Source organism: Malus sylvestris, chromosome 9 (genome assembly GCF_916048215.2).
Source record: "Malus sylvestris chromosome 9, drMalSylv7.2, whole genome shotgun sequence".
NCBI lineage: Eukaryota > Viridiplantae > Streptophyta > Magnoliopsida > Rosales > Rosaceae > Malus > Malus sylvestris.
This window is the reverse complement of record NC_062268.1, coordinates 6,869,587-6,941,442: the sequence shown is the minus strand read 5'-3', so window position 1 is coordinate 6,941,442 and position 71,856 is coordinate 6,869,587. Positions and strand designations below refer to the sequence as shown.

Below are 71,856 nucleotides of genomic sequence, written 5' to 3'. Positions count from 1 at the left end.
AGAAAAGATAGAGTGTGGAGATCATATATATACGCAAAGGTAAACAACAGTCCAAAGCACAAATGAAAAATATAACTTGTTATTAAGACAAGACAAACATAAAGGACGAATCAAGCAAAAATTATTCCAACCAAAAGTTCCTTTGGGAAAAGCTAATCCTCTCTCGCTTGCCCCCACAGACTTTCTTTACCTGCATTTTAAAACTTTGATTTGTTAAAGCTTTAAGCTTTTTTTCTCCTTTGCGTGTTGGGATGCGTCTTTGGGTCCTCCCATTTGAAAATTATTGTCTAGAGATTACTGCAACTGCACAGCGTAGGGTTTGAGTAACAAACCACTTCGTCTTAAAAAATAAAAAAGCTAATGCATGGACTTAGCTTTTTCTTTGAGTCAAGATTATTATACAACGAGATTAGGTTTAAAAGCAAAAAGAAGATTCTTGCAAAGTTAACTTCTTGGTAATGGAGATTGAAAAGTAGGAGAGGAAAAGCGTAAAAGGTTTAATCATGGTGTTGCAAATCTAGACAATGGGGTCAAATATTTGTATAGTATACTCCCAGTAATAGCACGGTTGTTGTCCGGTATTGGCATGCTGTATGAAAATGAAAGGCATGGTGTCTTGTATTTTCTGGAGAGGCAGTGCTGGCCCTTGTTGATTGCAAGGTTAAGAATTAGACCGTTGACGACTAAAGTGTGTATAATGAAGTGGTTTTAACACATTTTTTTCTTCTTCTTGCACACTCTTGCGTACTTCAAACTTTTGAATTGAATGAAAGCAACCTCACCAACAAGGCTCCGTTTTGCAAGGTTCGAGAAAAGAACGTTTATCGTAAGCAGTCTTACTTTGCAAAGAGATTGTCTCCACAACTCGAACTTGCGACATTTGGAAAGGAGCAACATTTTCGTTGTGCCAAGGCACGCCCTCATACTTTTGAATTAAATTAAAAATAATAATTAAAGAACAAAAATGAATAAGAGTGTGCAGAAAGAAAAAAATGATATGTAAATATAATTACTCATTGTATTGAAAACGAGATAGCTGATTGTACACTAAATCATCAATCGAAATTATACGGTTGCATGAGGAATTGTATGATAACATTTCATATTACACATGACAAGAAAAAAACATTTCTTTTATAATTGATTTAAGGATTAATTTCAGTTTAGTATCTGAATTTCATTCAATAGGATATGTTAATACTTGCATTTTTTAATTTAAAATTTTAGTATCCGTTGTGAAATTTAACAAGTCGACTTCATCGTTAGATTGATCGTAAATTATTCTGTTAAATAATGATGTGTCAAACAAAAGGAATAAAGGAATATGAACTGATTAACATTAAGCAAGTTCAGAATGGGGCTCTACAAGCTAAGATTGGGGTGTAATGAACACCTCAACACACAATTATAAACAGAAGGCCTTGATCATGTTTAACACGGCGTCCACTCAATCAACTACAAATTTGGGAAGGAGGCCCATTCACGACTCTGTCAATGTCATCAAATACATTATAACTTCTGTTTTTCTTTTCTAGCCACCAAGAAAAAGTTTTCTTGACCTAAATGTCATTTCTTCTATACAAAAGTGAAACATGTGAAAAATAAAATTAAGAATCGATCAATCAAACCGCCAATACTCTTTTTTGCTTTATGGGGTAATAAATATGTCATGCTTTGCTTGATTCTTGATTAAATCATGTGATGAAAAATTTGAACTAAGAAGTTTGAGTTCATACCCAATATAAAAGATATTAAATGTGTTGGATGTCCATTATTTTTTACCCCACTTCAAGTGGAAGAAACCTCTATGTTTGAAATATATCACAAGAAGTATAGCGACCGGTAGCATTGCATGATTGGAACAAAGTAAATGTACCTTTTTTATTGTCGTGAAGAAAATAAAAAGATGTCCGCCAACGTTTTAAAGTCAACAGTTCCCCTTTGTCTTTGTGAAATAAGAAGATAATAAATGCAAGGTGATATGAGGTTACACTAACTAATCCCATAGCCTACTTCTCGGACCCTAAAACAATGTAATCATTTTGGGGCATGCTTATTTGTACATACGAATTTGTAAAGAATGAGTTTCATCACGTCATCATGTGTTTACTAACAACTAAGGAATAAAAAAGTAAGCGATCGAGTCTCATGATTTTGAGTATGACATAACTTTCAGGTATGGGATAATCAAGGGAAGAATTATTAATTAATCTCATACGTACTCATGTTAATGGTACATTTACCATCTATTGGTACCATTATTTGTACCATCTCTCTAATAGAGGTAAGACCCACCAACATATGTGAATCTCATTTCTATTAGAGAGATGGTAAAAATGATAGTACAAATAAATGGTAACACCATTTTTGTTTGTCATCCTATTCTCCTACCGATGTCATGATTTATCCGACTCCAAATAATTAAACTTGCCATATATTTATATGCTGTCATCGGCAATTATTAAACACTCGAATTATGTTTTCCTTTGACAAGGATATGATGGATCATGAAGATATAAAAGGTTGGGAGGCATTGGCATGTGAAGACAATAAAACACTTTTTGAGTTGTTTTTTTGAACTTTGAAATCGAAATTATATTTTGGCTTGAACAAGTAAATGGCTAGGTGGATATTGGGCGGTCGAGAAAAATCCAAAGTGAGAAACAGACTGAAAGTAGATTGAACTTGAAGCACGAAGACATGTGCATAGCTGCTCTCTTGACCAAAATGAAAGGAACAAGCTTCATTGTCTTCCATTCGGCCAAGATCAATCATTCATGGTCATCGCACTAGGCAGGTGGCAAGAGCTCAATAACAAACAATCGTCATCAGAGTTCTACCAAAGTTACGTTTGTATGCTGCTAATATGCAAACGCGTAGATATTAGACGAATAAATGAAGAACAGATAAAAAGGCAAAATATACTTTGTTAAAAAAAAAAAGGAAATATACTTGTGTTTCGGCAATGAACATCTTCCATGTGTATTGTATCATTGAGCTTTTTGCTTCTTTGTTGATTTGAGTTGTATTATAAAGGGTAATGCTAGGTAGATCAATTTTTCAGATCAAATATATAAATCATGTTATGTGTCACTAATAAGAAATAAGTACGTTAATTAACATTTAAGTAATAAAAAATGTACCATTTCAAAGCCACTTAGTACTACCCAAGTGACGTGGGTAGAAAAATGAGTTATGATTAGGTTAGAATAAGGGCTTTTTTGGAAGTTAATTGATTTATTCACTAGATGTCATGTGGACTAATAAATTTGGTTTGTTAAGCTAGAATTTCCCTATATATTTGTTTGATTATGTAGGATTTGAATTGTTAAGATCGCTTCCTTTATAAATACTCATTTTGTAAATCATTAAAATTTAAGTATATTGGTAATTAAGATGTAGTCTTTTTGTTATATCATCCTCTTAGTAATACATAGTTTTCTTCTTTCTTTTGGCGAATAATATAAACTTCAAAAGTTTGTGCAATTAGTTTTTGCTTTTTTCTTGCTTTTATTTGCTAACATGTTTCATTCCCTTACAATGTAACAAAAACGCCGTGACAATGCTGCCATTTCAAGGTGTTGTATATGGTATTATAAGGTTAAGGCTGAGGCTCAGTTCTAGGCCTCTAGTTATTTGGCAATCAACATAAACGAAGGAAAAAAAAAAAGAAGAGGACCCATTACTACTAATTCTTAGGACTATCGTAATTCAGACCTGTAAGAAATGTTGAATTATTTAATAGCTTGTTACTGTGGGTGTGGTGGAGATGGTAGCTTAGTCCATGTAGGCTTAATTGAATTTTGCAATTAGGGTTTTCTACAGTTTCTGTTCCAAAAATTTCCGTCTAAACGCTAGGCGGCTGGTCACTGTTTCGATTAATCTCTAGGCATTCGAAAATTAAGAAAGAGTGCCTAAACCTACTTAGAGGCCTTGCCTATGCCCTCCTAGACCCGCCTAGATCACAACTCTCACTTAGACAGAACATAGATAACTTTCATTTTGCATTTTATTTTTTTTCACTAAATTATAAGAGACTTGTTGAATATTTGGATGAACACTCATTTTATGCTTGTTCCCCATGCTTTCAATATGTTTTAATACTTTATAATGTATGTCATTCTACCACTACTACAATATAGGCTATCACCGGCGAAGCAAAAACCGACAAGAAACCCAATTTCTGTCGGAAATTTGGCAAAAATCCGACGTAAAACAATGTAATGTCGAATTGGAATAGCGACACTAATGCTAGCGTCACGAAAGGCCTTCAGTGTCGGTTTGCTCGCTTAATCCGCCACTATGCAACGTCGTTTAAAAGCGACACTGACATTGATGTCGGTTTAAAACGACGTATACTTGAACATTAATTATAATATATCCATCCTACTGTCGGTTCTAACCGACATTGTCATAAAATTAAATAAATAAAATATACCTAAACCGACGTTAGATAACAATTAAATAAATAAAATATTCAAACTTAGCAATTTAATTATAATATATATCCACCCTACTATCGGTTCTAACCGACATTGTGATAAAATTCAATAAATAAAATATACCTAAACCGACGTCAGATAAAATTCAATATATATCCACCCTACTGTCGGTTCTAACCCACCAGATAGTCCACGTCCAATACCATCTTCATTTCGGCCTCTACAGGTACGACGAGACCCAACGTCTCTAAGATGCATGAAACAGAAGGACAAGCACTCATCCACCAAATATGCTTCAGCAATAGAACCTTCAGGACGACCCTTATTACGAACATAGCGCTTTAGTGTTTGCAAATACCTACAATTATAAAACAAAATACAAATTATTATAATTATTAATTAAAGTTACTACAATTGTAAAAAATTTATAAAAAAATTTTCATTACCGTTCAATTGGATACATCCATCTATATTGAACATGCCCTGCAAGAGCTACTTCATCTGCCAAGTGAACTGGGAGGTGCACCATTATATCAAAAAATGCAGAAGGGAATATTTTTTTCAAGTTGACATAATGTTAAGGCAATTATTGAATTCAGTTGCTTGAATCCTTCATCGGACTCCTTCTTACTACACAACTGTCTGAAAATTGCACTCAACTCTAATAATACCATATTAACAGCTTTTAGCAAAACCAGGCGTATTGCAAGTTGGAGTAACTGCTGCATTAAAACATGGCAATCATGACTTTTCAACCCATGTATTTTTCGTTCATTCACGTGTACATATCGCGACAAATTTGATGAATATCCAATGGGGACCCGAATAGTAGACAACACTTTGCAAAACGCAGTTTTTTCTTCTCGGTTCAACGTGAGCAATGCTGGAGGTCGAAATGTTCTATTTTCTTCTCTACGTAGGTATTGACTACGTCTTATGTTCAAGAATTCAAGATCTGCATGTGCAGCTAATCCATCTTTAGACTTTTCTATATCTAGCAATGTTCCCACCACACTATCACATATATTCTTCTCGATATGCATAACATCAAGATTGTGTCTAATCAACAGATGCCTCCAATAAGGTAGTTCATAAAAAATAGATTTCTTCTTCCACTGACTGTTACTACTTGTACTGTTCGAAGTTCTTCTTCTGTGTTGCCCAACTGAAGCATCTTTGTTTGGTTTTCCAAAAGTAAATCTCAATGTAGAAAGTTCTTCGAGACATTGTAAACCAATCTACTACCTTGATGCACTACGATGCTCTCGGCAACCATTAAAAGCTATGGTTTGCCTTTGAAACCTATGATTATCTTCAAGAAAGCGTTGGTGCCCCATATAACAAATCTTACGACTTTCTGGCAAGTAAATAGATTCTTTATCATGCATGCAATGTGGACAAGCTTTATAGCCATGTGTACTCCATCCTGACAACATTCCATAAGCCGGAAAATCACTTATAGTCCATAAGACAGCAGCCTTCATCATAAAACTTTGGTTGGAATACGCATCATAAGTAGGAGTGCCGACCTCCCACAACTTATTCAGCTCGTCAATCAATGGACGCATGTATACATCAATCTCTTTACCAGGATTGAGTGGTCCTGGTATTAACAGAGACAACAACAAATTTGGTTACTTCATGCATATCCAAGGCGGCAAATTATAAACAGAAAGCACCATAGGCCATGTGCTATGGTCATTCCTCATTTTCCCAAAAGGATTAAATCCATCACTGGCCAACCCCAATAGGACATTTCGAATTTCTGACGCAAAATCCGGATATAAATTATCCAAATGCTTCCATGCTGGAGAATCTGAAGGATGTCTCACAAACTCATCCTTAGGACATTCAGTTGCATGCCACCTCATATGTTCAGCCATATGCTTCGACATAAAAAATCATTGCAATCATGGTTTTAAAGGAAAATACCACATAACCTTAGCTGCGATCTTTTTTCTCGAGCTATCCTCTGCATTGGTAATTTTATATCTTGATTTACCACAAACCGAGCACATGGTCAAATCCGAAGTATCTTTCCAATATATCATGCAATCACTGGGACATGCATTAATTTTGACATACGATAGACCTAAGTCATTTATAAGTTTTTTTGCCTTGTAACATGTTTCAAGCAAACAATCCCATTCAGGCAACATTCTTTTAATTAACTCCAGTAAAATGGTGAAGATCTCGTCTGGCATTCCTGCTAAACACTTAATCTGATACAGTCTTACAACTGCTTCCAATTTCTTAAACTCCTTACAACCTAGCCACAAATCTTGATCTGCCTCTTCAAGCAACCTAAAAAAAGTCTCCACCTCTTCTGGACACCCTTCCCTAATAGGGGGTTCAATAGACAGGCCAACACATTCTTTTGTAATGGTTGGACAAATACATCATTAAGAAAATCATGCATGCCAATCACCTCATCTCCTGTTTCTTCTTCTCCAATTACCATATTTTGCTCTCCAATGTTTTGCTCGCCATGATGTCGCCACCAAGCGTTTTTGTAATCTTTATCCATATCATATAATATGAGATGTTCAACAATCACTAGTAGAAAAACATGTTTGTGCGACGGAATCTTGCGCGACGCAACAAATTTCGTAGCGCAAAGTATGTTTGTGCGATCCTAAACACCAAACGTCGCGCAAAGGACGTTTGCACGACGAACGATAACGTTGCGTAAAGATGTTTTGAGCGACGTATAACTTTGTCTGTCGCGCAAACAACCTTTGCACAACGTTTGGTGCGTCGCGCAAGATCTTGGCGCCAAATAAAGAAAGTTTCCCCCTTTTTCGTCAACTTTGCGCGATGAATACATGCGTCGCGCAAAGCCGTTTTGCACGACGTACGTTTACGTGCGTCGCACGAGTTGTGATAAATTTGGCAGTCCAATAGTGAAAAATGGGCGTTTTTTTTTTTCAATTTTCCAACTTTTGACAAAATAATTGAACCATCCCTCCCAAGAACTTGTCCTTCCCAGTTTTGGAGTTATTAAAACAAGCTGAACCTTCAAGCTCTTTTTTCAATTTTCCCCGTAGACCCCAGATCTTGAACCCTCGCTCCCAAATCTTGAACCCTCCTTTTTTTTTTCCCTTTAAACCCCAAATCCCCCTCTCTTTCTTTCCCTATTTCTTTCCCCGTTGACCCCAAATCTTGTCTTTCCTCTTGGGTTGTCGAACGCAGACCTTGAACCCAAACAACAGGCCGCCACGGGAATCTCAAAACCGACGCGAATCAAGTCCTAAAATCAAGGTAAGGGTTTCTGATTTTCGATGGGTTTTTGTCACAAATTTATTTGTTACCAAATTGCTGCATTTCTTCCTCCTGTATTTAACTTTGAACCCCATGGTGAGTATGATTAGTATCCTTTACATAAACACATAATACCATTTCAGTTTTCTACAAATTTTTATGGAGATTGCTGGCATTGGCTTCATGGTGATTATGATCATTGCAAGTTCTTTAATCCGATGTGAATAAGATGGCTTGATTATGTCTATTAAAACTACTTATTGGAGAAAGGTGGTTTTGTGTTTTTCTGTTCTTTTGTTTAGTGGTATTCTCTCTAGCTTATTAACTTGATTACCACATCTATGTTAATTAATAGCTTGTAGTCCTACATATTTAGGTATAGTTTACAAGATAAATTTTGTTTCTTTAACACCTTTGTATTCCATGTATTTAATTTGATGGCATTACGTATTGAGCCACGTTGGGCCACCTTTAATAGGGATAGATGTGGTTCCCGTACGTTGCAACGAGTGAAGCTGTGATATATTCTTGTCCTTGTTTCCTGTTTGGAGTTCATCTCTTTGTTTCTATGTCTACACTTGTGTCGTGTTTTGTTCCGAACTACTTTTTGCTCTGAGTATGAGTCAAAGCACTCTGTCTGTCCAGAGAGGAAGTTATGAGGTTGAGATGTTACAACTATGTTCTAAAGTTTGTGTGGTCTATGTTCTATAGTTTGGGGTATTTATAATCGTTTTCTCTTATAGCTGACCAATTGATTTTCAGTCATGCTCCTCGGTCCCATATTTTTGTATGTAAATTATGTCAAACAGTTGAAATCACACCAATAATAGGCAGGCAACTCGTATCTATTTGATTTTCCTTAAGCAGACAATATGACCGAGAAAGGATACACTAGTTGAAAACAGACAATATGTCCTGTGATCTTGAGTAGTACGAGTGTTGCAAAAGTTCGTGAAACAATTTAGGAAAATCCGAGGCTTTAAGTTTGCATGCGGATAGAGGTGGTTTTGTATGCGTATTTGAAGACCAAATATAACTAATATGTATGTTTATTGTGACTCCCACTGCAAGTAATTTAAGATAAAGACCGATAATATATATACGCAAAGAGTTCCTTTTTTCCCTTGGTGTATGGTTGAACTTCCTTTTCGTTCGCTGTAGTTTGTTTAATGTTTTGACTCCGTCTTTGTGCTTTCAATTTGAAAAATGATACGAAATATTGCTAGGCGTGGTTTACTAAAACATCATATTTTATTTACAGGATAAGTCTTTCATATATCTAGCCGGCCTACTACAGGTAAAATGTGTGCAATCAAAGCATTCCATCTAACCATAAATGTTGAAGAACTATAGCTGTTTACTTTCCCCAGGCACTAAATTCTAAATGTTGTTCTCTCTTTCAATTTTATTTTATTATTATTTTTATTTTCATGTTATTTCTTTTTCAAGTATTGCATTGAAAGGGTTTACCTTTCCTACTTAACACTCTCCAATTATAATGCGGAACGAGAAGATTCATTTCATTCCTACTTATAGATGTTGAAGTTGATTGCTCGTCGTCGGAGTGTGACCAATGCGCCTCCCACATTATCAGCATCTACTGCTCCAGCCATGAGTGCTCCATTGATTAGGGAGCCTACACCCAATGTTGAGGCTACTTCTACGGCGTCCCAAGTGCCCGTCTCATCGACGTCATCAATGTCCGTTGAGTCGCTCAGTGCACGGCGGCCTCACCGACGCTGCCGCGACCCAGAGCCTTTTGATCAGACTTCCTTAGCATCCAGAGTTGAGAGTGAGGCCTCCCAGCCACCAGGTAGTTTTTTCTAATTCTCACTATGTTGTATTTTGTTTTTCATTTTAAAACTATTACTTTTATGATGATGAAAATTTGTTGGATTGTGAAAATGTGTTGCGGGTTGTGAATTACTATTATTTTACTGTTTTAAGGTTTTGGGAAATGCTATACTACTAAGGGAGGTTGTGTCGAATTTTTTGTACAAATTTAAGCTTAGGGTTTTCACCATTTAAGTATTTTTGGCTAGCTAAAAAAAACACCAGGGGGCCTAGTTGAATGCTGAATGAGTTACAGGGCGTACGTCAGAACAACTCCAAGATCAAGATTGTGTATGACCCACAACATTGTGGAACGGCTACCTCACAGCAGCATAGCGGCGTTGCTAGTAGCTGTGGTGTTGTTATTCGAGATAATTGTCCTTTTCAGCGGGAGTCTTGGGCAAAAATTACTGAGGAGACGAAGATATTGGTGCGAGACTAGTTGTCGGTTAGTATATTAATTTATAGCTTTTTATCATTTTTTTTAAAATTTCGTTTACAAATATTAAAAACCAAAATACATTATCTTAATATTATTACATTTGTTACTATTATTTTATTCTTTTTCATATTCGTAGTGCGTTTATGATCTTGAGGACATATCCCCTGAGGTCATGGTCTACTTAGAAGAGACCTTAGCAACCCGGTACAAACAATGGAAGAACAATTTTCACAAGCATTTTAAGCAATGGGATGATCCGGAGATTGCTCGCCTACATGTTCCAGACGAGTTGAAGGACCGACCAGAGGATTGGGAGTGGCTCTGCAAACATTTTACGGACCCAAAATTTGTGGTATGTATATAATATTTTAATAATAATTTTTTATTGTAAATGTTATTTTTTTAAGCATTTTTAATTAATTTATTTCAAATAGTCACACTAACATGTATATTGTGTGTTTAACAGAAGAAATCTATTGCTAGCCAGAAAGCTCGAGAGTCAAAGACACTTCTCCACCATTCTGGTTCGCAGCCCTTTTCGTATAGGCTTGAGGCACGACGTGAGGTAAAAGTATATTAACTTTGAAATTTTATACAATTTAATTTTTATTATTGATTAATTAAATTTTCTTAATGTTTTTTTCTTTCGGAGGGTTCTAAGTTCCCAGAGATCGACATGTTCAAGGATGTTTGCGTTCGACCTGGTAATAAGACCACTAAGCAGCTTCATGTAAGTATATGTTATTATTCTTATATGTATGAATCGTTCAAATATTATTTATATTTTGTTATTAAACATTATATGTTTTTTCTTTATTATTACATGTTACTATGGAGGAAAAGAGCACTGCTGTTCTCCATGAAGCAGCATCGCAGCTTCCCCCGGAGACCCCGATCGAGGACGTCATGGTACCTGAGGATGCAGGTTTTCAGATCATGACTGATGTCCTGAATCAGAATTATGGTCGTCGTCGTGGCAATGTTGTTCGGGGTATGGGGAAAGCGCAGATTCGTGAGACAGGTACTTCTTCTTCTAGATCGAACACAGCAGAGGTCGATGCATTGAAGGCGGAAGTGATGCAGCTGAGGACTGAGGGCGCGTAGATGAAGGTTCAGCTGAGGGCCCAGGCCGAGGAGCTGAATACATGTGTTGGGAGGGTGCAAGAACTTGTACAAGCCATACAGACGTCCAGCCTCCAAATCTCGCTGCCAGTACCTCATCATGCTCCACCTTCAACCTCAGAGCCACATTGCCCTGCCGATACCGAGTAGCTTGATATATTAAACCTAGTTCACTTGTAGTTTTTTCTTTTTTGTTCGGACATCTTGTATGTACATTTTCAAATATTTTATAATTAAATACTTTTGCTTGGTTAATTAATTATTCTTTATAATTTAATTACAATATTTATCAAAACAAATTTTAAAAATATATATTTTTCACTAATTAAAAAAAAGGGTTTGCGTGACGTACGCCGTAGGATGTGCGTCGCGCAAAGTATCTTTGCACGATGTAGGTCACGCGTCGCGCAAAAGTACTTGCACGACGTACAACGTGCGTCGCGCAAACATACTTTGCACGACGTACAACATGAGTCGCGTGAAGTCACGTTGTACGTCGCGCAAAGTCACTTTGCGCGACGTAGGTTGTGCGTCGCGAAAAGCCACTTTGCGCGACGCACGTTATTTTTCTTCGCGCAAACCCTAGTGTCACGGCCTTGGCGCGACGAAGTGTACGTCGCGCAAACCCTTACGCAACGATTTTTGACTTTGCGCGACGAATATAAGTACATCGCGCAAAGTGTTTTTTTTACTAGTGAATAGTGTTCCTAACAAAAGTATATCGATTACAACATCTTTTGTAAGGACATCTAAACTTATCAGGACCAACACCATTTGCAACTGCTTGATTGAAAAACAAATTAATTCCAGCTGTATAAGCTTCAAAATTTTGAGGTATCGTCAACCAACTCTTGTGCATGCTTTACCACTTTACGAGGGCAAAATATTACGTTCACACTAAGATGCCTACAATCTTTCAATCCCTATCATGTATGCATAACTATTAGAATTTTCAATTTCTATCTTTCAACCCTCGAACTCTATCACGATTGCAATCTTTTAACTTTCAACACCTATTATAGTAAAAAAAAATTAAAATAACAATAAAAAGTTATCAAAATTATGCTCATCTAATCCATTCTAATAAATACCAACCAAAAGTTATCAAAGTTATCAAAATAACAACAAAAACAAATTAAAATAACAATTACAGTGCAAAACAAATTAATTTAACATAATATATTCTTATATTACTAAATATTATAAGTTTTATATTATATTTAATATTGTTAATTTAACATAAATGCTAATAAATATTATTCATTTCCATTTTCTCATAACAATTCAAGTGATAAAATTAATTAATTCGACTAAATATAAATTAATTTAACAAAAATAGTAGAAATTTATCTAAGTACTTAAATTATAATTTTTAAATAAATAAACTTGTGTATTATACGATTTAAAAATGAAAGAATTTAGTGATAGAAACTTGAATTATGGAAGAATTCCGTCGTCGATCAATTCTATATGTACTCAAGCAGCTCAAATAAATTCCATACAAAAATGAATTGTAAATAAAAATATTAGAAGTAAGAAAAACTTACTGTTGTGAAGAAGGAACAAATGAAGTTGGAAGAACAAATAAGAAAGGTCCAGGAGAGAGAACACGAGGAGGGTTTGTAAGAGAGGAAGAGCAAATAAGAAAAATGCAAGAGATTAGGAAGAAGAAAATACGGGGGAGAGTATATAAAGACCATCAATCCGTTGCTTACAACTGACACCAGGTTTCAAAAAATTAAAAAAAACTAAAATCTATGTCGCTCAGAACTGACACAAGCTTTAAAATATTTATAAACAATACTTTGTGTCACTTAAAAGCGACACCCATACTTTATGTCGCTTAAAAGCGACATTGTTTTGTTTAAAGCGACGCTAGTATTTAAAAATTATAAAAATATATGTCGGTTATAAGCGACATTAAATGTTTACGTCCGTTTAAAAGCGACGTAGACATTTTATAACGCTTATAAGCGACAGTAAATCCGACGTCATGTTCAGTTAGTGTTACAATTGTCTTATCCGCCACTATATTATATTAAACTGATGCCACCTACTGACACTATAAGGCCCTTTTGTAGTAGTGTACTTAACAATTATTGTATCTCAATACAATTATGTATTTTTTAATTATGGATATATAGGAACTTATTTATATGATGTATAATAAATTTACTTAAATCCGCCTAGTTTGCCTAGAAGCCTAGACGCTAGGCTCCTGCCCGCTGTCCGACTAGCGCCTAGCGTCGTTTAGAACCTTGGCTACAATCATATAGTTTCATACTCTCTTATAATTAACACATATAAATTGGCCTCATACGAAGAAGAATACAATACAGAAAATTCTCAAATATTTTAGCACAAAGAAAAAAAAATCAAAAGTGCTGTGTAATTTGCTTCTCTGTAATACATTTAACTTTGTAATTGATGGTCCTACTACCTACACATACCAACAAGATAAGATTACTCAATATATATAATAGATGAACTATCAAAATAGTACAAATATTTATATATAAGATTAATTTGAAAAAAGGGTTTGGCACAGAAAATGATAACATTATATATATGCTTTTGATGTACATGAATATTCATCGTCGTGCATGGAAGAACCCTAATTAGTAATTAACACGCATGCAAGCCCTACCTTTTGATCGATATCTAAGATGTATAGGATAGTGCTATTTTAGTACGTACAAAAATGGAAAACTGTAAATTAAAAGAATGAAAAAGAATCTCAGTATCAACATCAACTACAAGAACATAAAAAACTACAAGCACAAAGTACAAGATTATTGAGCCTACGAGACCAAGAGATTCTACATGATATCACTAATGTCCAAAGTACTCTCTGGGATTTCAAACTTTAACCAGCTGCTGCAGTAGCTTTCCTTCTCATCCTCTGTGCTGCTGTTTATGTATGTGCCTGATGAATTCAAAAGAGTCGGGCTTGAATAAGGCGTTGACATAACAGAATCGAAGCTGAAATCATGGTTCTTGTTGTAGTTTAATGATTGGAAATATGAATTTTCCGGAAAATCAGGATTGGGGCTACTAGAAGTAGTACTGCAAGGCACATAGTTTGGTTGGGAAACAGCTGTTTGATGATGATCGTTGCTTAAATTCGAAGGGACTATATTTTCTTGGGAAAGGGGGCAGCTCAAGTTGTTCATGTTTGGCGAATAGCCTTCCACATTGATCTGTTGCATCAGATGTTTTGCCATGTCAGCAGAAAAGTCTCCTCCTTGGATGAGATTTTGGAACTGATCATTGGATTGTAAAGGTGGGAGAACTTGATTATTTTGTTCCTGAGAACTGCAAATCTGGTTTTGAAGGGGAGAATAATTTTGGGGACACAATTCCGGGTTTTCTTGTTTGATCGATAGCAGACTTGTTGCTAGCCTCAACAGTTCTGGATTAACAAGTGGTTGCTGCTGCTGTGTACTATTCAACAAGTTCGATAAATTGAGAAGTGCAGCAGCTGGATTGTTGCACACATATGAGCTGAGAATTGAGGACAGATCAAGAAGATCGATGCGTGGAGCATGAGTCACTGGATCGATTCCCATTCGGAGGAGCCTTTTTCGGATGTGAGTGTTCCAGTAGTTCTTGATTTCATTGTCCGTCCTTCCTGGCAAGCGAGCTGCAATACCTGACCATCTAACATTTTGAAAAAAGAAAATTGATCAGCAGATGTAAATTACTTCAATAACTTGTTTATGTATCAATTTGTATGGTAAATTAAATTCCAATTAAACATAAGCTTACTTGTTTCCAAGAATGCTGTGTAGTTGGATTATAGTCTCTTCTTCCTCAAAGGAGAACCTTCCTCTCTTTATATCTGGTCTCAGGTAGTTAGTCCATCTAAGGCGGCAACTCTTCCCGCATCTCTGCAGTCCTATACAATTTATCACAACAAATCATCAATTAAACTGATAGTTCAAATCTCACAGATTACAGTCGTTGATTAACAAAAGGAACAAAAAAAAAACTGTTTGATGAGCACTATGTGTATATATACCTGCATTCTTTGGAAGGTTTCGCCAATTTCCAGGTCCATGCTTCTGAATATAATTGACGAGCATGGCATCTTCTTCGTTTGTCCATGGACCTTTCTTGAGTCCATTTTTATCACAGCAAGGTGCTCTACCCATATTGTTAGTGGCGCAGCTGGTGCTGTTATCTAACTTGATGTGGAGGTGGAGAGATGAGTTTGTAAAGGTATTTACTAGGAGAGAAAAAGGTACTTTGTGACTTTGGAATTAGATTGTAGCTCAAGTCGCTGATCAAAGGGGAAGAGATGAGGCATTTATATAGTGGAAGGGAAGAAGTTTGAGAAGCATTTTTGAAGTCAAAGGGATTTGGCGCCGGCCTCAGGACACGTCCATTTATCTGCAATACATGGAATATGAATACAATGTGTATAATATTTAGTTATGTCAAAAGCCTAAGTTAAAAAAAATTAAAAGAAAAAAAATAATGAGCACATGTAAAATTAAGAGCATCATACTTGGATACAGTTGTGCCACCGGAGAAGTAACAACAGTGATAATAATACAAACTATGCTTTTGGGTTATAGCCTTTAAGGGTTGACCTTTTTGCTTTTCTCCATGATTAAACCGTAATTTTGTAGTTTGTTAAAGTAGTGCTAATGAAAAGGATTGGACGGTAAGGTTGTTAGATCTGCTATCAACAAGAAGAAAAGCTTGATCTTCTGGTTTTGCAATTTCGTGTATTCATTAACTGTTTGATCATTTTCCTATCAACTTTCTGTTTAATTCCAAGGTTACTTGCTCATCGATGACTCAATGCTAGGAAGCCGAAGCTTTTAACTTTATTTGCGTAGGGCTATCATCACCGTTCTCAATGCTGCCTGCTAGCTCCACAATTATATGTTTAATTAAAATGTGAGACTTTGGATGCGGTCCTTAGTTATGAATATTATTTGATTGAAACCTTGTTGATTTTTAATTTATTTCTTTGTACATTACTATATTTTTTAAATTATAAATTAGAAATTTTAGTTGTTTATATAAATGAGATTTTAAATTAAAAAAAAACATAATTTGTGGGATTAAAAATATTAAAAATATAAATATACTATTGTGTGTATGTGTGTGTGTGTGTATACATGGGTTCATTCATCAAAATTAACCAAAAAATTTATTGTATCAAAACATGGGTACATTCTTCAAAAATCACAAAAAAAAAAGATATTAGGCTTAATAACATTAGTAAATTTCTTCGATTAAACATGACATAGATACATTTTAAAATCAAAGAAAAAAGAATGTACCCATATAAGTTTAAAAATGGATTAGAAAAAAATTGAATAGATTTTATATATAAAAAAAGGTACATTTTACATATAACAAATTGGTATATTTAAGAATGAGTACATTTCAAGATTAAAAAGTTTTACATGAATGGGTACATATAATTAGCATGGGTATATTTAGCAAAATAAAAAGTACAAGTAAAAAAAATATATGGGTACAAATACAAATGAACTTTAAAAAATATGGGTACAAATTAAAACTGAAAAGAAAATTGGTACAAGTTAAAAAAGAATTACAAATTAAAAATGGGTACAAACTAAAACTAAAAATATATGATAAAAAATTTAGTCATAAATATAAATATACTAATTGTAACATTTTAACATTAAATGAATATATTTAGAAATAAAAAAATATTTTATTATTGAAATAATTAATGATGTTATTAATATCCAAAGACCTTGATCAAAAATTAAAAAGGAATATGATTTTAATCAATGGAGTAGCAAAATAGAGAATGAAAATCTAATTTCTCCAATTAAAATACACTAATCTTTCGATAGTTGTTATGTTAAATATATTAATGGTACAGTATGTATATGAAAGGATAGAAGTGGAAGTTTGATATCGATGCCGCGTTTTTCTTTTCATGATAATATTTAATATTTTGACCATCTTTTAAAACATTGTCCTTTATTTCTAAAAGTGCAATTAATTTCTTGATTGGTTGAAATCTACTATGAATAATTGAAAATAACTTCTCTGCTTGGTCCTACAAGCAATTGACAATATTTCAGTTTTATGTTGACAAATTTAGTAAAGTTGTCATTTTTTGGGATTGATTGATTGGAACCTAACCTTTTTGTGTGTTTCACTAACGAAAGGAAAGAATGAAATTATTAAAAATAAATTTACAAAATTACCTTTGCATTATTTTATGCATTTTTCTTTGCTGCTTTTCATTTTTTTTTTAGCTGAGGGGCATTCTGGCTTTATATATAAGAGATTTGTGTCCATACTACCATCACTATGGGAGGAAACAAACATACATTTGTATCCCTTCATCTGTATTTAATAAGGTCTATAGAGTCTATATGCATGCCATTTTATCCTAAGAAATATCCGACATAATACTTCTATGAAAATTTATTTTGTTTTAGTATATTTATCAAACGGTGATACAATAACTCAAATTTAAGACATCATTTAATGTGGTATGAGTACCAACAAACTAATTCGTAGTTGATTGTTAAATGAATTAATTAGATTGATATATAAGTGTCCTCTAGGAATGGAAACACCAGAGGCCCGAAGCTAAAAAAATTAAAGATTGATAGTAAATAATAGGATAATAGTTTCTTCGTTCATAGTAAAGAAGAAAGTCCTCATTCTCTACGTACGTGACATTGTTTTACCGTGTAAATTATAATCAAAATCACTCTTCATTATTATCTAATAATCAACTTTAAAAAATTCATTCAATTTAAAAACTATTTAATTATCCATATAAATTAAAAAAATTGACGATTCATTACAAGAATGCTTGTACAATCTTGTTCTCACGTGTTTCACCTTGTTGGTAACCCAACAGGATACTCTCCATATCTTTTTGGTGATGATTTTGTGAATCCATGAATCATGTCCGTTCATCGTATATCATGTGGTCAGTTTTTGTCAAATATTATTTTTTTTTAATTTTAAATAAAAATATTTAAAATAATTTCTAATCACACAATGTGTGATGAATGGATACAATTCACAAATCCATAAAATCCTCACAAAGAGGATCAGGCAAGAATCCGAATTCGTTGGTAACTTTCCAAGCTGGAATACATTCTACGACACACCATTAAAATCAAGCCACGTAGCAAACAGAGACAGGTGTACTTCCTACTTTCCAACAACAAAGTCAACCCATATCAAGCCGGACTTGGATTGTCTGCCCTCTAATTGTGGTGCCCTTCCCGTGCCCTCCTGTTTTTGTGGTCACGGTTAAGCCACGTCAATATTTTATATTACTATTTATTTTTGTTTTATTATTTTTATAAAAAAATAATATAAAATATTAACGTGGCTTAACAGTGACCACACAAAACAGGAGGACACGGGAAGAGCACCGAAATGGGAGGGCAGACAATCCAAGTCCATATCAAGCCATCTCAAAACTGACAAATGTCCTCTGGGCGCAAGAAAGAAGTACACATTCTTTCATCAGCGGGCAGTAACTTTGTTGGGCAAAGTACTCTTTATCCATCTGCAAAATAAAAGTTCTGAGTCATTGAAAATCAGGTGCTACAGTCCATCTACCTCTATCTAACATTAACCGAATTGGTCAAATATTATTTTATATAATACTAATCTACTAAGATTTTGCCGTGAGAGGTCAAAATGCTGCTGTGGCTTTCTTGCTCGTCTTGCTTTTCTTTGCAATTTTCAAAATCTTTCTTCTTTGCTTCCAAAAAGAGAAATCTAGAAGAATATGAACTTCGCCCTGCTGTTTTTCTACCCTTTAAAATATTCGTATGTAACTATATAAGGACCATTTATTTTCAAATATATGATATCAGCTTTTGAATTTCAAAGAAGAATAAGCTAGTTTAGTTCAAATCATACGTTACAATACTATAGTGCATGTCTCAAAATAAATTAATTTTTAAGCAAACCATAATTTTACTTTATCCCCTGTTTGGTGTCTATTAGACCCACATGTTAGTCATCACTTAATTTAATTTTTGGTGGCTATTAGACATGCATGTTAATCATCTCACTTAATTTAATTTTTCTTCGGATTAGAGGTCGATTGAATTTAAATAACACGTTTATGGCTGCGGACACGTGCCCAAAAGTGATTTCATCACATGCTAGATCACGCATGCCTATGTATCAAAAATCCATTTCTGTGGTCGTGGAAAGTTTCCGAGTCGTCCTTCGTCACTATAATTGCTTATTCAAGGGTTTACCATCATGAGCTTGATGCATGCCTTATGCTAGACGTACACACTATACCAGTTTAGGTAATTACTTGTCACAAATCTAGGGTTGGTATTATACAATATAAATTTTGGTAGTTAATTAATTATATCGTATGATCGTTGATAGCTATCTTTTGTTGATGCGTGGCCTCCAAAACTCCCAACAAACTTTGAATATATATCAAATGGTTCTCCTTATCGTGTATCTTATGAGGGCACGATCGGTTTAGGGTTTTTAAATGAGAAATGTGATCCAAGTTTTGTGGACGTAATAGTAATAGAATCACATATTGATGATCCCTTAATTTTCTATACATCCATGCACGTTGTTTATACGTAGTTGATGTGTATGACAGTATGAAATCTCCAGTTGTATACTACAAATTTGAGGATTGTATATACAGAGATTAATACAGAGAATCTGCATGAGCGTTGACTCCCCTCATGAGGCCTCAGCTGTTGTCACTTGTAAACACGTGGATTAGAATTATGGTACCAAAATTGTATGCAATGCATGGCAAAATTACACGTAAATGATCGACGTTAGGGGTTGTTCTGGTGTTCATCAACCTTTCTAATTTTGTTTTTTGTTGGCCACTATGCTGTTCCTTCAAATATATGGTGATGATATGGACAGTGACATCGTACATATTGATTATATTAATCCATGGGGTTAGTGGTGCGCATGCTGGGAAAATGTGAGCATCGATACAATAACATGTGTGAGATACGGGGGTTTGCAAATTATTGATTTGATTAATTAAGAAAAAGTATGAGATACATGAGATTGTTTTTTAATCTCTTATTCCTTCACATCATTCCTTCTATTTTTTTATTTGCTTCAATATGTTCGTACTTTATATATTTCTGTTGATGTTATTTTTTGGTTTTTTATTTTCCATACTGGCATGCTGAACTTAAGCTGGGCTGGGTGACGGTCCAACCTCTTTTTTTTTTCATCCACGAGGCTCTGTCTTAATAATTGGTTATCCTAAACTCAAATATTAGAGAGCAAAGATTTAGTATTTTATCATGTATATAGAATTTGAAGCACTTTTTACCGGAAATTTTTCGAAAATTGGTCAAAATGATTATTTTACAAGTTAATTAAATTATGAATTTTTATCATATCAATAATAAATCATTACATATAATTAATACTTATCGTTATATCGTCGATAATGATAAATTGAAAAATTAAATTATAATCATTTTGATCAATTTTCCAAAATATTTTATTAAGAACATGCATACGAGGCATATTAGAGGCAAGCCTCAATACAAGTATATTAAGGTCCACAATATAGGAACCCAGAGGTGTTAAAATAGCCACAGAGCCCACAGATAGGCCTATCAAGTAACAAACCCCACAAGTAGGCCTATCAAATAACAAACCAGATTAGAAACATAAGGCAATGAGCCTAAACATGAAGCCCAACAAAAGAGGAATAAAAACCCTAACCCTAACGGTCGCCGCTATGAAAACCGTCGCACCAACCACCGTGAGAGGCACTGACGACAGCACCACAACAGCCAAAGCCACCATATATAAATCGCTAAGAAAGAAAAACCCAAGAACCACACTCCACTCAAGGAGACGATCCAAAAGGATCATGCTCAAATGCCCCCATAAAATATTGCATCACTTGATTACTTTTATTTTTATTTTTTGTACCTAACACACACTAAAGTATTTCTAAAATGTAAATGAAATTAAAACATCCATATTTTAGCAGAAATTTTTCAGACCTTGTTCAAACAAAGAAGTAAATGCATCCATTGTAGTCCTCGGTAGAGCTAAACCAACCTCAATGCCATCCTCCTCATCTCTACTCTCAGCAAGAGAAAAAACGGTTGAATCAACAAAGTGAACGACCTCCACTTTCTTTGCTCTTCCCCATCCAAAATCAGTCCCATAAACTCCCAACTTTGGCGATCCAGCAATTGCTACACTACTTTCTGCTACAACCAACTCCCCTCGAAATGGAACCATCCTCTTTAACCCTTCAAGATCTCGATTTTTCAGCTCAAAAATTGCAGCCTCCAAGGCCTTCACCGCCTTAGCAATCCCACACTCCGCCATGATCTCTCTCTTTTTATCTGCCACATAACATGCTGACAAGCAGTTTCCGAAATAGGTGATGGGCACTGGATTCTGAAAGAGGCTTCGTATATCGGCTGCAAACCCTAACCGTAAGAGGTCATCATCCTTCATTGAAGTCACCCCAGTTTCACTAGCATGTAGGGCCTTCATCAAGCATACCCACACAAAACCACATGTGACCACAAATTTCGACAAGTGCATTGGGGTTGGCTCATTACAGTTCTTGCATTGGGTCATGATAAGTTGTTTCAGGCTTTGAATATTTTCTCTTCTTAGTACAAATGTTGTGCGAAAGTTGTCTATGAAAATGGAAGAAGACTTGGCCATGTCAAGATTTTTCCATGTCGATCTCAACCCGATGTATTGATTGAATAAAATGGGCTCATAATCTTTTGGGGTTTTGATCAAATCTCTGTCATAGATAGGAGGTGATTCATGTATACAAGATAAGTCTCCTCCAGACTTGTAAACAGAAGCCCAACATTTCATGAAATGATTAGCAGTTCGTCCATCCACAACGTGGCGATATGCTATGGAAATGCATAAGCCAGAGTTTGGGAAAATTGTTGCTTGTAATGCAAGAATAGGAAGTAGAAATGTGGTTGTGTCACTTGAATTGGAGTCCAAATTATTAAAATCCGGCAAATGGGGAACAAGGTGATCAAACTCTTGGACATGTCTTGGGTGATTGCCTATAAGATGGATGAAGTTGGCAGCGGACTCAGTAATGGTGAATTTGACAGAAGACATGTTTGCGACGTAGTGGATGTAAGGCATGGAGGGAGGAGGGGGACAAGTGAGGTTTCCAGAGAGCGGGAAGAAGTTCTGGAGAGTGAGGGAGAGAGTGTGTTTGATTGATGGAAGGAGGGTTTGTGTGAAATGGTGAGATGGGTGAGGGAATTCATAGAAGTAGAGGCGTTGGACAGGTTGTAGCAAGACAAGCCAAGGTATGTCCAAAAATGTGAGGGGAAGAGAGGTTGTGGGAACTGAATCTTTTGGTGGAGAGACCTGACATTGCTCTAGGACCTTAAGTGTGGAAGCCATTTGACTAGCTTAGTTAATTATGCTGCAAATCTAAGTAACAAAGAGTTGAAGTTTTTGTAGACACTAGCTAGTTTCAACTCGCCAATTGCATAAATTCTTGATTTTATATTTGTGTCATGGGAATCAAATGACACTCAAATTATGGAAGTGGATAGGTTGGTACCAATATATAACTGTATTTACGGTCATGTATGTTTAATGTCTTTCAAATTCATTTGCGTAAAGAGTGTGTTCAAAAGTTCCGAGGGTGGAGGGCTTGGATTGCAGATATTAAATGGGGTTAAGGTTGTTATTGCCTTCTAATCGTGCCTGATTTCACTCTATAAGTGGGATCAACTCTGATGCAGCATGACAAAGAAAGAATAAAGAGAATATGAAATTCGGAATCCATGAAGCATGAGAAACCTCAAAGTTTATAAGGAATGATTTGAAAGATTGTAAAAATACAACCCTATAAGTTATTTATATGTCTTAGCAATCCAAAGTTCAAAAGGAAAATAAAATGGGAAATAATTAAATCCCAAAGATTTCCTAAAACATGTAAAACAAGGAATAAAGGTTTCTGTCAAAAAGATCTCGAGACCAAGTAAACTTGAGGAAAGCTTCAGTTGATCTCAAAATGTGTCGCGGTCGCACAGTCAAGGATTTCGGAATCTCTTAGTCCTTCAAGTTCGTGTTGTGGGCGTGCCAACTCATGGCCTAAGCCCAAACGAATAAAAAGAAGTTGGTGATTTTAGTAGCACTTTGACCTAACTTCTTTCAAATGCGATTGCGGACTGAACAAGGATGTAACATCCTACATCGTCCAGGTGAGTGGATCCTCTAAGCCTTATATATATATTCTCATCTTTACCTAGCACGAGGCCTTTTGGGAGCTCACTGGCTTCAGGTTCCATCGGAACTCCGAAGTTAAGCGAGTTTGCGCGAGAGCATTCTCAGGATGGGTGACCCACTAGGAAGTTCTCGTGTGAGTTCCCAGAAACAAAACCGTGAGGGCATGGTCAAGGCCTAAAGCGGACAATATCGTGCTACGGTGGAGTCAAGCCCAGGATGTGGTGGGGCCCGGACCGGGATGTGACAATTTGGTATCAGAGCCAATTCCTGGGCGGAAGTGTGCCGACGAGGACGTCGGACGTCGGACCCTTAAAGGGGGTGGATTGTAACATACCACATCGCCCAATGGAGTGGATCCTCAAAGCCTTATATGTATAATTCTCATCTCTACCTAGCACGAGGCATTTTGGGAGCTCACTGGCTTCGGGTTCCATTGAAACTTCGAAGTTAAGCGAGTTTGCGCGAGAGCATTCTCAGGATGGGTGACCCACTGTGAAGTTCTCGTGTGAGTTCCCAGAAACAAAACAGTCAGGGCATAGTCAGGGCCCAAAGCGGACAATATCGTGCTACGGTGGAGTCAAGCCCGGGATGTGGTGGAGCCCGGACCGGTATGTGAAGTTCTCGTGTGAGTTCCCAGAAACAAAACAGTGAGGGCATAGTCAGGGCCCAAAGCGGACAATATCGTGCTACGGTGGAGTCAAGCTCGAGATGTGGTGGGGCCCGGACCGGTATGTGACAATTGTAACATCCCACATCGCCTAGGGGGAGTGAATCCTGTAAGCCTTATGTGTATATTCCCATCTCTACCTAGCACAAGGCTTTTTGGGAGCTCACTGGCTTCGGGTTCCATCGAAACTCCGAAGTTAAGCGAGTAGCGCACGAGAGCACTCCCATGATGGGTGACCCACTGGGAAGTTGCTCGTGAGTTCCCAGAAACAAAACCGTGAGGACGTAGTTGGGACCCAGGATGTGGTGGACCCGGGCCGAGATGTGACAAAGGAACCTGCCTCGGTTGTAAATTCTCCATGCCTTGGATGCAAGGACTTTTGATATGTGTTAGATGGACGTTGAGATAGGTGTTGTCCCTGCGGACATGATGAGTGAATGGATGGGTGGAAGCGAATTTGGTAATTGGTATGGTGAGATAGAATGTATGAGGGGGCAAATCGCAACAATGGGTGTAGTTAAATTAGGATTTGGTGGGATGTTAATAGATTTTAAAATTAGGATGTATTCAACTAAGATTTTGAAATCATGGTGTAGTCAAATTAAGATTTGAGAGGTTTTTAAAGAATAAATCCAAATTTATGGGTAGTCAATTAAAATTTTTACAAAGTCCACCCAAGTTTAGATGTAGTGAGAATCTTAAAGATTTGCTAGGATTTCAATAAATGGTGGATTTTGATGGATTTAAGGGTGAGTGGTATAAATATCATATGCCATCAAGAATCCTATCCTCCCCCCTCTGATTTCTTTTCACACAGAAGAAAACCCTTTCTCATCTCATACTTCATCTTCTTCGTACTCATCCATCATGGATATTTTTTTAACAAGTTCAAATTCGTAAACAAATACTACGAATTGTAGGTTTTCTGAGTTTTTCCCTTAAAGAAAAAAAAAACCTCAAATCCCTAAATTCAAAATCCTCTATCAGTTGCATTCTCCAGCATCTCCAGAGCATCCTCAACTCTCCCTTCTCTGCACAACCTCCAAGTATCACGTTGGAAGTCACGGTATCAGCTATGTCGACTTTGCCACCATGGCAAAACCCATTAACCAAAATGTTGTAAGCTAGGACATCGGGCAAAATTTGGTCCTTTGAGGTCATACATTCGAACAACTCCATTGCTTCCGTGAGTCTTCCACTTTCATGGAGACCACCCAAGAGAGTTGAGTACCTAATCAAATTAGGGTAAGCAATTTTGGACCGTTTCATTTCCTTCAGAACCCCAAAAGTAAAATCAAGATCCCTATTCTTGCAATGGTGCTTAACCAAGATGTTGACAATGCATCTCAACTTTGAGAGGAGGAGCAATGATGGAAAAGAAAAAAAATTGGGAGTTTTAAAGAAAAACCCAATGTACTGTTCACTTTAACGAAAAATCACATTTTTACACTAAAAAGTCAAACCTGGTAGTATTCACTTTACCCCTTATTTTGTCATTATCATTAAAACTCAAAGTTTTCAAGCCATTTTCATTAGTTTTCCTAAAAAAATTAGGGTTTCAATTGCATAGAATTAGAGATGTTAATCTCAGTCGTTGGATTTCATTAAAAATGCTTTTAGTGTGATTCTCAACTTTAACAAAATCCTAAGAAATCCAAGAAAGAGTCCATACAAATCCATACAAATATGTAATAAGAATCCATATAAAATATGTCAAAATCCATATGGAATTGTAAAATCTATTAAAATCCTTTAAAATTTGCCACCTACAAAAAGGCCATTAAAATCATCTGAAATCCAAATTGACTACACCCCTTCTAAACAAACTTGTCGAATTGATTGAGTTGCTACTATTGAGATAAAATAAAATGAAAGAAAGTAAATTGCGACAAAATAAATAGCAAGAAAGTAAATTGCGATAAAATAATAATTACTCTGAATGCGAGGAAATATTTTTTACGTTAAGTGCGAGAAAATAAGATTACGCTAGGTGCAAGAAAATAATTTATGGGAATCGAAAATCGATTTGAAATAAAAAGCTAAGTAAGACTACATTTTGAATAAAAAATAAGATGACAACAACAAGTTGGTAAGGACCTCTAACAATGAGCTAGAGGGTTTCATTTATAGTAATTGAGAGCATCCATCCATGATGTCTTTCCTTTAATTGCCTCTTGAGCCTTGATTTCTTTTCCGCCACAAATTTCTCTCAAGGACAATAATGATTCATTTATCTTCAATTTTGAAAATCTTTAATCAATCTCCTCCTAAAATGTTCTTGGGCTATTGCCACTTAATTCAAGAGATAAAGCAGAAGACGTCAAATATGAGTCAAAACAACTTTAAAACATATGACATTGAAAGCAATACTTTTTTTTTTGTCAGTAACACTATGCTCACAAATGCATTCGCATTTATTTAACCTTTTAAATGGTGAAGTTTGAAATATAACTTAAAAATTAAACGATTTTCCGCAAAAAGAATTCAACGTTTCAAATCGTTCGTATACAACGAGTCCTGCAAATGTAATTCCGTTCGTCGTAGGACTCTATAAACGTGTTCACAAATTGACCAAAAAGTATGGGAATCTTAACATGGAAGTATTTTGCTTTGCATAGTATAGGAGATGTCTAGCAGAATATCAACTCTACAACGAATACCTAACCCACAATTGACGGGTCCCACAGCAGCCACCAATTATTAGCGTCCATAATTCTGCAGCCATCTCTCTAACAAGAAGAGATTTGTTAGTGTGACCATCATACAAACTGATACATCACGTGTTGTTATATAAATAATAAAGTATGTATGTTAAAAAGTTAATAACTTAAAAAAGAAGAGAAGGAAAGCAGTCCATCTGACCCCACCAAAGTGCCGAGGGGATCTGACACGTACAAATGAATAATGACAACGAATGATCCGGTATAACACATAAGGACAACATTAAAGGTTTCGCTGTCTTCATCCCCACTCGTTCAAATCGCCGTGTGGTGAAGGTGCGAGCAGTAAATTCCAATCCATGGAACTTTCCGCCCTCCCCGCAATAGTTTCGATCATGTTTTAATGGCTTCGATCACGCTTCACGTTTCCCCGACGATATAAAAGTCTTCTGAGTTCACGAACTAGTCAAACATTCCGCGTTTCCCTCTGCGCTTTTGGGTTCTTCCTTTTGGATCCGAAAAGCTTTGTGAAAGCCATCGAATTTTCCGCCCGCAGTTCCGGTTTCGGGTATTTCAGATACCCTTTTTCTTCAATCCCATTTGGTTCATGTTCATGGTTAGAGGCTCACATCTCCTCAACTCACTATGTAAATTTTCCATCCTTTCTTGCTTTTCTTGCCAAAATTAAATTTCCAGCACTTTTCTGATTGTATTTCCAAATGGGTTTTCTGTGAGTAAATTTTTGTGCCATTTGATGTATGTTTATCTTGCAAAGACTGAATCTTTCAACTTGTTTATCACCACCAATGCAAAAATATTCATTTTTTCTTGGACTAATCACTACGGAAATTGTATGGTATTGGATTAGTTTTGTGAAATTTTGTATTTTGGAAGGACCCGAATTAAAATTGGTTGCAGACAACGGCTCTTTTCACGGTTACTGATTATGATCTTGTAATGCAGTTAGACCCAAAATGGCAAATTCTAACTATGGGGAGGAATTCTTGAAGGATTTCAGAATTCCCAAGTATGTACTAGTGCCTGAATCAAAGAGTGAAAATGTTGCTGATGTACCGCAATGTCCGGTTTTAGTGTTTATCAACTCCAAAAGTGGTGGCCAGCTTGGTGGGGATCTTCTTGTATCATACCGTTCCCTTCTAAATGAAAGTCAGGTAGTTTCTATAGGGTTGAATGTTGTCAGATTTCTTTTTTTGAATATTTGGTGGAATATAGCATTTGGATTTTAGTTCGAAGTTTTTTATGAACCTGACCTTGAACTAGCTAATTTTTAGGTTTATGATTTGGGGCAAGAGGCTCCGGATAAGGTTCTTTGCCGAATCTATGCCAATCTTGAAAAACTCAAGCGCAATGGGGATAAATTCGCTACAAAAATTCAAGAGAAATTGAGAATCATTGTGAGTGTCAACATAAATGGTTTGATTTTTCTATTTTTCATGACCTTGTGTGATGTTACCTTTTCATGTTTCTGACATGAATTGCCCCTCTAGGTTGCAGGTGGCGATGGAACAGCTGGTTGGCTTCTTGGAGTTGTTTCTGATCTCAAGTTATCTCATTCGCCACCAATAGCGACAGTACCACTAGGAACAGGAAACAATCTTCCTTTTGCATTTGGATGGGTAAGGAATTTCCTATGTCGATGGATATATGGTCTTGGATTGCATGTATCATATTGGATGTGTGCATATATCGGTAGTTATTTTTTCATTGATATGCATATTCAGGAGAAAACTTCTCCATTTCTTAATTCAAGCCACTATATGCACCAGAAATTCTAACTAGTTCTGCCATGTAAAGTTGATTCAAGATTAATTGTTTTAAGTAGTTTGTGATTATTATGGTTTAAGTAAGTAGTGCAGCCATTGACTGCTAGATATCGTGCATGCATGACATGATGTTTGCTAATTCACAGGGGAAGAAGAATCCTGGGACAGATCCTCAATCTGTGAAGCAGTTTTTGGACCAAGTAAAGAGAGCCAAGGAAATGAAAATAGACAGGTTAGACAGTCATTATTATTTCTTTTTACATCTTAAACTTTGTAATTCAAGTTCTGTGTATACACAGCCCTGTTTCTAGATGTCTCAGACGATCAGATATCATTTGAAATCATCTCTTTGTTGTTCGTATATCTTAGATTTCCCTTTTTCCAGATGGAGTGATGAAGTATTTTGACTAATTTATTCACTCTTTTTCTCGTTTAGGTCATTAGTGCATTTTCTTTGTAGTTTTAACCAGTTGCCTCTCATTTTTTTTCTATAATTGGAAGTTCTAATTTTATTTTTCCCTGTTTATTCTGATATAGCTGGCACATTCTCATGAGGATGAGGAAGCCAAAAGAAGGTCCGTGTGATCCCATTGCGCCTCTTGACCTACCTCATTCGTTGCATGCATTTGGCCGTGTCTCTGATTCAAATGAGCTGAACATGGTAATTACATATTCTCAATATAGTCGAGTTATCGGGCTCATTGGACAAAAGAACCAGTCTCAGGGAGTAGCAGAAAGATAAAATCAGCTATTTTGCTAAGTCAAGCTATTTTTTCAGGAGCTGAGCCAATTTGCTGTGGCTAATTTTTTTCTTTGCAAATTAAGTGTCATGTCAGATTGTTACTTTAAATGCTTGCATTACTTTTGTTAAGCTCAAAGATCTTCTCTTTCTTGTTAGATACGAACTTTTGGTGCTGTTTTATAAGCAAGAACTTTTGGTGTTTCGCAGGAAGGCCGCCATACCTTTCGTGGGGGATTTTGGAACTACTTCAGTATGGGTAAGAGTTCTTCCCTTGGAGTCCTGTAAAGTATTTTGAGCATTAATTTGCAAAGCTATCTTAATCTTTCTAGAAAATATCTCCTTTTGTGAGTTTAAGTCCTACCGTTGTGCATTCAAAATAAGCCGATTAATTGTTGATCGATATCTTCTTTCACTCAACCGTGTTTTGTGTAATGAACTCTACGTGTTTGTGCTTGTGTTTAGGAATGGATGCTCAAGTATCATATGCATTTCATACTGAGCGAAAGCAGCATCCCGAAAAGTTCAAAAATCAGTTAACTAATCAGGTATTTAGTTTCTTCAAAACCCATTTTTGTTCATGAGCATAATGTAGTAAACTAATGAAAATGATTTGATCTTGTAACAAACTTATAATAATTTATTAAAAATTATAATACATACATTTGTCTATGCATCATATACAGTAAAAATTTCTTGCGTGGAACTCTGTAAAAAATAAAATACTGCTTGGATAGTGCTGTTAAATTCTGATGTATGGAGTGAAACTCTACTTATTCCTCTGTCTTTTCTTTGATCCTAAATACAGACTACTTATGCAAAGATTACCCATTCACAAGGCTGGTTTTCTTCTCCTTGTTCTCAATCTGCTTCACGGTGAGCATCTACAGATTCCCTGTCCCACAAGGTTTAAGTTTATTTGAATTTGAAGTATCTAAAACCTTGTTTAGTGAATGTGAAGTTTATTGTCTATCTCTCTTGAAATAGGGACATAGCGCAATTTGCAAAGGTGAAGGTCATGAAAAACCATGGCCAATGGGAAGATCTACAAATTCCTCCAAGGTACATTTTTGTCAATATTATAACGGAAATGAGCTTTGCTTGCTCAATGCAAATTTCTTTGCATTGTTTGTCCTATGTTTCCCCCCGTTTTCTTGGGTTTTCATAGGCCGTGAGCTGCCCTAAAATGATGAGTTGACTATCTAGTGACGGTTTCCCCCAGTAATCATTTTTGTGCTAGAAAACACTATCCATATCGAGCCTCCCCATCATGTGCAGATTTCACTTGTGTCACAATGTTAGACATAATTCCCATGAGTCTGTGGTGTTCTGATATGCAACTATTTAGGTTGCCAATCTGCTCTGATTTTCTGCCAACATGGAATCCAGATTTCAGAAATCTTAACTTTGTTGCAATCTTCTTTTCCGTACACACTAGTTCAACTCCGGTGGTTCTGCAGAGATAACTAAACTTATTTAGAGTTTTCTTTTTCTGATCTAGTTGATTTATTCCTTGTTTAGTTTCAAAAGGTAAACATTGCACGAGGATAATATTGATTTAGTATATTTTTTCTTCTCTTCAGTACTTGATGTTGTTTCCGTTTGATTTCTTTCGCAAATAATATCCAATTATGCTTTTGCTTTGCTAACCTCTCTGTTTCATTGAACAGTATCAAGTCAATCGTGATCCTCAATTTGCCTAGCTTTTCTGGTGGTTTTAATCCTTGGGGAGTCCCGATTAGGAAGAGGCGTAATGTAGGTTCACAACACTCCCGCTTTTCTCCTATTATTTTTCTTTATTTTGTTTTTTCACAGAAATAGTTGAAATGATCTTTGTATTGGTTTTTCTCAAATCTAACAACATATGTTGGTGGATTATGACTTTACAGGGAGGTTTTACTCCAGCATATGTAGACGATGGTCTCATTGAAGTTGTTGGCTTTCGAGATGCATGGCATGGGCTTGTTTTGCTTGCCAAGGGACATGGGACTCGTCTTGCCCAGGTATTTGATCAAGAAGTTGAATTTATGTTCATAAATAACTTGTACTATCCTGCATTTGGTATTTATACTGTCTATTATTTCTTATCGATGATAGGCCCACCGTATTCGCTTTGAGTTTCAAAAGGGTGCAATTGATCATACGTACATGAGGATCGATGGGGAACCCTGGAAGCAACCCCTCCCAGTTGACGATGAAACTGTCATGGTTGAAATCTCTCACCTTCGCCAGGTGAACATTCTTGCTCGACATGGCTGCAGGTCTAAAAGCGTTTATAATCCCGAGTCACCTAGCAGCCAGGGAAATGAGGAAGAGGATTGGGATGATGAAGAAACTCATGAATCAGCATTGTATAGGAAGTTTGGTGCAGCAGACACATTTAAGCTCCCCGAAGAGATTGATATTTCGCATCTCAGTTAACTTCTTATTAAGTTGTTCCTTTCTCAGTCCCGTCCAAATTCCCTTTGGAATTTCATTAACATCTTAGCTTAGTAACATTTCTAGCAGGAATTGTGACAAATTGCTTTCTAGGGTTCTTACTTAGTAACCCCATTGTTATCAACCTGTACATGATTGATTTGTGGACGAATGCAAATAATTCTTTATACTCAGAAGCGTTGAAGTAAATCGAGAATTGGTTACTGCACTGACGCCGTATTTGAGAGGAGGTTATCATCCTCAGAAAGACAGAGAGAAACAATGAAAATTAGCTTTACTAAGGGGAACTCGACCCAAATATTCCAAATCGAGAATTGTAGTTACAAACTATAATACACTTTTTTTGGTAAAACGAAAGAACTGATGAGAAACAAATATTTAAGACATGTCGGTACATAGGCTGTTGCTGGATCACCACTGCAAGCAACATACTAAAACTGCAAGCGTACAAGCTGATGAAAGGTATGTGCCTAAGCGTAAAAACTCCCAACTCTACCTCAAAAACCTTAAAAGATTTGGGGATCTTCAGCTTCGCAGAGAGTGATCAGCTTTGAAGGACCACTCCGATTACTGGCAAACATAATCCCCCAAACATTTCGTAACTGTTTCACTGGCCTTCTGTGTTTCCACCCTTTCTTCTCTTTTCTTCTTCTCCCTGAAAGCCAAATTCAACGCATTCAAATATGATGTAAAGCAGTAAGCACAAAAGCTTCTCCATCCTTGAACCATACAGTACTTCCGGTTATAAAACAAGAAACCCAAAATCCATAAATTATACCCATGCTATAGAAAAGCGAACTAAAGCCATGAATTTTAGGTTAACGTATAGGGGATCAACCGGTTTGATGTTAAAGCTTCAACTTGTGAATGTCATCTGAACTCACATCAGTTGATTTGAGGATTATCATCATGTCTATCTTAGCTATCACATGTAATGCTATGAATTCAATAACTCCCATGATCCTGAGGGATTTGTTACCTGGCCACATATTCCCTTAGCAGTTCTTTGGCCTGAACCAGCTTGGAAAGCAGATTGCGGTACACATCAAGGTCCCGGTCCACACTTCTTTTGTCAATGTTTAAGGCTGCACATAACTGTTGGATAGAAACCAAAGTGTAAATGATCCAACATTGCTACCATCATGGAAGGCCATTCAATAATTTAATCCAACAGTCAGTAACCCAAAAAAGTTCAAAATGCAGTAACCTAATCACTTGGCCGAATATCCATCATTATTCATAATGTTCATAGGCCTGGAAAGTCTTAACCTTTTCTAATACTGTTGGTTCAGTTGCTTTTGCCACCTCAAGAAGACGAAAAAGCCCAATAGCAAAGAAACGACTGTAGCTAAAACTTTCTTTGCCTGCTGCCCTTTCTGCAATGTCCTTCAGTGCTACCTCGACTTCTCCTTCTCTGGATGGAAACTCTACTAATGAACTGGAAGTTTGTGCCCGAGCCCACTCTTCCAACTTTTGTGCATCAGTTCTGTAGTGCTTAGCATGGAAACTTATCTAGTAAAGATCGAGACCTTTCTCAAACATATAAGAAAGAGATTGATCATATGCAAATTAGGATTCGTTTTTCTTTTTTCTAAAGCATCTAATGACCAGTAATTTTCCAGAGTCGCACATTATTTTATTAATCAACCTTCTGCCATAAACTAGGAAATTCTGGTGTAGAACTATGAAGTTTGCATGATTCCGATGACCGGAAAAGAAAATCTCTTCTTAACGGGATTTTCCTTAGTTATCACATAAAGGAATGAATTGCAATATCACAATCTCAATTAGCCACTTAAATTTTACTCAACTTTCATATTTTTTTAAACCTCATAATATGTGATCATCACAATTTACATACCATATTGCTGCATTTCGAAATGTTATGCAAGGCACAAAACAGAGAAAATGAATCCCTAAAGAAGATAAAACACAAGCGACAAACCTGTATTGCTCTGGGTCCTCATTTAAAGCTTTAATGTACGCTTGGAAGATTGCCTCTCGATCCTCATCGCTGGGGTATCCATCCATGAGTTGATCGTATACAGTGACAAAACCAAGAGCAAACACAGGATCATACCGGTATGTCCTCTTGTACTTCATCAAATGTTGCTGGACAATCAGCTCCTGTAGCACACTGTTGTAAACGCTAGGGATTGGTCGCTTATACGCCTTCAAAAAATTCAACTTTGTATCCGCCACAGTCGGAGCATCTGCAAATCAAGCAAGCAATAATGACCAAAAATGTTAAGCACAAAACTTAGACTAACATACACTCTGATACAACAAGGGCCCATTATTCTTATTTCACATGATTACACAAAATTATTAATAAAAATCCTCCCTTTCCATATCTGCAAGTCAAAATTCCTACTTTTAACAAAAAAGATCATAATTTGCAGACATGGGTTTAGCCATGCTCCACTCTCGGCACCCAAATTCGAACACCTGCTCATAAACACCTGCTCATTGTCTAGATGAATTTAGTGTAATTATTTTGTCGTTTGCCAAAAAAAAAAAAAAAAAAAAACCAAACTTCAGAAATGAAGTAAGTGCATTACATGTAATTAGATCAAACTTAATTATACTTTAGACATTGTTAAATGCACAATATTTAAATAATAAAAAAAAGAAGCTTTGGCACAAAACATATTAAATGAAGCTCCAGTCAAGTTCCTGAGAAAATGTAGCAAATTTAAACGATTAAATGACATAAAACAAGCTACCAAGAAAAACCCACCTGACGACCCTGCCATGCAATGAACCACCATGCGAGAGCTCGAACTCGAAGCTCGAATTCCAACGTAATGGCTGGAAATGCTCGTACGGAATCGAATGCCTTCGGCGTTGGAGCCCAAATTCCGAGCGGACGAGACGACCGATTTTCTATCAGAGCATTGACTGAGCGCCGAGAAAGACAGAGAAGCAACGGCCGCCATTGGAGGAAGAGAGAGAGAGAGAGAGAGAGAGAATCTAAAGCTGGAAATTTTCCGGGAAAATTATGAGCATAGTGGAGAGGGAGAGAAAATTTCGTGGGTTTTCGGATTGTAATTTATAAATCAAGTGTGAGAGAGATAGAGGTCCACGAAAGCAAGGGCTTATCCAAGTGTTTGAAAGGATTTGAGAGCCAGTAAGTTTGTGCCAAGTGGTGTTTGGCGTACGTATCTAAGGACAGAAATAGTAATGGGCCGGGTTGGATTTTATGGGTCGAACTATGGTTTGATTCTTGTAGTTTATTTAAGCCAAGTTTCACTTTTTTAATTGGTGCGATTTTAGGTTTATGCTTACTCTTTAAGAGATGTGTGTTGTACTACCACGTTTAAAAGAAAAAACTAATTTACCTTTACATGTCATAGTAGTAACCAACAAAACCACAATTACAGTATTGTACCTAAACAACAAAAATTAATAAACTATAGAAATTGAAATTGCGAGAATTGAAACTACTAGAACCGAAGTGAAATTTTGTTCAAACTATAGGGATTAGAACCATTCTTAGTATTTAGTGGACAATGTGGTAGCATCTCCTTCTTTTTTATCGTTTGGGGAAGAAAGATTTGACTTTGAGATATCTTCCAATGCTAATTAAAACTTAGTTGGTGGGAGATTGATAATAAAATAAGGAGAACTTTAACAAAAAGCTTCCGGTATTGTTCACTTTAACGAAAAACCATATTTTTACACTTAAAAGTCAATTCTGGTACTATTTATTTTACCCTTTATTTTGTCCTTATCGTTAAAACTCAAAGTTTTCAAGTCATTTTCATTAATTTTCCTTAAAATAAGTAGCTTGATTAGTTCCTGCCTGTTGTACTTTATGCGCAAGCAAAAGTAAATTGAAACAAAGTATCAAATATCAACGTTGAAGGCGAAAGCAAAGAAACAAACAATCTCAAATAAATATTACAAAAGAGTGTTTAACTCTCACAATCCAAATCTCACAAACTACAAACTTTAAACCACACAAGTAGAGAACCCAAAACAAATAGAGAAGTCTCTTCCAAATTGTTCTCTGACTCTCAAACTCACAAATTGACTCTTACCAAATTGGCAAATAAATGAGCCATGAATTTTCCACACATTCATGACTCAAAACAATGAACTCCACCAAAAACCAATTAGATAAAACTCTCTACACTCATGGAGAGGCACACACTAGTAATCTTAAGGTCCTATTTATGGAGTATAGAACTTAGGTTACAATAAGAATCCAAATCTTAATTGGAAGTAAATACAAAACCCAACCAAATAGGTATTAATAAATTCTCTTCACCAAAAAAAAAGAATCCAACCAAAAAGTGAAAAACTCAGCCCAAATGGGACTTCAAAATGAACCAGGAAACACAAGCAACGAAACCTTGAACTTTCTGCCCATACGACCGATCGGTTGCCACTGCTGAACGTCGCAAATGTCTGAAACCTTCGATGCTGCTTCTTTCAATTGATCGTCTGGTCGATCACTGCTTTCAGGTTAGTATCCAACACTCTAGTTTTGAATCGTAAATCACAACACTACCTAAGCATGTTTGAAAACATTTTTTTTTGCTAAAACATTCAGCTCAAAAGCTCTTTTACCAAAAATGTATTATTATTATTATTTTAAATTTGAGTGCTTGTTGAAAAACACTTGAAAATGCTTCTTAAGGAAAATGTTTTTAGAATTTAGAGAGACATTAAATTTTTTTTTTTCATATGCCGTTAAAAGCGTTATTGATTATCTAAAAGTGCTTTTAGCCCTCCAAAATACGTTCTAAGTATAAAGCTTCTCCTAAAATAATCATCACATCTTTAAACCTTAAGTTTTTATTTTTTATTTTTTATCTTTTGGATAAAAAAGAGTTGGTATCCAAATTTTGAGTCTCCTAATATTCAAATGTGTTTGGACTCAACTTTACACCATCGGCCCGAGTAATCGAGGCTGTTGAGTGAGCATGGTTCTTGACTGTCAGATAAGAAAGTTAAGATAATTTTGTTATTGTTAAGAGATAATATTATGGTTTTTTAATCATAATAATTATCTTTTAATAAATTATCTTGATTTTCTTGTACAAAATAGATGGGATACAAATCATAGCCCCAACTTAGAAGCAAGCAAAACAGTCCAATTTAATTTGGATTTGTTAGCAATGTACCGTGTGAATTAGAGCAGCTCAGCCTAGGACTCTTATCACGTGGCATAGCCTAGGATTTGATGGTCTTGGATAATGATGAGATAAGAAGCCTAGGTAGGCTAGGCCTTTTTACATGGTGATGGATGTTGTCGGATGAGTTAAAGGCCATTAATGGAGTTTTGATGATGAGATAAGAAACCTAGGTGGGCTAGGCTTTTGATATGATGTGATAAGCCTAGATAGGTTTTTATTTTGTTTGAAAAGTCACGAATGGGAAGGATAGATATGGATCAGTCTTTCTTCCTAGAGTTTGAGTTGCAGTCCGTGCCAAGCAAATAACAACCCTATAACTACAAGACTTTGTGCATCGAAAATAGCCTCTTTCAAATCAACACACAAATTGCCTTGCGCAAAGTTTCTTAACAAACTTGAGATTTTTCCCTTCCCTTTCTTCCCGCCAACACATTTTCAGTTTGGATAAACAGTATTGTGAAGACAATTGGCGACATCTTCAGTTTGGATAAACAACACTGGAGCCGTAGAATCAGCCAGAGCACTTTCAGTTTGGATAAACAACACTGCTTTGAGACCGACTGGTTATTATCCAAGTCTCGGTCGACAAGGATATTCGAGTCCTTGTTGGAAGATGTCATCTCATCACCCTTCTCGGCGAAGTGAGGTGTTACCAGGTTACTACATTCGGCACACTGAAAGCCAAATTTGATATTGAACTTTGCAGAACTAGCAGCCTTGTCTTTAGACTCTAAAACCCAAAGGCCGAGACCTGTTCCTTCCTTGACCGCAGTCGCAAGATCAAGAAGTCAGCAGCGCCCCCAATGCCACATCAACGTATTGTATTCCTCGGCCGAGCTTGGCCGAAGAGTTGGCATGCCCCGCACATAACTGAAGGACGTAGTTAATTAACTTATTAGTTACTCGATCTGAACACTACGTAGGCTTGATAGTTTTTAAGATCAACAAAACGAGAAACAATTAACTAAGGGGTGGAGTGGTAGCGAATCTAGTGATTTAGCTTCTAAAGTAGTGAGCAAAATCCAATACTTAAAATGAAAATTAAAGAAAGTGTGTTAGGTGTCAATCTTATCCAGTTGCAGAGCCAAACGTGTATATGCTAATCTTCCACTCATGTGATAATATGCCCTTCTTTGCTTTAATGTCGATGCAGGCAACGTGCACCCTATTGTTTTTTAATTTCAGTCCACAACCATTTCCTCAGTTAAACACCATAGGATCATGTATTGTATATGAGAAGAGAATCACACCTTGGGAATCCATCAAAATAAACAAGCAACGTGAGAGAAAAAAATTGTTTAATTAGTGTGATCGTCATACGAAGTGGTACACCACGTGTCTTTATATAAATTGTGAGTTATGTGTGTTAAAAGATTAATAACTTAAAAATTAAAAATTTTCACTACTTGCATAAAAACAGGTGATTTCCGTCACAACTAAAAATTTCTCGCTATAAATTTGAAGCGAATATGGAAATATAATGCCAAGTGAAGCACCACAGTGTTGCACCATGGTCCTTAATGTAATAAAATATTTGATACACTATTATGGTTTACTGTGAGAATAAACAACCGTGAATCTAAAAGTATGGTAGCGATAAACAAAGATGGGAATAATATTGTCAATATGAAAGTTTCATTAAATTAGTATTGTTAAAAATAAAAAAAAATAAAAAATAAACGTTTTCTTTATAAGCATGCATAGAGCTGCTTATACTTTCTGTTGTTTTAGATCCATAATATTGAAAGAAAAAAAAGCATTTGTTTCATCTACAAAACACATTTAAGACCTCAACTTTTTTTTAAAAGCTACTTTTAAAAATTATTTAGCACCCCGAGCTAGCCTTGTCATGTGAATTATTTTCCACTTGGTTAGCTAGATATAGCAAATCATATCTTATTATTAATCAGAATTACACCTAAAATAAATTACTCCACTAATTTTGGCAGCTATTTTATATGCTAGACGTTTTCTCTGCCTATATATGAAACTTGGTTCCCCAAGTTCTAAGCCACCCCAACTACTAAAACATTACTTTCATTTGAAATGATTCAAATATCACAAGTAATGCAAGGAAGAGGAAGCACTAATGGTGACCAAGTTTCTAAAGGCAAGGCATGTCGCAAAGAATCGACCACAGAATTATCTGGTGCTGTAAACAACAAGAATAGTACCAGCAGCTGTGATCGTCAGTGCAGGCGTAAACAGCAGGCTGAGGAATCGCTCCGAACTGTAATGTACTTGAGTTGTTGGGGTCCAAATACATGAAAGATGAGTTTTAATTACCTACTAAAATATATCTGGAAATTCAACTCCCAGTTAACCTGTTAATTAGTGTTTAATTAGATGGTCCATACAGATGCACTGATGTGGTCATCTTACTAGTCCTTTTGTTTTCTACCGTTAATAATATGTACAGATAATTTTGTAGAATTAATTGTATGCATCAAGATCGATCTTGATCTTCCCTCTTTCCCCGTGCAATGTAAAAATATTATGCGTTTTTTATATAAGATGTTGTTGACACTTCAAAAATGTCATCATGCAGTTCTCTATGTATAAATTTTACCTTGTGCTTTTAGAAAAGTGGAGTGCAGATCTTTATAGAGTCCCAAAACATCTCTTTTATATCTTAACGAAAGAGAGAATTTTAAAAGATGATGAAACGGGATGAAACAGATGAGAACGGTTTTTAATTTAGTTCCTTTATTTCATTACCCCTCCCATGAAGTTTGTATTTGTTAAGAACAAAATTGCAGAGCAGCACAAGGCAAGTATTTATGTAATTAGTTATTTTACCTTGCAAAAATTACGTCCCATATGTGGGCTTGAATCCAAAACTCTCTCTTTTGAAGGAAGTAAGCTGCCCTGCCTAGATCTAGTATAATGAGGAGATAGTGCATTACATGCACAGTATACATCTATATAGTTAATTGTAGTAACCTAATGCGATCCGTCTCTCTTCCACTTCAATCTTCTTCTTCACGGCATCATAGATCGTACGAAACCATATTTCAGAAGACTTGTGATGATGATCACATTCTGGTTAAAATTTTTTTTCTTGAGAAGCAGGCATGATTCATGTTGCCTAGCTTCTTATTTAATCATTGCTAATTTAATCAGTCGATCTATACATCATCTAATTTTTACAAAATTAATTTTTTTTCATTTATTCCAAGAATGTGGCTTTTCGGATCTTGTTAAACGGGATTTGGTTAAAATTTGTGCTTCTTTATTGGAGTAATGGCTACTAGCTTTTAGGGTTAAAAAAATATTGATGAAAAATGAGCTTAAGTTTGTAAATAATGTGATAACCAAGTGACAATTCATTTTCATCCTAAATTATGTAAGGGTTGATGTTGATTGATTCTAACAACAAATGAGTTAAGCCATCGCAGCAACTTGAGTAGAGCCACGTTTAGGATTATTGAAACCGTAATTTGAAAATTAGCACTGGAAAAAATAATAATAGGTCAGTGACCAAAATTTGCACTCCAAAATTCCACATAAATACCCATACTAAAAAACGGATCAAGTTGGTACGCATATGACACAAATTCAATAGGGCGAAAACAAATCCAGTACAATACGCAGTAGCACGAAATGAATCATATGTATCCGGCACACCTTGCTGAAAGATGTAGATAAGACCATAACCAAAGGAAGCAGTAAAAGATGTAGCAGGGATGAAAGGGTGCATGGACGATGGCATGATAACCTGTACAATTTTTAACAAATAAGCTGAGATCATAATATCCCTCTTCCATTACTTGCTTGATCAACTATTGTAAAACAAGCTGCAAAATCCTCACGTTTTTTCACAGAAAACCACTGCATAACTTGTCACGTTATATATAATAACTGCACAAAGAACAAAGCCAGCTAGCTTCCGGAATTCAACATATCTCACAACAACTTTTTCTTTCGTCGCTTTTGAATCTATCTGGTTTTAGCCTCAATTCTCTCCCCTATATATTCATTCACTAAAATTAGTGGTACCGTGGAAATAGCCGAGTGAAAGTTTGAATATATAAAGATGCAAACAAGAGGACTTAGAGGAGGGTGGATCGAAGCGGTTAGCGTTCTTTAACTTTTAATTATACATCTTAAAAAAGAAACAATAATGTTTGAACCTCTTGCACTTCTATGGTCAAAGGGCGGGGCAACTAAGTTTTATAGCATTATTTAACTTATAATTATAAGCTATATAACTGGTTTTGCATCTAAGCTGAGGTCAATTAGAGAATGAAAATGATTTGTGCACACTTACTTTTTCAGCACTAGTTGTCTTTAGTCATTAGATTGAACAAATGAAATGAGAATTATAAGGTACACAATTAAAAGGCGCTGAGTGAGCAGAATGTGAAAAAGGGTGTAAAAAATACTCACCATAAAAAAATTCTCAACTAAGTTAACCGTAGAGATATATAAAGGATCCCAGATAAATTAACTGACATATAGCTTAACATGCTCAGTTCTCCAATTAAAAAAAGTTTTATGTAGCACATGTTGAGAAATTTCTTTTGAACACAGGGTGGGTATAGCTCACAAACTTTGTTAAAAATGCGATTGTTGAGTTTTTCAAAAGATTTCTGGAAAATAGTCCTACTACTTACTAAATCTCGTAAGTGATTTTTGTTGAATTTTTAACCTGAAAAAATAAAAGAATCAACAGAAATATTAGTAGTTCCACAATAGATTCCGATAGTTGGAATAAATTATTTGGCGATCTAAAACATCTTTGGAATGTTCTGCATGAAGTTTAAGACTTAAAGTGTAAAAAATTCCACAAAAATATGGCCATAATTGTCCGATGTGATGATTGATGGGTATAAATTCGTCAAAAATGTGATTGTCAAGTAGCAATTTGTTGAATGATATACCACATCAGCAATCCACATCAGCAATCCACATCAGCAAGGTTGTTATCCTGTCAGTTAGATAGTTAGTTGGGATTGTAGGAAGATATAAGGTGGTTATGGGTTTGTTAGAAACAGAAATGAGCATGTATAAATAGAAGGGCTCTCTCTAAGACTTGTATTCAATACATTTTGGAAATATACAAATCATCATTCATTCTCTCTTTCTCTCTTTCTCTCTCTGTGCTTCTTTACAACTTAAGATTGTTTTGTTCTTCTTCTTCGATTCATAGTGTAGTGTTAATATGGTATCAGAGCAAGATCTTGAAAACACTGTCACATGTATTGTAAAGAGTTCCCCATCACTCCTTCCTTGGTAGAGTACCACATTGGTTGCCTTGTCCTGTATGAAAAACACAGTATCATCACATATAAACCAGCAGTCATTATCATGACATAATTGCTTTACTGATAAAAGATTCACAGTAATATATGGAACATGTAAAACATTTTTTAGGAATAAACAATGGTCCGGAGTAAAAAGGTTAGTAGAAGCAATATGCTTCACATCCAAACCTTGACCATTTCCAATGATTATCTTGTCATCTCCATTGTATGCAGTAGCTTGGGTCAAATTATTGAGATTTGCAGTCATATGGTGAGTAGCTCCAGTATCGAGCACCCATGTATCAGCAGCAGAAAACCCATGCGGTTGAGACTCACTTGATGGTGGAGAGAAACTAGATGGACCTTGTGCAGATAATGCAGTGAGTGATGGAGGTGGTGGAGCCCCTTGATATGCATAATTGTTCCTGTGAAAGCACTCTAATGCAGTATGACCCTTCTTTCCACAAATCTGACACACCAAGATTGGATACTGATTGGCAGTAGTAGTACTTCTGAAATGACAATTAGGTGCAGTGTGACCTCTCCGTGAGCATATTTGACATTCAGGAGTGATTGATGATCTATAAGTAGTATTCCCATTCCAATTCTGCCAATTTGAACTACCCTTTGATCTACCATTAGATGACTGACCATTAAAACTTGACTGAGAATTTCTGCCTGGATCAGAAAATGTGCTATTCGACCCCTTATTCTTGTTGCCAAAGTAAGGTTTTGAAGCATTATTTCCATAAGAGTTCCTGTTAGAATTGAATGACCCTCTATTCTGAGAAGGAAAAATCCTCTGATTACTGCCAGTAAACCCATATCCTCCTTGATAGTCAGCAGCCCCTATGTTGGAACTTTCACCTCCTTGATAACCACTAGCCCCCATAGCAGAGCTTTCACCATGATAAGTACCATTTGCTTGATAGGAACCAGGATGTCCTTTACCATTATCCCCATTCATATACATTGCTGCCATTGAACCTGTAAGAGCTGAAACTCTGGAGTCGATGGTCAATTCAGCACTAAGAAGTTGGGCACGAAAATCTTTCAAAGAAATTGGTGTCTCCCTTGCCAAAATCACAGTTCTAATCATATCAAACTCCTGTGGTAATCCAGTTAAAACAGCAATAACCAGATCATTTTCAGAAACTCTTTCTCCAGCAGAAATTAACTGATCTCTTATAACCTTTAATTTCAACAAAAATTTATCAATCGAGTCCCTTCCTTTCTATGCAGTATGAAACTCAGTCTTTAACTGATTGATTCTCGACACTGACACAGATGCATAACGATCTTGTAAAGCACTCCATGCTTCCTGTGATGTTTTACAGCCAATAACATGCTTCATTGCATCATCAGATAAAGTGGCAATAAGCAAACTGAGTAAAGCCATATCCTGTTTAACCCAAGTCTTATAAGCAGTAGTGATCTCTTTTGTCACACCATTTTCAGTATGTATGACATATTTAGGTGGACATGGATTATCACCAGTAAAGAAATCCAGTAAGTCATACCCACGCAAAACAGACTGAAACTGAAAATTCCACTTAACAAAATTATCATCTTGCAACTTCACAGTGAGCATGCCCAAAAGATTTTCGATCTTCACATATTCTATGGTATTTGCAGACATAGAGACAATCAAGATTTCAAGAATTTCGTAACCAAGATTTCGTATATGATGAACAAAACAAGATCAATTCAAGCAACCCTCTTTGGCAATCGGCCTTTATCAGAGGAGATATATCAGATTACTACAAACTTCAATTCAAGCAATCCTCTTTGGCAATCGGCCTTGAACAGAGGAAATATATCAGACTACTAACTCCGGCAATCGGCCTTTAAGGAGAGAGTATACAAATCAGGAAGAAAATGGCAATCGGCCTATGTAAACATTCAATTGGCTATTGGCCTTGTAAAGCAATGAAAATAACAAACAGAAAACTCACTGAGACAAAACATCAAACACCTGGCGTGCACTGCTCTTCCTGACCCAAGAAACCTCCATATAGACGCATATAAACCTTGCCCAAGAGACCAACACTCTTCATAGATCAACAATCTTCCAGAGATACTACAGCGGAAACCAAACGATCACCCATGGCGATGATACCATATTAACACTACACTATGAATCGAAGAAGAAGAACAAAACAATCTTAAGTTGTAAAGAAGCAGCATTGACTTTAATGTCTGAAGCAAACTTGTCTCCATCTTTCTGGTATCATGCTTGTTCATATGCATCTTTTTTAATCAATAGAATGCCAAGCAAAGTGTTACAAATGAAGTCTCCATATCAACTGTTGTTTGATAAGGTTCCTGATATTCAAAGCTTAAAAATCTTTGGAACTGCAGTATATCCATTTCTTAGACCTTATAATGCCAATAAGCTGCAAGCAAGGTCTGCTCAGTGTGTTTTCCTTGGTTATGCTTTGGGATATAAGGGAGTTGTATGCTACAATGTTGAAACAAGGAAGATGATTTTATCAAGGCATGTAATTCATGATGAATCAGTCTTTCCATATAAGATCTTGCACAGTACTAAGGTCAGTGACAGTTCAAAGACTTCGAGTATAACTCAGAGGCCTATTGTAGTTCAGATTCCTTTTGATACTGGTCTAGAGGATTAGAATATTCATAGGCTAGATATTGCATATGCAGTAAACACTGTGTGTCAATTCATGGATAAACCAACTGAGGTTCATTTTGGGGCAGTTAAAAGGATATTACGGTTTTTGAAAGGCACTATGTATCATGGAATCACATTCTCAGCTCATACAGAAGTGGGGATTCATGCATTCAGTGATGCAGATTGGGCTGCGGATTTAAATACCAGAAGATCTGTTACTGGATATGTAGTCTATATTGGATGCAATCCAGTTTCTTGGCAATCGAAGAAACAGGATTCTGTGTCACGAAGTTCTACTGAAGCTGAATATAAGGCCTTGGCTCATACAGCTGCTGATATAGCATGGATCAGAAGTGTGCTTAAATATATGGCTGTCATTTTAAATTCTTCTCCTGTGATCTATTGTGACAAAAAATCGGCTATTGCTATAAGTGCAAATCCAGTGTTTCATCTCATATATCTTCTAATCTTGGTGAATCCAATAATGCTTCTGTTCATCCAATGGTCACTAGGCTGAAGAGTGGTACAATACCACAGAGGAGTTATAAGGGCTATTTAGCTACATTTCCTGAACTTCAATCACTCCAATTAGCTGAAGACACTTACTTTGGTGGAGGTTTTTTCTTTTTGGCTGTTAATAGTGATGCTGATGAACCATCAACTTTCAGAAAAGCTGCTACAATGCCACAGTGGCAGAGTGCAATGCAAGATGAGTATGACTCTCTTAGGGCTCAAGGCACTTGGGAATTAGTACCACCACCTAGTGATAGGACTATTATTGGCAGCAAATGGGTCTACAAAATAAAAAAGAATCCAGATGGCACAGTTTCAAGGTACAAAGCACGGTTGGTGGCACAAGGTTTTTCCCAAGAGCAAGGTGTTGATTATTCCGAAACCTTTAGTCTAGTTGTGAGACATACCACAGTTCGAATTGTCCTAGCAATGGCTGCTATTAACCATTGGGACTTACGACAGCTTGATATAAAAAATGCATTCCTGCATGGTGAATTGTAAGAAGATATATACATGAAACAACCACAGGGATTTGTGGATGTGACTAAGCCAACACATGTCTGCAAACTGATTAAATCTCTCTATGGGCTTAAACAGGCTCCAAGAGCTTGGAACTCTAAGTTTACAAGCTATCTACCTGCAATGGGATTTCAAGCTTCAACATCCGATTCAAGTTTATTTGTCAAACAGTGTGAAAACGACATGGTCATTCTACTTCTCTATGTAGATGACATTATTATTACTGGTTCTAATTCCAGTAAAGTTCAAAGGATAATCACAGAACTGTCTGAGGTATTTGAGCTTAAAGATATGGGTAGATTGACATATTTTCTTGGTTTGCAGATCACTTATAAATCCAATGGAGATATTGGGGTTAATCAGTCTAAGTATGTCAAAGATCTTCTTCACAAAGCCGGTATGGACTCCTGTAAACCAGCATCAACACCATGCAAACCTCATACTCCTTTGCTTCTTAATGAAGGAGATCCTTTATCAGATCCTACTTTATATCGCAGTATTGTTGGATCACTGCAATATCTAACCTTTACAAGGCCAGATATTGCATATGCAGTAAACACTGTGTGTCAATTCATGGCTAAACCAACTGAGGTTCATTTTGGGGCAGTTAAAAGGATATTACGGTTTTTGAAAGGCACTATGCATCATGGAATCACATTCTCAGCTCATACAGAAGTGGGGATTCATGCATTCAGTGATGCAGATTGGGCTGCGGATTTAAATACCAGAAGATCTGTTACTGGATATGTAGTCTATATTGGATGCAATCCAGTTTCTTGGCAATCGAAGAAACAGGATTCTGTGTCACGAAGTTCTACTGAAGCTGAATATAAGGCCTTGGCTCATACAGCTGCTGATATAGCATGGATCAGAAGTGTGCTCAAAGATATGGCTGTCATTTTAAATTCTTATCCTGTGATCTATTGTGACAACAAATCGGCTATTGCTATAAGTGAAAATCTAGTGTTTCACTCCAGGATTAAGCACTTAGACATCGATTACCACTTTGTACGGGAGAAAGTTCAACAGGGAGATCTCCAAGTTCACTACTTGTCCACTGAAGACCAAACTGCTGATATTTTGACAAAGGGGCTACACAGTCCATTATTTCTCAAGCATTCTTTCAATCTCAAACTAGGAAACCCAGTTGAGATTGAGGGGGGATGTTGAATGATATACCACATCAGCAATCCACATCAGCAAGGTTGTTATCCTGTCAGTTAGATAGTTAGTTGGGATTGTAGGAAGATATAAGGTGGTTATGGGTTTGTTAGAAACAGAAATGAGCATGTATAAATAGAAGGGCTCTCTCTAAGACTTGTATTCAATACATTTTGGAAATATACAAATCATCATTCATTCTCTCTTTCTCTCTTTCTCTCTCTCTGCTTCTTTACAACTTAAGATTGTTTTGTTCTTCTTCTTCGATTCATAGTGTAGTGTTAATACAATTAATGCTTTAATTAATTCATTTTATGCTAAATTATGTAAGGTTTGATGTTGATTTATTCTAAGAACAAATTAGTGAAGTTATCACCTGTAACTTGTGTGACAACCCGTCCCTAAAAATTATAGTTTTTATAATTTTTAAATTGTGAAATTACAAAAATGCCCTAGAAGTGAAGGTGTTGACTTTCATTCACCAACGCGTAGTGAAACATACTAAATATTCTTTTAGTGTATTCCTAAAGTATTCGACGATACGAATGCATAAACGCAAGGAAAAGTGAATTTGGAGTTACAATTAAAGTTTTATGGAGCTACGAACCGAATGTATTTTGAAGAAATAATTTATTCTAATTAAGAATATTATATTATTTTGTACTAAATGATTGGGCCACATGGGTGTGGCTGAGAAGGGGGAACCGGGAAGAAAAAGAATCAGAGGAGAAGGAGAGGGCTACTGCCCAATCAAAAAGAAGGGAGGGATGAGACTGACCAACCAAAGAGGAGAGAAAGGAAGGAAAGGAGGGAATGTGAGTAGGAGGGGAAGTCGGGTCTTCTTCTTGACCCGCGCGACCCGGCCAAGCTTCAAGGCCAAATTCGTTCATTTTTCGACTAATTTCTGGTGAATTGTCTTGAACCACTACCTGGAAACACCACCCTAGCCCTCCCTCTTCCATTTCCATCAAAATTTTGAAGGAATTTGGCTTAAGTTTGGTGGAAAAACTACCATGGGGTGCCGCGGGAAAAATTGCTCGAGATCCACCAAACCTAAAACTATTTCATTCAATTACCACTACCAAAACACTCCCCTAGAACCCAGGAACAAAGCCCAAGTAGTGGTGGAGGCGTTGGAGCAAGTTTGGAGGTCGAATCAAATCACACCCAATTCTAGGGTTTTGTACGGTTTTAGCGAAATTGGAGCTTTTCCCGGCCAAATTGACCTTGGCTGCAGGTATAAAGTTTGCTCTACTCTTTGAGATCTTCATTTTTGTAATTTTTGAGAATTTTTAGAAATAGTTGAATTTTCCGGCGAGCCGGGGCGGCCAACCACCATCCACGACGGCTGGTGCAACAACACATGGCCAAGGGGCTGCTGATGTTATTCTTAGGCTAATTAGATGCCTTGAGTTCAGTTTTGGTAGTTGTATGACGTAGGTTGATTGTTGGAATCTAAATTCTCTACGTTACGTTAATAGGTCATTATATGAATCAAGAATCCGACCGTTGGATCGTCACCAAACTTTAATATGTTATAGTACATAATATTTGAGAACCACAGGAACTTACGGATTGGGAATCCGACGTACGGATCTTCCCAAATTAGATTTGTAAGTTCATAAAATAAAATGTTGACCGCCACTTGATTTTAGCAATTAGCGGAGATCCGACCGTTGGATCATAATGAAATCTTAGGATGTTATTCTAGAAGTATAATATGGATCTTTGGAAGCAACGGATTGGAAATCCGTGATGCAGATCTTCCCAATTGAATTGCGTAGGGATGCGTTTTATGTAAATTATGTATTTTATCGGTCATAATTCTGAGATGTGATTCGATAATTGGTTATAGGCGATGATTGTTCGTGATGTCTCGATATGCATGCTAGGGAGTCGTAGTGCGAACCTCAGGTGAGTGGGTATTTTCCTTGCTACTGTATATATATATATATATATATATATATATATATATATATATATATATATATATATATATATATATGATTGACAATCTCATAAATGTTTATAAATTGATTATTGCTTATGATTACTGTGAATGCTTTGAAATACTATTGCAAACTATGAATGGCTTGATCCCGATTTAGGGTACGTAGGCAGTTTAACGAGACGTTAGATGCAGCCATATAATAAACGAGAATGAATAATCGAGATAATAGCCTAGTTTGGGAATGGGGCATTACAATTTATGCATTCTAGACCATTTGTTTATATGTTTATATATCTGGAAATATTATGATATGTTGAATTTTAGACTTACATCTTAGTATTTCCATCTGTATATTCCTTGCACATAATTATTGTGAACGTTCTGAAATGCAAAGGTGAATTTATGTTTTAAGCAACTCCAACACTGTCGTACAGGTTGCAATAGTAGGCAACTCCGGCATTGTCGTACAAGTTGCTTATGAATCGTACATGTTGTATTAGATGCATTTAAAGCTCATAAACCTGCATCCCGGTGTTAGTGCTTCCGCTCGTGACCAGGGCACAGTACTTCACGTAATGTTCACTTCCCGCACCATACGCTCACCTTGAATTCAAGGTAGGTGCACAAGCCTGTCGTACAGGCCACTATAGATGGTTCTGACTCGTAGGTGACTTTTCACGTGATTGTAGCACTTGAGCGTATTCATTTACACCCAGTCTTGTTGTACAGACCACTACAGTGGTTCCAACTCGTGTGCAAGCGTAATGCCTTATAGGTCACTATAGGTGACTCTGGCTAGATTGATTGATGAGATATAAATATGCTGTATAGGTCACTATAGGTGACTCCAGCTAGATTGATTGATGAGATATGAATATGTCGTATAGGTCATTACAAGCAACGTCTAAAATATCGATATTATCGGCGAAATATCACCGATAATATCGTTTTTTTTTTGCAACAACGATATTTTCACAGTGTTCCACTTGATTATCATGATAATATCGCTTTCTCTCTCCGTCGTCGTAACAGCAGCCGAGGCTCCGTCGTCGCAGCTGCCAAGATATGCGCCTCCCCCCCAGTCTCGCCGTTTGCCTCTCTGTGCACCACGACTTTTTTAGCTGTCGGGACTCCTCTATTTGAAATCCATCGAAGAAGAGGAACTCGCAACTCAAAACGGAAGAAGAGGAAACAATAAAAAGGGGGAGAATTTATAGAGGGAAAACGGAAAAAAAGAAGAAGAAGAGGAAACAGAAAGAAGGTTCATCGATTATTAGAGAAGGAAAGTCAAGATTTGTGACCGGGAAGTGAGATGCGGCGAGAGCTTCTCGAAGGATCCAAAGAAGAATCCAGAGAGAGAGATAAGGAAATAAGAAAAATTGGGAAAAAAGTAAAGTGGGAGAGAGGTTTGGTTGGATTGGGAAAGGAATACAGAGCTCAAAGTAGACAGGTGGGATGATTGAGAGAGAGAGATAGAGAGAGAGAGAGATGAGAGGAGAGAGGAATTGAGAAGAGGGAGTGAGGTGTGAAGATTGAGGAGAGGAAGTGCAAAAGGCACGAAAACATTAATAGTGTCTTTGTAAATTAATAAAAAAAAATGTATCTGACATTGAAGAACACATGCAAGTTGGATGGACACCAAAAGCATAAAAGTCCTGTTTTTCAAGGCATCATGGGGAAGGATGCAATGATGCAGGCACCTCTTCATGATTTTATTTATGATTTTATAGGTTTCTGATCGGTTTTGGTGCTCCAAAGTTCAAAGTGAGACACCAACCCAAATAAAATCATAAATAGAAAAGAGAGGATTTTGGAGATGATACCAATGTGCGTGGTTTGGTTAAGGGATGTGCTTTCTAGTAGTTTTATTTTATTATGAACCACCCCACCCATTACATGGGATTTTTACTTTTTAAAAAAAAAAAAAAATAGATATAATCATTTAAAATGTCTTAAGTTATATGACATATATGCTTAATATATTTTTAAATTTTGAACTTGCTTGATACTCTTTTTGTATTTTATCATTCTTTTGTTATCTTATTCATAGATTTCATAAAGTATAATTTTTATGTGTCAATATGCACTTAATTACAAGATATACAAGAAATTTACCTAAATCCGCCTAGGAACCCGCCTAGATCCCGCCCAGCCGCCTAGGCGCTAGGTGTCAACCTGCCGCCCGACTAGTACCTAGCATTTTCTTAAACTTATTTCATTAATTACTACATATCTTAATTTTATTTATTTACAGCCAATTCATCATATATAAATGATTATGGTGTACCCACTTAGATTCATTAGAAATTGAATTGAAGCTGCATACTTGCACGCATGATTCGAATTAATGTTATATTTCCCAAAAAAGTAAAAAAAATCACAGATGATGAGAGAGCTTTGATTCTCTCTGATTTTTATTATTGAGCATTAGCATTGCTATTTTTACTCTATGCCCTGTATATTGGGTGTTATTGAGCGCCACTTTTACTAATGGTACGAAATTATTCACGCATGGCAGGTGAACCATGCATTTACATCTTTGAAAGAGAGAATAATTTTTGGAACTTGCTATTATATGGTCAAGGGTGTGTCAAGTATGTTTTAGCTTATAAGTTATAAAATTGGGTTTGCATCTAAAGTTATAAGGGTAACTCCAATTGAACGAGCTTGTCTATTGAGATTCTAATCAAGTATAATTTTCCGTTCCTTGATTGCGGATTAAAGCATTTGGGTTGTTCGACCTTGAACGGGCTAATTTGGAAGTGATCTAAGTAGAATTATCAAAGATATGAGCCAAAGGTCAATTCCAGCAACACTGATATCGTCTCAAACTTGATGATTACCATCTGCATAATCCGTCAGGTGTGAGTTTTTATCACAAAAGACCTCGGTTTTAGTTGGAGTGGGGTTGAGATATTAAATTTTTTTTTTCTCAAAGATACGTTCGATATGGGATATTTCAACACGCCCCTCATGTGGGACCCAATTAGTGGGTCACATTTTGAGAGATCCACACATTGACAATCACTAGAGAGCCAAGGGGACTCACCCATCACGTGGTAGTACGAGCCCGCTCTCTGACTGTGATACCAAGTAGAATTATCAGAGAGACGGGCCAAAGGTCCCCTCCAACAACACTGATATTGTCCTAAACTTTGTAACTACCACACGCACAATTCGTCAGGTGCTGAGTTTTATCATAAAATGCCTTGATATTAGTTGGAGCGAGATTCCGATATTTAAACTCTTATTTTCTCAGAGATACGGTCAATATGGAATATTTCCACAATCTACACGTTCAAGGGTATTCACCCTTGAATATGCCGACTTGTAAGTGAACTACCTTGAGTGGAAGTGCATACGGGTTGTTGGCCACGAACTGGAAGTGAGTTCAGGCTTACGACCTCAACGAGAAATGTTCGACCTTGAATGGTCCAACTTGGAAATGTACCCCTCGATTTGAACAAGGGATGACAAATCTAGGTCCAAACACAGTTACACTCGAAAGTTGCTTATATATCTACATCACTAAATTTGTACCATGTGTTTGGTCTGAAAATTTGCCACTCATGAAGGAATATGAGAATATAAAAGACAAAGTCTCCTAGTGGTGATAAACCAAATCTTGAATGTACTTAGGGCTGATTTGGTATTACTGTACTTTGAAAAAAAAAAAACAGCTTCTGATGTGCTGTGAGCAAGGTATTAAATATCGGTAATATTAGAAATATCGGTAGTCCGAAAACACGGAAATATCGATGGAAATATCGGGATAATATCGATATCGATAAAAATTACATGGAAACCACATAAATTGTAAGAAAAACTTGGAAATTTTTATTGAAACTTTGCAGGATGTTTATTTAGTCAATTATCTATTAGTTTATCACAAAAAATTGGAAGGAAATGCATTGCATGATGGATTTAACATTATCAAGTTGATTATATAGCGAGCTGACAAACATTGTGAGTGTAGAAAATATGTAGTAATTAATGAAAGAAGTCTAAACTAAACACATCATAATCATTTATATATAATGAATTAGTACAATATTTTACACTTTATACATTGCATGGTAAGATACATGAGTGACTTAGTACCACATAGAATTCCTATGAGGTTCAAATTTTTCACTATTTTCATCATCTCTATGTGTAGAGTGAGTGTATTGTGAAGAGTAGTTATCAAATGATAAATCCCCAAAATAGTTTTGCATGTAATTGTTAACATGCCACCCATATGGATTCGGGATTGGTTGACCTTGTCCATAAACAAAATCATTTGAAGATTGAGTCTCGGATTGTTTCCATGAGTCGCTTGATTCCATCCCAACAGGATTGGGATATGAAGGGTAGGGAAATGGTTGGTTATGAGTATAACCATAGTTACTACTTCCTAATCCAACAGAGTCCGAAGTTATAGATAACGAGTCATCTTCTTGACTTGACAAAATCCCCTTGCCTCTTTCTCTACGAGTATAGTCCTTCCCTATGGCACCAATTCCTGGTCCTGCCCGCCTACTGCCATGGTCATCATCCTGTGTTGCATGCATGAAGTTTGCCTCACCAGTGAAGGGGCTCATAAATCCGGGAGGTGGTCCAACATAGTTTCCATATCCACCACCACTACCTCCAGCTCTACTATATCCTTCATCATTCCCACATCCGGTGGTAGGTGAGTTTGTTGATCTTGTATTAGAGCTATCATTAGTATCAGCACGATGTTGTGGTTGTGTAGGATTGGAAGAAGGTGGAATTCCAGTGTTTCTTGGTCTTGGGCGCAAAAGTTCTTCCAAAGAGTCAGCGCTGCTAGATCCCACCTCCTCCTCTAATACTCTTTCTACATTTATCCCTTCATTACGTGCTTCTTTAGCAACTTTGGGAGCTGGGTTGCCTTCATCATCATCTAAATGAAGAGGTCCATTGATAAAGTTGGTTACCCTCTGTATCATCATCTTCACCAACAATATCAAACACATCTAGTGGGTCACCATGGTCGACATGATCTATTTCTGCTTCCTTATCTCGAATTTGAAGCTTCATGTTGTAGTAGCAATAAACTAATTTTTCTAACCTACTATGAGCCAACCTATTTCTTTGCTTTATGTGTATGAGTGCAAATGTGCTCCAATTTCTTTCACAAGCAGATGAGGAAGTTGTTTGTGATAATACTTTGATTGCTAACTTTCTCACAGTTGGTGCATCGGTCCCATACATGATCCACCATTCAGCTACAATGAAAAACAATGTTGATAAGCCTAATAACTCCAACAAATTCTATTATAAACTTATAGTGAAATATGTTTACACTCACTAGGAGACATTGTTGTTCGAGCATCAATTGATGTTGGTTCTCCAAAAGTTCTTCTTGCATCTTTAAACCATGTTAGCTGAATTCAATAAATCGTGTTAGTTTAATCCAACAAAGTAATTATTATAATTTAAGTAATTGTATACCTCATTTCCAAATTGGCCAACTGCTGGTGATGCATGGTCTAATTTAGAGTATACATTATGTACAGCACGTATAAGGGTACCATCATCTCCAACACCGGGTCTGTATTGGTATCGATGATTCAAATAATATGTTGTTCAGAGAAACACATACTCTAATAAGAGAAATAATACTTATGCAACTAAAGAAATGAATTGCAAATTATGACATAATTTATACCTGCTGCATGCAAATCGTGGTATAATGTTTTATACCATTGGTCTTCAATTATCTTTATGATCCACCTTGCACCATGTTTTCTTTCCAATTCATCCTTCACTACACGCATCAACTCATATACTGCCCCCATAGTAGGATACACTTCTGTGTCAACAATCCGTAAAACCTCGTAAAGAGGTTCAAACACTTGGCACATATGTTCTGATTGAGTCCAAAAAGCATGATCAAACATTATACTTTCCACCATACGACCTGCATTTGAGCGGCTGAAATTGTGGTTGGCCCAATCGTCACTAGTGAATAGTTGCTTCAACCCTATTTTCTTCTTAAGTAGGCTGTCTAATGCAATATAGTTGGTGGCGAATCGAGTGGTAGCTGGACGAATAATTTCTCCTTTGCAAAATTCACGCATCTTTGCCAACAACCAACCATGATTGTAAATGTAATTTGTGATCGTTCTAGCTCTTTTGACCACAATAGCAACATTCTCTCTCTTCCCCATTGCCTCAAACATGAGATCAATACAATGTGCTGCACATGATGTCCAAAACACATTATGATGCTTCATTAACTTTTTTCCAGCTTTGACAAATGCAGAACCGTTGTCGGTCACGACTTGGACAACATTATGCTCGCCCACCTCCATGATTACATCCCTCAATAATTTGTAAATATATTTGTAGTTCTTTATATGGTCTGAAGTATCAACAGACTTAAAAAAAATTGTCTTTCCCTTGGAGTATACCATGAAGTTTATGATAGACAATCTGGTCGGGCTGGTCCATCCGTCACACATGATTGTGCAACCATTAGTTTCCCACTTTGACCTCAACTTGTTAACATACTCGCCAATGTCTTTATACTCCATATCCAAATATTTGTTTCTTATCTCATAGGGAGTGGGAGGTTGTACTCCAATACCGGCATGTTGACATCCCACTACCATATTTTTGAAATGATGTGATGATGCTTTCTCAGCAGGGACCTTTTCATAGATAAAGAACTTGCTAATTAGACGCCCCATTCCCTCCTTCACATTACCTCCAGTGAAATAACTCCAAACACTATTTTGACGTGCTTTGGACGACTTATATAAACTTGGGGCTATTGGTGGTGTTGGTTGTGATTCTCTAAGACTGCCTCCCCGTCTCATTTGTGCACCACCACTTGTCTCGGAACCTTGTATTCTATTAGGAATTTTATAAAGGTGTTCTCTTTCCCATGCTGACTGTTTGGAGGCACGTAATGCTTGTTTCAAACTGCGTCGTTCTTCAGGTCCCATGTCATCATCACATTCGTCCTCATCGTCATCATCATCACTATCAACCACTTGGCCATAGACTTCTCCCCGTAGCCCAGCTCGAATATTTTCCATTCCATGTGTTATCTTTTCCTTCTGCTGTTTTTTATTTTTTAATAATGTGCTGATGAATGCCTTCACTTCTGGGGGGACATTATCGCATCGTTGGACATTTTTTGCTGGATCTAATCCACTAAGATGGTACTTAAGTCGTGTCACTCCGCCACTCTTCATTATCCGACCACAATATTTGCAAATTGTGCCATGTTTGTTTCCGTCTATTGGGTTTCCATGTTCCCAAGCTGGATCACGTTTAGTAACTCCACTGGACATCTTAAACGTACCTATATTTATTTTTCATGAAAATTAGACAATTATTTTTTGGCCAAAAAATATAGTAGTGATGACGGTTATATAAGAGAACCTAAATAATAAAGTTATTATACAGAAGAATTAAATACGAAGTAAAGAAATGATTCTAAAAATTTAAGTAATTATAAAAATAATATGGAATAATAAAATCTAATATTAATGAATAATAATCCAATTTGATAAAAAAAATAATCCTAATATAAAACATAGTGATGAATAATAATCCAATTTGATAATAATCCAATTTAATAATAATCCAATTTAATGAATAATCCAATTTGATAATAATCCAATTTAATGAATAATAATCCAATTTGATAATAAAAAAAACCTAATATTAATGAATAATAATCCAATTTGATAATAAAACCTAATATTAATAAAATAATAAATAACATTAAACATATTAAAATTATCCTAGGGAATAATTATACAACATTACTTAATTACTTAAAAAAATTAACATGTAATTGTTAACATTACTTAATTTAAAATTAACATGTAATTGTTAACATTACTTAATTACTTACAAAAACTAACATGCAAGTATTAATTACTTAAAAAAATTAACATGTAATTGTTAACATTACTTAATTACTTACAAAAACTAACATGCAAGTATTAATTACTTAAAAAAATTAACATACGAGTCCACACAAATTTTTTTGTTGTTGTATAAATTACAATAATATAAATATAAGTTTGTAAACTTACTTTAAATATGGAACGCTTTGTGTTCGAGCTCTGGAATGGATCTGGAATGACTTTGAAAGGGGTCAGGGAAGAAGAAGAAACGAAAATGCTCTGAATGGCTCTGATACTCCACATCTTGAAAGAATATCACAGTGGCAACTTTGAAAAGGGTAAGGGAAGAAGAAGAAACGAAAATGCTCTGAATGACTCTGTACTCCACCTCTTGAAAGAATATCGGCACACGATTTTGAATGAAACCACCATCCATGGTCTGAAATTGTATAAGTTATAATTGTAAAAGTGGTCTGAAATTGTCAAAATAATTGTAAAAGTTGTCAGGAATCCTAAGTGAGTCATGTGTCCTCCTGACAGGAGGAACCCCACACACACACACAACGCACGCAACCACACACGTACACAACGCACGCACACAAACATCACACACACATACACGACCTCTGTCTCTCTCTCTCTCGATTTTTCTCTATTCTCTCCATTCTCCACTCCCACACACACACACACACACAGATCTCTTGATCTCTCTTCTCCCTTCTCCCACACACACACCATGGCCTTCTGCTCATCCCTCTCTTTTCTCTCTGCACCAAGACCCACATACACCTCTCATTTATGTCTGCATCGAGACCCACACACACACCACGGCCTTATGCTCCTCCCTCTCATTTCTCTCTGCACCGAGACCCACATACACCTCTCATTTCTCTCTGCACCGAGACCCACACGCATACCATCGCACCTGCTCTAGCGAGTTCCTTCAATTTCTCCGGTTAGGTAAGCTTCGGGTTTTTCTTTTTATGTTCTAGATCGAAGTTTAGATGTGAAATTGAAGTTCTATCTCGTGTTTTTGCAAGGTTTTTGGGATGAAATTGACTTGGGAATAGGCACACCCATCTCCGGCGAGGCCGTGGGTGTCGACGAACTTTCTGAACACCTCCGGCCGTTTCACGGCAAACGGACGTTATAAAAACGTTCATCTCGTCTTCTATTTCATTTTCATACCTAGATCAGAGTCTAGGGGGCTGTTTTACAGTCGGCTGGAGCTGTAGAAGCTCCGGCGTTCGTCTTCGACTTGCACAGTTTCGAAATTTCGCGATAATATCGATAATATCGCGATATTATCAATATTATTGATAATACTGCGATATTTTGATGAAAACCCCTTGGATACCTATTAAAATATCGGTTCGGGGAAAACCGATAATATCGGCGATATATTGCCGATATTATCGGCATTTTGTTCCTTGGCTGTGAGAATAAGCTCATTTTTGCTGCTTCACGTTTTCAGTTTTTTTTTCACCCAAAACTGTGAAAATAAGCTGTTTTTAAGTATTTATCAAACACTTTTTTGAGCTCAGCATTTTTTGATACCCACTTTTTATAAAAGGAAAACTAATGAAAAGGGTTTCAAAACTTTGAGTTTTAACCAAAAACCACCTACTAACTTTATTTAATGATAAGGACAAGAAAAAAAAGTACATAACAAAAGTTTGGTGTCGCCCCTAATTACTACACCAAGTACACCCGCGAGAACTTCGTCAATTATAGAGAGGTCGAGGCCAATGATGACCAAGCCCTCCACGAGCTCTTCCTCAGGGCCTAGAATCAATCCGTTTAGGTCCCCAACAAGGTAAATAATGGTGTATGATCTAGATGAATATGGAAGGAAAGGGCACAAAGAATATACAGAGTTTGATTTTTCTTTTTGGTCTTTTGTCGTGGTGAATGCTTCCATTGGTGTAAGCTAGAAAGATCTCATTCCCAAGTTCCCAACCCACTTTGGCATTTATCATTGTGGACGTAGTGACCTTGTTGTCATGTTCTACTTTCAAGTTTCTTTTTGAAACATCATTTTTTTTTTGACACTTTTGTGTGAGGTTCTAGTGAACCCAATTAGGGTTTCTTGCGATTGCAATACTCAGTAGATGAATCTGCGATCGATAAGTTGAAGAAAATTTGCTTCGCTTAGTGCGCTTGCCAAGTGTTCGTTGTAATGCCCGAAAGAACACAAAGATATCTAGGCTGCAAAATGTGACTTAAGTTATAATAATGAAAAAACTTGAATTAATTGAGTCATCATCTGTGCCAATATATGTGGAATACTTTTGTAAAGTTTCAGAAAACCTAATGCCAACATTGATGAAGGGAAGAAATAGAGATTTGTTCAGAGTTCAAATTGATTTTGCATTTAAAATGTAAGAGAGAAAGGAACGCGTGTGCATAGCCGTAGTGGTTGAAAGGATATGCAACACAACAGAACATCCACCATCGAAAAGGTGAGGCCCTTGAGGGCTTCAATGGTGCCCTCTTCTCCATTGGGCATGAATTCGCAACAACCATCTGTAGCAGTCCCTCCTATGGCTGCTGCATGGTTCTTAAGGCGCTCCTTGTAGTAAGTTTTCATAAACAATTTCGTAAGTTTCATAAATAGTGTCGTAAGTTTCATAAATTGTCATAAGTTTTCTTAAACAGTGTAGTAAGTTTCATAAACAGTGTACCATTAGTCCGCGATTTTTTGTCATTTTTATTAAAATTATGTATTTTTCATTAAAATTTAAGTTCTTTTGTCTGTTTTATTAAAATTTAAGGGGTTTTAATTAAAATTTAGGTCTTTTTAATTAAATAAAGTTATAGCATGGTTTTTTTATTAAAATAAACTTAGCCCAAGTCATTTTCATGAAAGTTCCCTTGTATAAAAGTACATCAGTACTAAATCAATACTTAGTGACTCAACTTCCTTCCCTTTGTCATGGTGCCCTTTCCATCTCCTCCTATTTGTGCGGTCACAGTTAAGCCACATAAATATTTTATATTGATTTTTTTATAAAGATAATAAGACAAAAAACAATAGGAATATAAAATGTTGACGTGACTTAATCGTGACCGCACAATAGGATGAGATGGGAAAGACTCCATAATAGGAGGGCAGACAATTTGCCTCCTTAGATAGTGTGACAATTACACTAAAAAAATTCTCGCAGATGTTAAGAATATCGTCAGCATTTGACGCGTGATACCAAATGAACCCAACACGTGTGACAACAAAGAGATCCACGCAATGGAGGTAGATTGTTTGCCCTCTGATTACCATGCCCTTTCCATCATCTCCTACATTGTGCGGTCACGGTTAACTCACGTTAACATTTTATATTATTTTTTTATAAAGATAATAAGACATATTGACGTGATTTAACCGTAACCGCACAAATACGGATGGAAATTGCATGGTAAAAGAAGGGCAGACAATCTGCCTTTCCACGCTATTGCATCAGCAATTGGTAGCAGGCCACGTATGACGTATCAACAAGCGAACTACTGGCATCACTCTTCAAACTTCGTGCCAAAATAAGTGTTTTTTTCTCACAATCCTCACCAGGCATGTAAACAATGGTTTTCACTTTCATTTTTGCCAAACAATGGTGGCTTAAATGGATAATTAAATAGAAAAACCACGTGCCCATGTGGCAGCAAAATGTTGTACTTATCCAAATCTTACCTTTTATTTTTAGAAGTTTTAATAAAACACTTTTGATACTGTTTATTTTTAACATTAAATATATTTTTAATCTAAAAAGTCAGTTTTGATACTATTCACTTACACATTTATTTTATCATTTTGATTAAAACTAAAGTTTTTGAGGAATTTTCGTTACTTTTCGTTTTATTTTTTTCATCATTTCAACCCCCCTACATAAATAGTAACTCGTCATATCTTCATCAACACTATCAAACATTCAACATTCACAGCTGAGGAGTTTCAAATAATCAAGAGTAAATTTAAAAATCATGAGTTCAACAAGAAGCAAAGTTATAGTGGCTGCAAGTGTGGGAGTTGTGGAGGCATTGAAAGAACAAGGAAATATGTGCAGATGGAACTCTGCTTTGAGATCCATGCACCAACAAGCCAAGAACCAAATTAGGTTATTTTCTCAGGCTAACCGCAAGCTCTCTTCTCCTACTTCGTCAGCTCTGAGCAGATCAGTGAGAGACGATAAGGTGAAGAAATCAGAGGAGTCTTTGAGGACAGCCATGCACTTATGCTGCTGGGGTCCTAACTAATTGAAGTGACCAAAAACACCAAAGCAAATATTATTGCTTGCATGTTTTTCTTCAATTAAGCGGTTTGCTGATGGCACAACCCAACCGTGAAGGAACTTATGAGTTTTCATTGGTGATCGTTTGGGGTTGTAAAATTGGCCAAATTCATGATGTTTGCTCAGGGCAAATTGATGTAATTTTTTGCTCTAATTATCAATTTATCATATGAATTGATTTATATATTTCTATTGCTGTCTTGATCTACTCATTAGTGCTCTTTTATTTTAGGATGTTATTTTTAGGGCTTTTTAAGCTATTAATAACATTACATGTTAGAACGTTTGGACTTTCATTATAAAGTCGATTGACATAAAGTTTGGACTTCCATTGTAAAGTCGACTAACAGAGTATTTCAGTTTACTTATAAGCTTATAGACCGTCCTCATTTCATTAATATTGAATTTATTTTTATTTTTAATACGTCTCTCATGTGTAACAAATTTTTAAGTCTAATATGTAGACAACACAATTATAGTGATGAGGTGCGCGTGCCTATTGGACTTTATGTGACAACATGCTCTGATACTACAAAAAAAGTTAAAATGCCATTATAAAATCAAGGGATAATATAAAAAAGAGCCTAACTTACATATAAGTCAATGCAAAGCCCTCTACCTATCAATATAATACTCAATCTCAACATAAACATTACATTATAACCACAAAGTACATAATTAAAAATGAATTAGTGCTTGATAAAGAAAAAAAAGAAGATGAAATTGGGTTAGTCCATTATCAATCTTGAGCAGAATTACAAAATACGAGTTAGCTTGTCAAACAACGCGACAATTTTCACTTATACAATTCCTCCCATACATGAGGCTTAAATGGATTTTACAAGCAAGACCGTGTGCTTGTTTGTAGTCTAGTGGGCACTGAGTTGCTTCTTCCCACCCAGCCCAATTTTCTCTCCATCAATGAGTGTGACAGAAGTTAACACTGGTAATGACTAATGAGTGTGACAAAAGTTAACAAATATCATTGGCTTTACACTCTCTGAACGCCCCTGGTTTTGGTGACAAGGCCCACCTTTTGTAATCCCCCTATATATAGAGCACTTGATGCTCATCTTCTTCATCGAACTCTTAAAACGTTCACAATCACTACTACAGAAGTTCAGAAGATCAAAGGGAGAAGAAATCATGAGTTCAAGCAAGGCTATAGTGGCAGCAAGTGTTGGAGTTGTGGAGGCACTCAAGGACCAAGGGATTTGCAGATGGAACTCGACTTTGAGATATGTAGGCCAAAAAGCCAAGAGCCAAGTGAGGTCATTTTCTCAGGCCAACAACACGCTCTCTTCTCCTTCTGCTTCGGCTCTGAGTAAAGTGAGAGATGAGAAGCTCAAGAAGTCAGAGGAGTCTTTGAGGACAGTCATGTTTTTGAGCTGCTGGGGTCCCAACAACTAATTCAATGACTCATTCACAAAAACAAGAGCTAAGATTAGGGTTGTAAGTTGGGGCTAATTGTCAAGCTGGCTTGGGGCCAATTGATGTAAATTTTGAACAATTACCATATAAAACAGAAATTGTTGCTCAGAATTTCTTCCTCGGTCTTTTTTCTTTATAATTATTAGCCAGTAGTTACTTTGTCCTGAGGGGAAGATTTATCATCCCATAATAGCTTTAAGTTTTGCTAGCATTCAAGAAAAAATTTAGAGGTCTTTCATATGGATTCAAAATAACTAAAAATTGAACTTATTTCAAAAGTCACTAAAAATTAGATCTATTTCAGAAGTAGGCTATAAAATTGAACCTATTTTAAAATTTTCCAAAAATTTATTCAAAGTTTACAAGCCTGTGCAAGCACGCTATTTATGGGTGAGATGAGGAAGAATGCAAGGACTCTGGAAATCACTGACACTTTCCCATGGAGCGACAGAAATACTACAATTCACTTCCTCTTTTCCTTTGAAACTCGTGAACATAGTTAAGTATTTAGAATCCGGATCCACGGATTCTTTTTGTGAGAATTTTGAAATTCGTTAATCATGTCGTTTATTGTATATCGTGTGATTAAAAATTATTTTAAATATTTTTATTTAAAATTAAACATAAACAGTATTTTACAAAAATTGATTCCACGATATACAATGAACGGACATAATTTACGAATTTCTAAAATCCTCACCAAAAGGATATGGAGAGGATCTTGTTGGAAGTTGAGATGGTTAAATATCCAACATGATTCTCTCCAAATCTTTTTGGTGACGATTCTAGAGATTCATAAATTTTGTCCGTTCATAATACATCATGTGATTAATTTTTATTAGGTACTATTTATGTTAAATAAAAATATTTAAAATAATTTCTGACCGCATAATATACGATAAACGAATATGATTCATGAAATTTCAAAATCCTCACAATGAGAATTAGGCCAAGATCCGGATTCGTTAAATATACTGAAGACTATTAGTTAAGAGTATTGAAGTACGAGGCTTGTAGATGAAGTGACTGGACTGACTGGACTTGCTTGGGAGTAATTTTGGTAAGGCTACAATCATTTCAGGGTAAAATCACTTGAAAATCAAATGGTGAGTCACTTGAAAGTCAAGAAGTGAGAGCAGGTATCATCAGAAAGTGAACGATAACCTTTATTGAGGAGAAGCATTACACAAGAAAAACCACAGAAGAAAAATCTGGATCAGGAATGAGAGGCCAATCATGCTAAAAGAAATACTGCAATTACGAACTCATAAAAAAGGCCACCACCCGGAGAGTACAAATCAAGACGGAGAAATACTATAACGGCATCACGAGAAAAAGATTACACAACCTTTTGATGATCATGTAATCGTTGGCAAAAAAAACACCTCAGCACGCCCTTTATGTGCGGGGTCATTTTAAGTATAAATCGTAGATAACATATCTTAGTTGGTGTGTAGGCACGCAGACCTTTCTGAAGAGAGTTGATGTTCTACCATAAAACCAATTAGTAAATGAAGAATAACCCAACTTATTTATAAGCCTATACAAAGTCTCTCATATTATCAATGTGAGATTCATTCTCAAATGTCCTCTCACGTGCGGGAAATTTTCAAACCTAACATGAGGACAACACAAACAGGGTGATGTGGAGCATGTGGGACAACTTACTCTGATAGGACGAAAAAAATTGAGGTTTCATCATAAAACTAATGGGCAATATAGCGAGCAACCCAATTTCTTATAAGCTTGTGCAAGATTTATTATTTCACCGATGTGAGACTCTTTTACTTTCACATCCTCACATGCCCTCTCATTTGTGGTGAATTTTCAAATCAAACACGTGGACAATATGAATTGGATGACGCAAAACATTTGTTTGTTTTAAAAATTTGCCACATGCAAGGGGGCCGTGTGAAGATGTGAAAGTAAAAGAGTTCCACATTTGTGAAAGAAAAAATCTTGCAAGGAATTATAAGAGATTGGCTTACTTTTTATATTGTCAATTGATTTTATAATGGAACCTTAATTTTCTTCATGATATCAAAACATATTGAATCATAGACGAAACCCAACAACTACAAGCGTTCCACGTCCCCCAATTTATTTTATCCTAGCAAATTCACTACTCTCAAAGTAATTTTTTGAACAAAAAATTAATATTGCTACAGCGGGTTTGTCACTCTCAAAGTAATTGGATATAGTTGTTTAGCTGAATAGATTTCCTTTTATCACCACGTAAAAGGCCCCTTCCTCCCGTACTTGAGGCTTAGATGGATTTTATAAGGAAAATCGTGTGCTCCTTTGTATAGTTAGTGGCAATGAGTGTGACGGAAAACCCGAAAATAAATATACCATTGGCCTTACACTCTAAACCGCAGGCGGATCCTTTCCGGATCCTTTCCAGATCCTTTTTGTGAGAATCTTATGGATTCTTAAATTATGTTTGTTTATTGTATCTTGCGGTCAGTTTTTGTCAAGTACTATTTATATTTAAATTTAAATAAAAATATTAAAAATAATTTCTACCACATGATGTACGATGGACAGACAAAATTTAAGGATTCCTAGGATCCTCATTCCTCTAAACCGCCTCTAGTAATTGATGGAAAGGGCCCACCATTTCTAGTTCCTATATAAAGAGCACTCCTTTCTTATCTCCTTCATCAAACATTTAACATTCACAATCACTACCAAAAGAATTCAGAATATCAAAGGAGAGAAAAGAAATCATGGGTTCATCAAGCACAAGCAACTCTATAGTGGCAGCAAGTGTTGGAGTTGTGGAGGCACTCAAGGACCAAGGGATTTGCGGATGGAACTCTGCCTTGAGATATGCAGGCCAACAAGCCAAGAGCCAAGTGAGGTCATTTTCTCAGGCCAACAGCAAGCTCTCTTCTCCTTCTTCTTCAGCTCTTAGTAAAGTGAGAGATGAGAAAATGAAGAGATCAGAGGAGTCTTTGAGGACAGTCATGTACCTCAGCTGCTGGGGTCCCAACAACTAGTTCAATTATTCATTCACAAAAACAAGAGCTAATTAAGAGTGCATGGTTTTGTGTAAGCGGTCGCTGATGGAACACCCCATGAAGGGCTTCTTGAGTTATTAGCACAGGCAATCGTTTGAGATCGTATGATGCAGGCACTTGATGTCTGCTCGGTCGTGGCAAATTGATGTAAATTTTGATATGTTATAACAATTGCAATATAAATTACCACATACATATGTATATTTCTGAGAATTGTTGCCTTGAGCTATTGAGTTTAATTAGGAATTTCTTATGGAATTTGAAGTTTAATTAACTATTGCTCTCACAAAAATTGTTCTACGATGGATTGACAAAAGCTCCTACTATACTCTCACTTTCCTTGAAATGTAGGCGAACATACTTAAGTGATTTCAGTTTGAGACAAAACTCTATGTATCCCTGTTAACTCTATTATTTGGATATTTTAATTTTTCAAGTTTTGTATACTTATTTATCTGAAAGAGTTAATTGATTCAAAGAATCAGAAACATCCAGCTATGCCAAAAGATAAAGGAGCAAAAACATCCCATTAGACCAAAGGAAAAGAAATAGAAACGTTCAAGTCTGAAACTAGGATAGATGAGATCCCATTCAATCCACCAAACCGACTGATCCAATCTGATTCAATCCGATTGTAAATGGTTTTGAAGATTTAAAGTATTACTTGGAGAGTAATGTTACACTTACCAATATATGTGGATCATATCTCTATTAGAGACAGTACAAATAATGATATAAAATATGTGGTAAGAGAGTTATATCTTTATTAGAGACGATACAAATAATGGTATAAAATATGTGGTAAGATTAATATTTTTGTTACTTGGATCCCTAAATATCAAAACCAATATGATTGAATCGGATGACGACCTACATGATTGGATTGAATTTGATGACTTTATTAGTGATGTCCAATCCAATAGTTTGTTTCATCCTTTTATCCGTATGACTCTCAAATCTCAATATTTCCTATGAATCATTCTTTTAAAATATAGGAAAATTGTTAGGATATAAATTTTAGGGTTAATCTCATTTTATTACTCTAAAGTTTCTTGATTTTCAACATTGATATATCAATTTTTTTTTGTTCCAATTTGGCATCGAAAATCATAATTCTAGGATACTTTCATACTTCCGTTAAGTTTTCGTTAAAAACTTTGTTAACTGATAACGTGGTGTCCACATGAACAAGAACTGGACGCCACGTGTGCACGTAATTATTAAAAAATTAAAAAATTAAAAAATTAAAAAAAAATTAAAAATTAAAAATGTTAAGAGCTTGTTTGTACCATATTTAGGGTCTCGTATTTAGATCTTGTACAAATACGCGGGGGACTTAAATGTAATTATGTGATAAATGAAGGGGCAAATATGTAATAAGTGAAGAGCTCTTATTCTATAAAAGGACTCCTCACCCTCACAATTGGGGGAGACCATTTTTGAGGCCAATTCCTAAGGCTCTTCACCCCCTCTCAAAGCTCTCACTCTCAGAGCTCTCTCTCCCTCAGATAAATACAATATCAGTGTGGACGTAGCCTAAACCTTGGGGTGAATCACGATACATCTTGTGTTATTTACATTTCATGCAGATTCATGGTCGGATTTACGTTGTTCCAAGACCTCCGGTTTTGTGCATCTATAGAGCTGATGACTTTCTTAGCAGCTCTGCACATTTCTGCAACTCTTCCCAGAAAAAACCAACTCACCCATTACAGCCACTCCAAATTCCTCACAACCCAAAACCAACTCACCTCTCTCTTCCCCCATTTCTATAAAAATCCACAATTCCAGTCAAGATATCAAAGAAATTGGACCCCAAAACTTATGTATGTAGCCACAAATCAACGGCTTGGATCACCGAACAAGAACAAGCCCAGGAAGAAGAAGAAGATGCAGAAGCAGAGGAAAAAGAAGAGCTTCGAGAAGATGCAGATGCAGATGCCGGAATCCCAAAGGCCAGAACCGCCACTAACAACCCCACTAAATTTCTCCATCCTCTTCTTCCTCTTCTCTTCTAAATTTGGGGTTTTTTTTTACTTTTTCAAATTTTATGGTTTTCTGGGGGCGGATTTAAGAAGTTTGGATGGTTGAATTGATTGGCAGTCGGAGGTGAGAGGGTTAGAAGAAATCTCAGAGAGGTGGAGAGGCTTTGAAAATGTGGATGCTGGGGGGGGGTAAGACTTGTGAGAGTTTTTGAGAGTTTTGGTTTTTAATTTTTAAAATTTGTAATATTCACGTGAACTCATATTGACATGCGCTCAATTATTGTTCACTTGAGCGCCACTTCATTAGTTAACATAATTTTTAACGGAAAACTTAACGGAAGTGTGAAAGTGTCCCAGAATTATGACCTTAGGTACCAAACTAGGATGAAAAAAAACTTAATGTATCAAATGTTGAAAATCAAGAAATTTCAGGGTAGTAAACTGATATTAATCTTGAATTTTATATTGAAAAAAAAATTTACATGTACTTATAAATAGTTGAATTATTTTTTATATTGTCAAATGGTAATGTTAGAAAAAAATAAAATTTTAAATAAAATTTACAAACTAAGTGTGTACTACCAATAAAAAATAAGCACGGTAGTTAACACTTAAAGAATAATTCAATCATCAACGACCACATCGTTTAGTTTACAAAATTTAGAATGATAGAAACTTCAACTTCCTTTGAAAATGAGATCTCTAATTTTTAAAAGGGTATTGCATCCACACACCAATTTTTACTTCTTACACTTCTCTTAATTTTTAATCGTAAGATCAAATGAATTGAAGGAGTTCAACAGTCAAAACTTAATAAGACTGACTAAAAATAGGTGTGTTAATAACATTTTTCTTTAAAAAAAGTTGGAGTCACCATTTTAGAGCCTCATAAATTAAAACAAGTGGTGTCTCTTCTCCTCCAAAACTTGAGGCTTAAGAGAAATTTTTAATTGTGACGGGAACACAGGTGGTATATCACGTGTTTTTATGTAAGTGATGAGAAATTTTATTTTTTAAATTATTAACTTTTTAACACACATATCCCACCATTTATATAACAATATATGGTGTACTATCCGTATGACGGTCACACTGAAAAATCTCTTGGGGCTTAAATGGGTTTTATAAAGGAAAATCGTGTGCTTTTGCTTGGCCTACCCAACCTAATTTTGTCGCCTCTATCAATGAGTGTGTCTAGCTTGTAAAAACCATTGGCTTAATTCCCATGGGTTTTCCCCTCAGCCACATTTTATGGGCTTCCACTTTCCTCCTACATTCATGGACTTAGTTGAACTGCACTCCCTTCATATAAAGAGCAACACCCACTCACCAGTTTCTTCATCAAATCAAATTTCAAACACATCAACCAAACATCAGTTTTATTTACTTCCAATTTTCCATCAAGATTATTGTGTTAAAAATATATATAGACAGTATGACTAGTTCATCAGTTGCAGCAATGAGCGGTTGGGTAGTGGCAGCAAGTGTTTGAGTTGTGGAGGCCTTGAAAGACCAATGGATCTATAGGTGGAATTACACCATGAGATTTCTGCAGCAGCATGCCAAGAACCAACTTTGGTCATTTTCTCAGGCCAACAAGTTCTCTTCCTCATCTTCTGCTTTGGTCTCAAGTTTTACACAAGATGAGAAAGTAAAGCAGTCTGAAGAATCTCTGAGGAAAGTCATATACCTCAGCTGCTGGGGTCCCAATTGATCATTCATTTGGCCACTCTTTCAATTTGTAGTTAAGCAAGAACTCACAAGCCATTTGATCGAACAAGTTGTAGACTGTAGCCTGAAGGAATTGTAACTTTTCATAACAAAATGTTAAATACTAGGGCAGCCAAGCTAATCCAAGTCTAGATATTCGGAGTGTAAAGTTTATCCTCCCGTCTTGGAGAGCTGACCCATATAGGTGTTGAGGAATTGGTTTACCCTCTCGCACTGGAGAGCATGGTTGGTCCTCCGTCGGGTGCAATTCTTGCGATGAGTCCCTAAGAAGGGCGCGATCTTATTTTGAAGTGCAGAAGTGATCAATTGTTGTAAGCATATAGCCGAGCCAAGTTGTGATTACTTCTGAATTCCTCATTGAAAAACGAGTGAAACGAGACTTAGCTGTAAGGTAGGAATTGCATAACAACTGGGTAATTTTTGGCTTGTGAGGTGGTGCCCGTCGAGCTTCTTGAGTCTTCAAGCTTTGATGTAGCGGGAGGTTACACATGGTACTTCTTCAGATTGTAGGCGCTCCACTGCTTTTCGATCTTTTTATCATTTCATAGTAATTACTCTTGCCGCCTACTTTGCCAATCTTGTATAGACCTTCCCAGATGGGATCCATCTTTTTGGAGCCTTCTCTAGGGGCAATGATAAAGGCTTTTCTAAGGACTAGATCTTCGGGATGGAACTGCCGGATCTTGGCCCTTTTGTTGTAACTGGAGAGAAGCGGCTACTAGTAGGTTGTGATGCGGGTGATGGTCTACTCGCGCTTCTCCTCTGCCAGATCTAAGCTTGTGGCCATCTCCTTATTATTTTACTCAATGCTTGGAAGTAGAGCAGTGATACTTGGCTTGATGACATTGGGATGAATGATTGCTTTTGAGCCAAATGCCAAAGAGAAAGAAGTCTAACCGGTTGCTCGTCTTTTGGTGGTGCGATGCCCATAAACATCTGGGGAGTTCGTCTGGCCATTTTCCCTTCTTGTTGGTGAATGATTTCTCAAGGCAGTCGAGGATCATCTTGTTGGATGCTTTGGCCAGCCTATTGGCTTGAGCATATCTTGGCATAGACATGTGCTGCTTGATGCTATATTTTTGGAAAAGCTTCACCAAATCTTTGCCTACGAATTACGGGTTGTTGTCGGTGATGATAGATTGAATGATGCCAAATCGATAAATGATATTCCTCCATATGGAGTGTTCTATGTTCGTCTAAGTTATGGTCTTCATGGGCTCTGCCTCTACCCATTTGGTGAAGTAGTCGGTTGCCACGATCATCATGCCTCTGCCCCTAGTAATAGGCGGCATATGCCCTACTAAGTTGATTGTCCATTGCGTCAATGGCCAAGGATTCGTCTGCGAGTGTAGCTCGCTAGCAGGCAGTAATGGTATCGGCTTGTAACGTTGGCAACGGTCTCATTTTTGTACTAACTTCTTAGCATCTTGGTGTATAATAGGCCAGCAGTAGTCTGCGTTAAGAGCTTTTATGCTAAGGATCGACATCCAAAGTGATTTCCACAAACGACTTCATGGATTGAGCTTAGAACATTCAGGTTATTGGGAGGTGCTAGGCAGCCGAGTTTTGTGACACCTCGGCTGCTGGCTTTGCCTCTATGCTTGGCTTGTCTAGATATTCCACCATAATATAGTGTTTGAGTTGGTGGTTGAAGGCGAAGCCTAGGCCGGCTAGTGTATCCACGTGAGCGTTGTCTGCTTGTGGAACTTGAGTGATAAGTAAGTCTGAAATGCCTCAAGTAATCTGGCTAGTGATTAGCTAGGAATTAGAATGAATCGCGAGTTTTTTCACTGCCAAGCCTTTTGCTATTCAGAGGACTGCTAGTAGGGTCTTATATTCTGCTTCGCTGTTGGATGCTTTGAAGCCTAGAATGATCACCTGCTAGAGCATTGAGCCGTCTTGGGTGATAAGAACCACGGCTGCTCGCGAGCCTTTGTAGTTGGATTGGTCGTTGACATGCAAATGCCAGAAACCTCCATTGAGGGAGCAGGTGTGGCTAAAGTGTGCTCAGCTGCCTTCGGGGCGTCATTGGGCCGCTCTGTTGCGTTGTCGAGGCTAGGCGTGAAGGCGCAGTAAAGAGCCGTGGAGTTGGGGCCATGTTACATGTAGCAGGAGATGCTCAACTATCGGTATTGGGCCACTCTTAGAGCTGAATAATAGAACAATGGTCGGCTAGGGCCGTGTTACACGCAGCAGGAGGTAGTGCTCAACTGCCGGTATTGGGCCCCTTTGAAATATGTGAAATGTGGCATGTTAAACTCGCGTAGAGGCTTTGCCTGCTTAATCTTGTCTGTGAAGGGTGACCTGCTTATGTTAGTCATGTTTCGTCATAGTGTCTTGTCGGTGACCTTGTTGCGTTGAAATTACACAATCGTTTGGTCAAAAGTCTCTTTACTTCTTCCTCAATTTACCTTTGTTGAGGTATTGGAGCTCTCGGCTACCCCCAACCGTGACTTGTTGGTCTAGGCTGTTCTTCCATGTGTTTGGCTTGTCTATACCGCGGATGTGGTGCATATAGCTCGTTCCTAGCAAGCGAGCGAGTTCTTCGCAGAATGCCGGTTGAACTTGAGCCAGATTGAGTGACTGCTTCTCTCCGTCGATCGTGCTGCCTACTCCGATATGAGGTGGATGATGCTTATTGCGGGCTTAGCCATAAATGAACACTTCACCTGGAAGGTTGCTTATGTTGACTATCAGAGTGTGACCCTAACCGTGAATGTATGCTCGTTTGTGGGCTTAGTCG

The 71,856-nt window shown here is 36.6% G+C and overlaps 5 protein-coding genes, 1 long non-coding RNA gene and 3 pseudogenes across 8 annotated transcripts; 6 read left to right on the top strand and 3 right to left on the bottom strand.

The window, feature by feature from the left end:
• Window positions 1-7,742: 7,742 nt before the first annotated feature.
• Window positions 7,743-11,355, top strand: LOC126583400 (uncharacterized; annotated as a pseudogene).
• Window positions 11,356-13,638: 2,283 nt separating this feature from the next.
• LOC126583390 (transcription factor MYB41-like) lies at window positions 13,639-15,367 on the bottom strand. The gene is made up of 3 exons (XM_050247738.1): window positions 15,122-15,367; window positions 14,869-14,998; window positions 13,639-14,760 (listed from the first exon to the last, which is right to left on the bottom strand). Exons 1-3 carry the CDS (start codon window positions 15,252-15,254, stop codon window positions 13,920-13,922), a joined length of 1,104 nt encoding a protein of 367 aa, XP_050103695.1. The 5' UTR covers window positions 15,255-15,367; the 3' UTR covers window positions 13,639-13,919.
• Window positions 15,368-20,573: 5,206 nt separating this feature from the next.
• On the bottom strand, window positions 20,574-22,531 carry LOC126583388 (coumaroyl-CoA:anthocyanidin 3-O-glucoside-6''-O-coumaroyltransferase 1-like). The gene has a single exon (XM_050247733.1). The coding sequence runs from the start codon at window positions 22,498-22,500 to the stop codon at window positions 21,082-21,084; it is 1,419 nt and encodes a 472-aa protein (XP_050103690.1). The 5' UTR covers window positions 22,501-22,531; the 3' UTR covers window positions 20,574-21,081.
• Window positions 22,532-26,978: 4,447 nt separating this feature from the next.
• Window positions 26,979-31,790, top strand: LOC126583386 (diacylglycerol kinase 5-like). Of its 3 annotated transcripts, none has more exons than XM_050247732.1 (13): window positions 26,979-27,277; window positions 27,625-27,833; window positions 27,954-28,076; window positions 28,170-28,298; window positions 28,592-28,677; window positions 28,983-29,106; window positions 29,395-29,443; window positions 29,650-29,732; window positions 29,993-30,060; window positions 30,172-30,246; window positions 30,855-30,939; window positions 31,065-31,187; window positions 31,282-31,790. In XM_050247732.1, exons 2-13 carry the CDS (start codon window positions 27,636-27,638, stop codon window positions 31,603-31,605), a joined length of 1,467 nt encoding a protein of 488 aa, XP_050103689.1. In that variant the 5' UTR covers window positions 26,979-27,277; window positions 27,625-27,635; the 3' UTR covers window positions 31,606-31,790. The 3 variants fall into 3 exon arrangements, with proteins under 3 accessions (XP_050103689.1, XP_050103688.1, XP_050103687.1); XM_050247731.1 differs by having other exon boundaries at window positions 26,980-27,308; window positions 31,074-31,187; XM_050247730.1 differs by having other exon boundaries at window positions 26,980-27,308.
• A 90-nt stretch (window positions 31,791-31,880) lies between these two features.
• Window positions 31,881-34,684, bottom strand: LOC126583393 (protein THYLAKOID FORMATION1, chloroplastic-like). The gene is made up of 5 exons (XM_050247742.1): window positions 34,364-34,684; window positions 33,569-33,836; window positions 32,893-33,109; window positions 32,603-32,718; window positions 31,881-32,278 (listed from the first exon to the last, which is right to left on the bottom strand). Exons 1-5 carry the CDS (start codon window positions 34,560-34,562, stop codon window positions 32,191-32,193), a joined length of 888 nt encoding a protein of 295 aa, XP_050103699.1. The 5' UTR covers window positions 34,563-34,684; the 3' UTR covers window positions 31,881-32,190.
• Window positions 34,685-35,856: 1,172 nt separating this feature from the next.
• LOC126583404 (uncharacterized) lies at window positions 35,857-39,330 on the top strand. Its single transcript, XR_007609739.1, has 2 exons — window positions 35,857-36,093; window positions 38,833-39,330. It is a non-coding gene; the product is annotated as an uncharacterized LOC126583404 (long non-coding RNA).
• A 22,678-nt stretch (window positions 39,331-62,008) lies between these two features.
• On the top strand, window positions 62,009-62,485 carry LOC126583395 (uncharacterized; annotated as a pseudogene).
• Window positions 62,486-65,029: 2,544 nt separating this feature from the next.
• On the top strand, window positions 65,030-65,610 carry LOC126583399 (uncharacterized). The gene has a single exon (XM_050247747.1). The coding sequence runs from the start codon at window positions 65,104-65,106 to the stop codon at window positions 65,374-65,376; it is 273 nt and encodes a 90-aa protein (XP_050103704.1). The 5' UTR covers window positions 65,030-65,103; the 3' UTR covers window positions 65,377-65,610.
• Window positions 65,611-68,749: 3,139 nt separating this feature from the next.
• On the top strand, window positions 68,750-69,193 carry LOC126583396 (uncharacterized; annotated as a pseudogene).
• The last annotated feature ends 2,663 nt before the right edge of the window (window positions 69,194-71,856 follow it).

Excerpts from the sequence above, each read along its gene's own strand:
- LOC126583399 (XM_050247747.1), top strand. The coding sequence starts at position 65,104 with ATGGGTTCATCAAGCACAAGCAACTCTATAGTGGCAGCAAGTGTTGGA.
- LOC126583393 (XM_050247742.1), bottom strand. The coding sequence starts at position 34,562 with ATGGCGGCCGTTGCTTCTCTGTCTTTCTCGGCGCTCAGTCAATGCTCT. Across the intron at positions 33,837-34,363 it reads TTGCATGGCAGGGTCGTCAG|ATGCTCCGACTGTGGCGGAT; the intron begins GTGGGTTTTTCT and ends CTTGATTTGCAG. Across the intron at positions 32,719-32,892 it reads AACCAACAGTATTAGAAAAG|TTATGTGCAGCCTTAAACAT; the intron begins GTTAAGACTTTC and ends TCTATCCAACAG.
- LOC126583390 (XM_050247738.1), bottom strand. The coding sequence starts at position 15,254 with ATGGGTAGAGCACCTTGCTGTGATAAAAATGGACTCAAGAAAGGTCCA. Across the intron at positions 14,999-15,121 it reads AAACCTTCCAAAGAATGCAG|GACTGCAGAGATGCGGGAAG; the intron begins GTATATATACAC and ends TAAATTGTATAG. Across the intron at positions 14,761-14,868 it reads CACAGCATTCTTGGAAACAA|ATGGTCAGGTATTGCAGCTC; the intron begins GTAAGCTTATGT and ends TCAAAATGTTAG.
- LOC126583386 (XM_050247730.1), top strand. The coding sequence starts at position 27,269 with ATGTTCATGGTTAGAGGCTCACATCTCCTCAACTCACTAT. Across the intron at positions 28,077-28,169 it reads AAGAGAAATTGAGAATCATT|GTTGCAGGTGGCGATGGAAC; the intron begins GTGAGTGTCAAC and ends TTGCCCCTCTAG. Across the intron at positions 29,107-29,394 it reads ATTCAAATGAGCTGAACATG|GAAGGCCGCCATACCTTTCG; the intron begins GTAATTACATAT and ends GGTGTTTCGCAG.
- LOC126583388 (XM_050247733.1), bottom strand. The coding sequence starts at position 22,500 with ATGGCTTCCACACTTAAGGTCCTAGAGCAATGTCAGGTCTCTCCACCA.